At 46.1% G+C, this 72,089-nt stretch overlaps 1 protein-coding gene across 3 annotated transcripts; it reads left to right on the top strand.

The window, feature by feature from the left end:
• Nucleotides 1–18,091: 18,091 nt before the first annotated feature.
• PPP1R3E (protein phosphatase 1 regulatory subunit 3E) lies at nt 18,092–43,451 on the top strand. 3 transcript variants are annotated; one of them, XM_086923762.1, is made up of 3 exons: nt 18,092–18,130; nt 21,916–22,398; nt 37,680–43,451. In XM_086923762.1, the coding sequence occupies exons 2-3, from the start codon at nt 21,940–21,942 to the stop codon at nt 38,148–38,150; spliced, it is 930 nt and encodes a 309-aa protein (XP_086779888.1). In that variant the 5' UTR covers nt 18,092–18,130; nt 21,916–21,939; the 3' UTR covers nt 38,151–43,451. The 3 variants fall into 3 exon arrangements, with proteins under 3 accessions (XP_086779888.1, XP_086779887.1, XP_086779886.1); XM_086923761.1 differs by lacking the exon at nt 18,092–18,130 and adding an exon at nt 19,153–19,331; XM_086923760.1 differs by lacking the exon at nt 18,092–18,130 and adding an exon at nt 19,351–19,587.
• Nucleotides 43,452–72,089: the final 28,638 nt, after the last annotated feature.

Genomic DNA, 72,089 nt, shown 5'->3' with positions numbered 1-72,089 from the left:
ATGCTTAACACGACAGTTTACCTACTTCAAATTCTCTCCCCTTGCCAGAAATAAATAAAACACCCATGCTGAGTCTTCCCTGAACGCAGCAACCTCCCCTACACCAGCCTTGATATTAAACCTGCCATTCTAAACCGCGTAATCAAGCGAAACCTCAACCACAAAAATGTGCCCTATCCCATTATAACCATACAAAAAACCATACCCCCACCACCTCACTCAAGGATTTTAGTTGTGTCCAAAACACTACCACTAACTGCTGAACTCTGTAATCGCTCCCCTAGACTTGTTCTTAACCTCATACAGGCTCTTACTCCATCCTTAATCCTGGCAATACCAACGGTTTCCATCTTCATGACTGTCTTACACAAACAGATGCTCGAGCAGCTAACTCCTCCCCTTTTTCACAATATAAACCCTTACCCCTACGTAACTCTCTCACCTCCCCCAATCTTGATTACCTTCAACTTCCTTCCATCAAAGTTACGCCCACATCCCTCCGCTCCTACTTTCTACCTTCTCCCTCGTGTTTCCAATTATGTTCCCAATAAACAATATGCTAATTGCTTGCAACTAAGTTTCCCAGAGAACTACGTGACCCACAATCCCTTAATTCAATCTAGCCCTCTTTATTTGGCCAACAATCTAACACAAAAGATGAATGGTGTTCAATCTCGTAAATAAACTGCTTAATTACTGCATCATACATGAATTTTTAAAAACCAAAACATAAGTGGACGTAAAGTGTATACGTTGGTTTGCCAGTGTATTTATCAACCACAGAACCTAGAGGACTGTCCACAGATGACTTAGTACTTCCTTTTCATGAATTCAAAGCAGTCTTTATCGTGATGATGTAATCTAGTGGTCCTAATAAATCGTTCTTAAATTGGGTGCAAACTGCAAGCGAGGCAAGAACTAATTCATTGAATGCAGTTAAGGGGGGTAGCAGAATGCACTACGAAATTTTCTCTGTGTTTTCCATATTTAAACTTGTTTAGTTTTTTTCTTCCCCTCAAATCACGTTAACATAATGCAAATACAATTGAAACGGGAAGGCGCTCCATCACCAATCGCACAGCCAGTGAGAGAATTTAGTATGGCAGGTTTAATATCGAGGCTGGTGTAGGGGAGGTTGCTGCGTTCAGGGAAGACTCAACATGGGTGTTTTATTTATTTCTGGCAAGGGGTGAGAATTCAAAATTTGCAAACATACGTGACAAGAATTTTCAATTCTATTAAGGACAAGGAGGCGAGGATTATGCTATTTCTCATTTCTTTAATGAAATGCTCATCAGCAAATATAAAACAAAAAACTACATTTCCCATGAACACTAGGGAATAACCATAGAGTCTGTAGTATAAAAGGGCACAACACTAGTCCTTCTTCCTCTTTCTTTGTTGAGGAAACAGTTCTAGTCCAAAAGGTAATCCAACGTAGACCAAAAGGAACAAGGCCAAGCACGCCGCAGAAATCCAAAGGAACTGGACGCAGGCAGTAGAAGAACGTATAGACGGATGAGACGGGCAAACTCTACTTCTGGTCGGAACCTGAAAAGCGACATAGAGCCGTAATACCCAAATAGAGCAAGTAAGAATGCAAAACCAGAGGGGGTAAAAACAAGAGAAGAGGCAATTGTGCAACATCAGCAATACATATGACAGCAAATAACAATGCAACTCAATAACAATGGGTGGGATAATCCTCGCCTCCTTGTCCTTAATAGAATTGAAAATTCTTGTCACGTATGTTTGCAAATTTTGAATTCTATGTCAGGACAGGAGGCTCCGATTATGCTTGTTCAAAGCTGATCCACCACCACAGAAGCAATTAGATCAATGGGTTTATAATAAAACGTTTTAAAAACTGAGTCAGATGACCAATCCGCTGCCTTCATAATGTCAAAAAGAGTGACACCCAAGGAGAAAGCTTCAGAAGCCATCGCCCCACGAGCAGAATGTGCACCAAACACAGACACATCAATACCAGCCTCTGACATGAGCCATCTTACCCAGCGTGCCAAAGTAGCTGGAGTCACAGGGCGAAAGGGTTTCTGCAAAGCAATCAACAATTGACCCTGCATATCTGAACGTAAAGAAGCAGTACTTACTTCATAATCCTTGAGGCACTGCACAACGTAAAGGTTGGGATGAGCGGGAAAAGAGGGATACGTAATCACCTCAGTGTTAGATTTTGTACGCCTGGAAAGACGAAATGTAACGCCTTCCGGCGTAAAACAGCAACCCGCAAGGTCCAACGCCCGGACATCCGACACACGTTTACAAGAGACCAGACACAACAACATGGTCAACTTTGCAGACAACTGCTTACGGGATAACATCAGGTTAGAAGGCCATGCCTCCAAGAACCGCAAAACGATGGAAACATCCCATAAAGAGACATACTTAGGAGTTGAAGGTTTCGAGAGAAGAATACCCTTAAGTAATTTGGAAATGAAAGGGTGCTCACCAGCAGGTTTACCATCAATCTGGACATGGCCAGCCGAGATAGCGGAACGAAAATTGTTGACTGTCCTACAAGCTAGACCCGAAGAGGCTAGGGATGCCAGAAAGTTAATTATCAAAGAAACATCTGCTGAAACGGGATCAACTTCCCGTTGAACACACCAATCACACCAGCGCTTCCAAGCACCCTTGTATCGCTTGTGAGTATTGGGAGACCAGGCCTCACTAATGAACTTGGAAGCGTCGCTAGAAATGCCTGGGATCGGCGAGCGGTCCCCGAGATCCGCCACGCCAGCAACTGGAGGGATCCGGACAGAATCAGGGGATGCGGATCTTCTAGAGGATCCAGCAACAGATTCCACTTCTGGGGAAGAAGGAGAGGAGCCTCGCAGCACATTTCCAGGAGAACCGGGAACCACGCTTGAGCCCTCCAAAACGGATTAATCAGAATCAGATCCGCTCGAAACCGCGTGGCGTAAGCTAGAACCCTGGGGATCATCATGAAAGGGGGAAACGCATAGCACAGAGTCGAGGGCCAAGCTTGGTGAAAGGCATCCTTGGCAAGGGCTATCGGATCCGGTCTCCAACTGTAAAACATCGGAAGTTGCGTGTTGAGGCGAGAAGCAAACAGGTCTATGTGACACTGGCCCCAACGCCGAAGAAGGGAGCGGAACACGCGATGGTGAAGCCTACAGTCGCTGAAGTCCCGAAGATGCCTTGAATGCCAATCCGCGATTTGATTGTGGCGACCCGGAAGATACTCTGCTATAACAGTGATCTTCCGCTGCAGGCAAGAATGCCAAAAATCCTTGGCGATCTCCGCAAGCACCTTGGACTGAGTCCCTCCCAGCTTGTTGACATAACGGACTGTAGACACGTTGTCCATCCGGAGAAGAATGCAGCAGTTGAACTGATGAGGAGTAAAGCACTTGATCGCAAAAGAACCGGCCAGGAGTTCCAGACAGTTTATGTGGAGAAATAACTCCTGAGGAGACCAGCGACACCCCGTCGAGACTGGGCCGCAGCGGGCTCCCCAACCCCAGCGACTGGCATCGGATTCGATCACTAGTTCCGGCGATGCACCGAAGAGAGCTCGACCATTCCAGGCCTCCATGTGGTCCAGCCACCATTGCATCTCCCACCTCACCTCCTCCGACAGAGGAATGTGACCCGAGTACCTGAGGCCTTTTCGGAGATGTTGGATTTTTAGACGCTGCATCGCTCGGTAATGCAGCGGTCCCGGGAAGATCGCCTGACTGGAAGATGCCAACAGACCTACTACACGTGCCAATGATCTCAATGACACAGTCTGTCTGGAAATAACAGATGTCAACTCCCTCTTGATGTAACAAATTTTCTGAGCGGGTAAGAGAAGTTGACAGGCAACAGAATCGATCTTGAAACCCAGAAAATCTATTGATTGCGTCGGAGTTAAAACCGATTTCGGAACGTTGATCAGAAAACCGAGAGATTGCAAAAGATCGATGGACCACTCCAGATGAGTCAGGAGCCTGAGTGGGCAATCTGCCATTAGGAGAATATCGTCGAAGTAAATAATCAGACGAATACCTTGAGCGCGGAGATGTTCCACAACCGGCCTCAGAAGTTTCGTGAAGCACCATAGTGCTGACGAAAGGCCGAAAGGGAGAACCTGATATTCGTACCAATCCCCCTTCCATTGAAACTGGAGGAACCGACGATGAGGCTTGAAGATCGGAATTGACAGATACGCGTCTTTGAGGTCGAGACAGACCATCCAGTCTCCTTCACGAAGGAGATCCCGCAAGAGATGGATGCCCTCCATCTTGAAGTGCCGGTATACAACCCCGCCGTTGAAGTCTTTCAGGTTGAGAACCAGGCGAGACCCGCCTCCTTTCTTCTCGACCAGAAAGACTGAGCTGGCAAATCCCTTCGGATGACGGGCGGTTGGAAGAATCGCCCCCTTTTGTAGCAGAACGCTGATTTCCTGTGAAAGACAAGCTTGATCTTGAAGGGAAAAACTTAAAGGAGGGGGAGGACGGGTCTGATGCAGGGGGTGATAGAACTCTATCTTGAACCCTTGAACGGTTTCTAGCACCCATGCATCACTGGAGATCGTGCTCCAGTTGTCGAGGAAAAACAGCACTCTGCCCCCCAAAATCACATCGCAAGCATGAATCAGGCTCACCCGCAGAGTTGGAGTCCTGGTAATGACCTTGCTGGCCTCCGGAACGGCCTTTTCCATATTGTTCTTTTCCCTTGCGGGAGGGGTAGAAATTCGCTCTGGTGGAGTATCCGGTGTCGTGTCCCCCACCACTTTGAGAGGAGCTACCTCGCTGGGACTGTTGTTGCGACCCACGGCCGAACGAGCGTCCACGATGTCGTCCGGCCTTGGAAAAAACCGGACGCATAGCCCGGCGCAATGAAGCCTGTGCTTTGTCGATGCCACTGAAGGTGGAGACAAATTTGGTAAGCTCCTTCAAGAAAGGCTGCCCAAACAAAAGGCCTTGCGCTTCCGGACCCGACTCAGAGGTCGACAGCTCCGCTAGTTTCGGGTCCAACTTCAACAGGATGGACCAGCGCCGCTCAGAGGAAATAGCGCAATTGGCGTTACCCAATTGACAGACAGCCCTCTGTGCCCACTCTATTAGTTCATCAGAGTTCACAAGAGCCGAGGCCTCCTTTGCTTGAAACCCAAGATCCAGAATCTTGGTCAGAGGACCAAGCATATCAAGTAGTTTGTCTTGACAAGACCTCCAGAACTGGTCAAGGCCCTTCTTTGGATCCTTAGCATACTTTTTTAAGTAAGTGACCATCATGGGATCAACCTCTGGCGTATTCACCAGATGATCCGCTAGATCAGGTCTCGGGCATTCAGAACGGAGCCTGGCCCTAACAGAAGTATCAAAAGGCTGACGAATGTGAGCCTGGATATAAGCTGCAACCGCTGGAGAGGGCAACCAAGAGGATGAATTTGGATGGACTATATCTGCGGGTTCAAAGTTCAACACCGATGGACGCTCCGGGGCGTCAACAAAATGTTCCTTGCGGACACGCTTCTTGGGCAGGGGCGAATCCTGTTCAGAAGAAGTATGAGCATTATCTGAATCGTCGGTGTCTTGAGGCGCAGAGGACTTGGAAGCCTCAGTCGCCAAAGTTTTAGCCAGTTTCTGGAAATCAGATTTGTGGGGATTGACAGGGGACTTGGAGGATTCTTTAGACGCAGGCAACCAACCTTGTTGCTGCGCATATTGATTTAAACGACGCTTCAGAGGATTAATGGCACGCACGAACGCCTTATTGACAGACTGCTGGACACCTTTATCCAGTTCCTCTACTAAATTATGTTCAAGGGAATCATCATCCTCATCCCCATAATAATAGTCATCTTCTGCGTCATAGTAATCCGCCATGATACACTAGTGTAACAATTCAAAGCCCACAAGATGACTTAAAGAAATCTGGAGTATCAAAGATACAATTCAGGGGGAGTGTGAAACCCCACAACAGGCCAAGCAGAGCAGGCACAAACCTGACTCTAAAATACAGTTAAAGTGTGGAGGGAGATAAGCCTGCCGACCAAAATACAGTGTAGGCAGAGCCTATGCAACAAAATTACAACAGAAGCCCTTTCCTGAACTCCAGCGTCAAACGGGGTCGAAATTACACAGGCTGTGGGCGTCCGATGAACGACCTTTCTCTCAACCGGTGCTGTGAAGAAGCTCAGAAGCCGGAAATATGGCAATGCGCATACGCGACACCGCCGCCCGTGTAAACACGGCTCGAGAGCACTCGCGCTCTCTGCGCGAGCCGGCAACCCCTACTCCCGCTCCACAACAGCAACCAGGCAACACACTAGCGCCCAGGCACAGGGAGGCGAACACACGCTCCCAATCGAACACGCTGCCAAACGTGAGCAATGAACGAAAGCGGTAACAATGGCAACCGGAGCCAGAGTGCTCCAAGAATGCGCAAGCACAGCGCGACGTAAACGCTAAGCAGTTTATACAAAGTAAGTGACACTTGCAATTACGAAGCATATAAACAGCAAAGAAGCATGTAAATATAGAAAATGACTTAACTGGCTGCGGAGCAGCAAAGAAAGAGGAAGAAGGACTAGTGTTGTGCCCTTTTATACTACAGACTCTATGGTTATCCCCTAGTGTTCATGGGAAATGTAGTTTTTCGTTTTATATTGGCTGCTGAGCATTTCATTAAAGAAATGAGAAATAAATTGATACTTGTATAGTGCACTACTCACCCGCAAGGGTCTCAAGGCGCTTGTACGAATAACGGTGTGGAACCCATCCTGGCTTTCCCTGTGAGGCGTCCACTCCTGGGCACCCCCAAGGTGGAGGCCAGGCATCCTTAGCGTTGTGGGGGGCGTTGTGGAGATTAAGCAAGCTATTGCCCAGAGTTGCAGAGTCGGACTCCATGATTGGAACAGGCACCGAGGCGAGAATTATCAGGTCCGTGGAATTTTTGAGCCCAAGACCCGCCGAGCCGGGGAATTGAACCCTGGTCCCGGGCTAGACCTCTGCATCAGGGTCTGCCGCTCCTTCTGTCTCCTGTCCTGACATAGAATTTGAAGTAAAAAAAAATGAGTGGAAAAGAGTTTAGCCTATCTGCACAAGAATGATAAAAAATATAAACAGAATTGATTTAAGGGATTCATTTGTGTATAACATCAGAGTTTGTTGACATCAGATTAATAGAGGTTGTATTTTCATTTTGATTTAACAGCTACCCCTGACGAAGAGCACTAAGAAGCCCGAAATGCATTGGGACATTATCAAAAAAGAAATGTTGTTGCTTATTATGAATGTCGTAACCCCACGTGTTGCAATAAAAGGCCCGGATAGGCATAATTGCTTCATTTGAAACAAAAGGGGTCTACTCTCAGTCTTATCGTGAAAAATCAAGGGAAGTTTGGTGATACACGAAGAACATGGAATAATAATAAAAAAATGTTTGAACAAGAAGAGTTTGGAACAATTTCTCACTGGCTGTGCAATTGGTGATGGAGCGCCTTGCCGTTTCAATTGCATTTGAACTCTACAAATATGCCATATTTATGCTGCTGATCCTCTGTTTGGGCACACCATCATTTAAAATGGTTTGAGATAGCAGAGCGATCTTTACTCAAAGAGCTTATTGGCTTACATTCATATGTACCCATTCAGACAATTTTGCATGGACAACCAAGGACAGGAGATGTTGAATTCCTTCACTAGATAAATCGGGTTGAAAGCAACAATAATTTTGCTCAGAGTCCAAGTATATGCCATTTTTACAACACTCTCTGACTTGGACCAAATTGTTTGCACTCACAGAATTTGTCAATAGCTTCCAAAATTCCCTTCAAACACTGAAATTAATGATGAAGAAAGCAATTGTTTTTCTGTGCCATGTGGAAGCTACTTAGAGTCAAAAATAGTATTTAAGTTAGCTAGCCACTATGAAGAACAAACACTTGTATAATTACATCTTCTCTTTTGACCAAAAATTGAGGAATCTGTTACATTTAGAGCATCAATGAAGGGCTTCATCAACTACTACGTCCCTCTCAAACAGGTGTCCGGCCCTCCCACAGCACGGAGACTGCGCTTCTGGGAGTTACCGAAGAACTCCGTTAGATAATCGATAAAGGACGCTCAGCTCTACTGATACTTGTAGATCCAGTGGAGCATGCAAATCATTCAACGTGTTAGTTACGCGACTGAGAGAGTTTGAAATGTTCAAAAAAGCACTAACTTGTACACATCTTTTCTGGAAGGGTGTTCTTTCCAAGTTGTATCACCCCCTCAACGTCCACTGAATGCCATTCTCGCTGATCTCGTATGCAGATGACACTCAATTGATTCTATCCCTCACATCTACTTAGGATGGGTGTTCCCCCGAATTTAGGAACTATACGATCAAGGTCATAGTGGTGGCAGAAGAGGCTAGGTGCATCTTAGATTCAGGGGGATCAGCAGCTCTGATCCTCCTGGATCTGAGCGCTGCATTCGAAACCGTAGACCACACTACCCTCGTCCACCGTCTCTCCAAACTGGGCATTGTAGGGTCTGCCCTTAAGTGGCTGAAATCATTTCTCGACAATCGGTCCTTTAGGATCTGGGAGAATGGCACCATGTCAAAGCCCATTCCTCTTCAATGTGGGGTTCCGCAGGGATCTTCCCTGAGCCCCACATTGTTCAATGTTTACATGGCTCCGCTGGAGGATATAGTAGCCCCCTTTTAGATTAAATTTATCAGCTATGCTGACGACACACAACTTGTCGTGTCTCTGACTCAACATGGAGGATGCTCGGACAATCTCTCGAGCTGCCTCTCGGCAATCTTCTCCTGGATGACAGACTCCAAGCTGAAACTTAACGGAGCCAAAACGGAGATCATGCTCCTAGGTCACCATTTCACATCTCTGCCTTCTGAGCTCTGGCCCCCCTGTCTGGGGGATTTGCCCCCAGCAAAGGAGAAAATCAAAAGCCTTGGGGTCTGGTTTGAACCCCAATTAACATTCAAGACCCATGCCCAGAAAGTCGCAGGCAGCTGCTTCGGTCTGTTGCGCTCAGTGCGGAAAGTGCTCCCCCTCCAGCCTTTCCAATCTAGGAAGCTCCTAATCCAAGGTCTAATACTATCAAGACTGGATTATGGTAATGCTCTCCTTCTGGCTGCACCGAAAAAAACTATTAACACCTTGCAGCGGGTACAGAACGCTGCAGCCAGAATGCTCATGGGGGCACCTAGAAGGGCCTCGGCCAAACCACTATTGAGATCCTTGCATTGGCTCCCCATCCTGGAACGAATTGCATTTAAAACACTGTGCATTACTCACAGGACACTGCAAGGCAAAGGCCCTCCTGCCCTAAGAAAGCTGATTTGTTCTTATAAATCTTCAAGGACCCTCCGCTCTGACGGGGAGAACCTGGTCTCCGTCCCTAGAGTGAGAAAAGCTCGACTGGAGGACGCCGGTTCTCCTTGAATGCAGCAAAACATTGGAACGCCCTCCCTAGGGAAATCCGGATGGAATCCTCCTATCTCAAATTCAGAAATCCCTTAAAACTTTTCTTTTCCCTAAAGCTGAATAATCCTTTGTTCTCTTCTTCCCTTCCTTAGGGCCTTTCTGTTTTTCAGTTAAGTCAGCGCTGGGACGCTCAAGGGCAGCCATGCGCTTTATAAATCTAATTTCATTTCATTTCATTTCAAGGTGTCAGATGGATGAACTCTAAATGCCTGTAGCTCTACAACAATAAAACAGAGGTTGTTGTGACAGGCAGTGCTTAATTTGAGAAGGTGCTTTCAGGTGCTCAGCACCGGCACTTCTTTCACAGGGCCAGGGCTACGATTTCTGGTCCTGCAGGTTGTGGTCTCAGTATTAATTGCCCAATTTAAAATAAAGAACCGCATACATATCATGGTGATGGGCTGGTATGTTTTCATAGGCAGTCATACAACTATTCAGGCAGGCATGATTGTGTATCATCACTTTAGTGATGATGTTGTCACGCCTGTCATGAATCCAAGAAGTCATCATCCCATTGGATAATTGTAGTGGGGGCCTGCAGCCCTGCATTGCTACTATCCTCAACGTACTTGATGTGGCTGTGACCCACCGCAACTTTTGTGCGCTATGGAGTCACCTGCAGTTTCTGTGCGCTGCATCCTAGCATGCGAATTGCTGAGTGTGCTTGAGCCCAGTAGGTGCAACAGCCATACTCGCATCTCACAGGCATTGCAGCATTGCGGCTGGGGATAGTGCTTGTGCTGTGGCAGGCAGGGTCACAGCAAGCTGAGCAGTGGATGCCTATGCCATCATCATAACTGGACCAAACTAATTACAGGCAGCACTAGCAGTGACATGACCTGCTGCGCTCAAGCAGCCTCCTGACCTGCAACAAATCCAGTCAGACCGCACCGATCAATATGTTCAAAAAAAGCATTTTCATTTGGTGTCCATCTTGTTTTCTCACTCATCTGTTGGTGTAGGTAAAGAAGTAAAAAACATGTCTTAGGGGACAGACAGCAGAGCATGGTTACAGGATAGAGACTATGCGGGTGTTAAAAGTTGGGCACACCGGAGGTAGAAGTGGACTGTATCCTCCTTGGCAGCATTTTCAGCCCGGCACTTCATTTTTTACAAATTAAGCACTGGTGACAGGAAAACAAGCTCACCTGTGGGTCTCTCACTGGTGGCTAGATGTGCTAGGGAATTCTTTTATCCCCAAGCCTGCGATAAAGAGTTTAGGAGTCTAGATTAAAAGCAATCTATTGTTTGAAACACAAATAAAGACAGTGACAGCATGCTGTTTCCACATGCTTAAAAGACTGAAGAAAATTCCGAGGCACTTCCCCCACCTCCACCCAGAGGACAAGCATTCAAGCCCTCACTATGTCACGTGTCATTTATGACATAATGCTATTTCTTAGTATAACAAAAGTCATTTAGAAAGAGGCTTCAGTTGATCCAAAATGCTGCAGCAAGACTACTTGGACATCTGCCTAAAACATATTTGTAATCTAGTTGGCTGTGTTGCCTTCACTGGCTCCCCCTAGAGAATCGGATCCAGTTTAAGATACTCTGTGTCACACATTAAATTCTGAATGATACTGCCCCTTGCTAGCTCAAATCCCTTCCGAAGACCTATCGCCCCACTAGATTTCTTAGATCTTTGGCTCTTAGTCTGGCCACCTTACCACAGTTCAAATTGGCAAGACAAGGCTGGTATTCATTTTGCATGCTTGGCCTCAGGCTCTGTAACAACCTTTCATATAATTTACCTTCCTTGATCACCTATTGAATTTCCACAAACATCTCAAGACTTAGTTGTTCTAATTTTCCTTCTTGCACCAGTGTCTCCTACCGTTATTTTGTCAAGCACATTGGAGAGCCCCTTTTGGGGTAGCCATGCACAATACAAATTCTATTAACATAACATAGTTTCAACCGATTGTTAGTCAAGGATTGACAGGATCTTGGATGGGTATCTCCATAGAGAATTGAGTTAGTGGACTCTTTCTCAAATACAAAGACACCTCAGCATTCGTTACGAACAGTCTGAGTCTTAATGAAGTAAAGAATTAATTTATTTTACTTGTAATTGCAGTATGAATTCTCTTGCACGATTGTTTCACAGTAATTTTACAATGTATCTATAACAAACGTGATTGTCAATGTGTCTACATTTTTACAAAATGTATTTTAAAATGTAAAAATGCACTGGAATGCATGTGATACGCAATTGGATGTTGTTTGTGTTGGTGTTATAGAGGTTTAATAAACTGGATAAATAAAGTACAGGTTGTATTGCAGTGGAGTGATTTTTTGCAAAATCCTTCACACAGTGGCACATATGGACCTTGCCCAAAATAGATGATTCTCAGAACAGGAACACCGGTGAATTTCCCCGAATCACTCTACTGAGGCATGAGTGTGCATGAGCCACTCCACTGTCACATATACTTTCCAAGGATAAGTGCATTAAAGGACATTAACATAAACACTTGAGGGACAGTTTTCCTCATCTGTACTGAAAAGGAAGAACATATTAAGTATAAAACACAAAGGTGAAAAAGGAGAGATAGTAAAGCCGCTAAAGAAGGGATCCAGTTTTACATATGAAGTGATATCTCTCCCCCTCTGACCTATTATTATTTTAGCTAATTATTTTACATTTTTTACAGATTATTGTGGTGGCATGTTATTTTTCTCTTTTATATTACTCTATTGTAGTTTATTTTGCACTAATGCACAGAACATGTCCCAATAACCAATGTTTCTTCCGATGCTACAGTAAACAATGGTAGCTTGGTTGTAACCCACGGAATGTCTGAAGCATGCAGTTTCCATTGGTGGAAATACATTTGCATCAATCTGCAAGCAAGATACATGACTACATAATTTAAGGGCTGTGGTCAGGCAGACTTATGAAACTGACAGAGATTCCGGTTGGGCATAAGGAGGGAGCACCGGAAACTCTTTGAGATGATGTTAATAGTGAAAAGACACTTTGGGCCAAAAGTTAATATTCTACTGGAGAGGGACACGTTTTCTTCCCTTGTACAAGCAATAGCTGAGAATGTAGACGGGAGAGCTTTGTCTTGACATCTTTGGAATCTGATGGGCTCATACAAAGGATTGTCTGGGGAGGTGAACAGTGGCGGCTGGTGAGATTTGAAAGTGGTGAGGCGAAAATAATAATTGTACTGCATTGCAGTAAGCGAGCGAGCCCGACAACGTACGGAGGGTTCTCTCCAGAGAAAATGTTGAAAAAACATAGAACGGCCATAAGTATATATCATATCAACACTGGCACAGGGTGCCCTTACGAAGGTTACATCGCACCCTCCAAACAATCAGTGAGAGACCCTCCCTGGGCATCATTCATTGCCTGGTGAGCTTTGAACATCACACCTCACCCAAAGCCACTTTGCAAGCTGTGTTCACTTCTGATTCCAGGCGCCACATCTCCAATTCTAAGCAGTCCAATACAATTGAGTAAAATGTTCATTATTTTGCTACATTAAATATTTCTATACACTAGTTTGGCAGTGCATCGCCCTACCTGTCACCTCTCACGTTACCACCCATCTATTTAACCACATGGACGGCAAATGACAAAACAGACTTTACCAAGAATTACTGGCATTCAAAAATAAATACAGATAAATCATCGAGGTTTTATCACCCAGGAGACTCTGAGGATAAACTGTGACAAACAGGAATGTCTTCCATCTGTAATCTGGAGGAGAAGAGAGGAGTCAGTCTGAAACGGGCTGCAGAGGGTGAGATCTTTTTCACCACCAGCCTTTAAATGATGTTCTTAAAGGCGACTAAGGCTGGTTCGGGATGAACGGAAGTGTATGGATTTCCACATGAGACTGTCCTCTACCCTGAATGATCTTACCCGTGGAAAACTTCTGGCAGTATTTTAAGCAGCACACTGTGCTGAGCGTGACTGGGAGCTGCTCTTACCCACGTTGTCTGAGTGGAACGGGTGTATTAATTTAATCCTTCTGTCAGCAAACTCATTATAAACAGAGTCAGTTGCGGACTGCATTATGGGAGGGGGGTGGAAATGGGGTTGTTGCGGCGGAGTGGATGGGGGGAACGGATATGGGGTTGTTGCGGCGGAGTGGATGGGGGGGGACGGGAGGTGGGATAATTAAATATTAAAACTTACCTTAGTTAATGGCTTCCCGCTTTTCTTTCCTGACAGGCTCCAGACTTCCGACTCCCGCCGTCGCTGTGAATTCTGACCTCTGGGCTGAGCTCGTCATCAGAAGGCGGCAGGCAGCCTCCCTCCCCTCCACAGCACCCAGCACTGTGATTGGTTCGGCCGGCTGTCCTACCAACGTCATTTCTCTCTGTATGCTGCAGCATACAGAGAGCATGGAGAGTGGGAGGGGTTACTCGAGGGCAGGGGGGAGCGGCTTGCCCACTGTTGTTAATACGGTTAATACTGTCTGTTTGGACATCCTCTCAGGCTGCCCAAACAGACAGTATTAACAACAGAGGGAAAGCCACTCCCCCTGCCCTCGAGTAACCCCTCCCACTCTCTCAAGCAGGAACTTCTGCTTTCTCGCCATGCGAGAAGGCAGAAACAAATGGTAGTTCTCTACTATTTGTTTCTGCCTTCTCGCACTGCGAGAAAGCAGTGGGGCGGCGCCCAATCGCCCCGATGGAGGATCCGCCACTGGGGGTGAACCTACGCCAGGCGGATCCAGGAGAGGTTGATAGTGAAAACTACAGTTTAAAGGAAACAGTCGACATTGCCATCGCATTTCTGTGAAAGAGATGGAAACTCTTTAATTTGTAAATAGATAAATAACTAAACAAGTGCTGGCGCCCTATATTTTACTTTGGGGGTTGCTATCTGCCAGGGTTACTAACTACCAAGGATGTCTACTCTTGATCTTCGTTGTGTCTCTTTCTTGCACCGCTCTACACTCCCTGTCTCTTTGTCTCACTTCTGCAGGCACTATTGTTTCCTTCCCTTTATCAGTGTTTTTCCTATCTTTTTCTTTCTCCCTCGTTCCCTCTTTTTTGCCTTTCTCTCTCTTGTTCCAGGTCAAAGTCTGATGATGAAAAATATGTCTTTGTCCCCAAAAATGAGTCCTGGTGCCCTACGCAAACACAAATTAAGCGCTGTAAAAAAGGGAGAAAAGGATGAGTGTGATGTGAATATTATAAGTGAGGCAGACATGACTGATGATGTGGAGGCAGCTAAATGTGGCAGCAAAGGATTATTTTTTGCTACATGAACTATTATTCCTGCGAGTAATTCCGAGCACGAGTCGTGTATGTAATGCAAGGAAGGGGGATGCAGGAGCTGACGCAGGAGACCTCTTGTGTGCATCCAGAGGGGCAAGGATGGAAGAGGTGGATGAAGTTTGGTACCAATACAGTATGGAGAAAGAGGGAGAGGGAAGCTTAAGCAAACCTTTTGCGGATATATCATTTAACACTGTTCATCTGAATATCTTGTGTTTTTTGTAAGCCCTTCTCACGAAACATAGGTGTACGACTTTGTGACGTTGAGGTACTTGATTTATACACTTGAGGATATAATATGAGACCAAGTCTGTGAAACTGTCTTTGCTAGTTGAGACCTGGGCATCACCTTGTGTGAGAGCGGTGCAGAGACAGAATATTGAGTTTAAAATGTTGACATACACAAATATCGAGTTTTAAATATTGTGATACAGAAATATCGACAGGAAGAATATTGTGGTCAAGAATATCGACTTGCAGGTAAGTAATATCGTTTTTGGATCTATCTAAGGTGTTAATGTCGTTAAAAATAGTTTTTTTTAAATATCAATGCTTTAGTTAGTGTTATGTATTTTAGTATGCATTTTAAAAGTATGTGATCTATTTTTTTTGTATAAGAATTTGTATTTTAATGTATGTGTTAAATTTGTACTAGTTATTTTATCTTAATTACATTTTGCGTTGTAAGTTCTGCAGCGGTTGTGGGTTTATAGGGGAATAGGGTGGGAAGTAATTTGATTTGAATAAATTAATAATTATTTTTTATGCATTAGCATTTATTTAATTTAGATTTTATAGTGTTAATTGTGGGAATTAATTTAGTATTAATTATTGATTAATTGGCTGTTAATTATTATTAAATAATTAATTGGCATTTATGTTAATTGTGTCATTTTTAGGAGCAGGTTGTGGGTTTATAGGGGAATAAAGTTGGAAGTTATTAAATTATATTAAATTGATTATAATTGATTATAATTGTTTATGTATTAGTATTTATTTAATTTAGATTTTATAGTGTTAATTGTGGGAATTAATGTATTATTAATTAGTAATTAATTGGCTGTTAATTATTAATTAATTAATTGGCCATTATGTTAATTATGTCATTTTTTAGGACCGGGTTATGGATTTATAGTGGAATAGGGTGGGAAGTAATGTAATTATAATAAACGTATTAAAATTATCAACTAAATTAAAATTAATGGTTCATTAATTGTTTTAAAGGAAATGGATATATATATATATATTGCATTTTATATACGTATGTTTAAATTAAATTTATTTTATTTGTTAAAATGTAAATCAAGTTGATTTTATTATTTAATATATTTAACATTCATTTTTATTTAAATTAAAAAATCGATATTTTGTACATCTACATTTTTTACATAAATATTTTTGTTTCGATATTTTTGGACTTTCAATTTTAAATATAGGATGTCAATATTTTTGACTTCGATATTTTTGTATCAATGTTTGTGTATGGGGATAATTGGAAATCGATATTCTATCAGTGAACCGTGAGAGCCATAGTCGCCGAGCTGCATGGACTAGGCCCAAGAGTCTGGAAGAATAGGACCCAATGGGCCATTTCATGGCTTAGACCCATGGTCTACTCTAGACCTGTTGTCCACCTATTGTCAAATCATAATACGAAATGTTGTTTAACTACTCGCAACGGCTTTCAGTGATTTATGCAGAATATTTTCGGAGGGAAGTATAATATATCATGTTTTCAGGAGCGATCTGGAACACCAACCTTCTGACGAGGTTGTGAGGTTGTTCATAAAAAATGGGACGCCCGTAACAGAGAAATGTCAGATAAGAACGGAAGAAGTAACACCTGAGGATTTTAGGAAATGGGTTATCACTGATGGTGGGTTTGGAAATGCCCCTTGGTTCGGCCCCCCACTCCCCAGGGGGAGGGGGACAGTGGCTGGACCGGGGGTCTCAGTGGAGGCCACCCCCGGGAGGCAGAGCCCGAGCACCCAATGATCGGCAGGAGATAAGGGGAGCAAAGGCAGGGAAAGAGAAAGGGCGGGCCCACCAAGCATTGGGGCTGGGCCAGCTCATCCATACATTTAAGGTAGGAATGTGGTAGGGAGATAAGGGCTATTTAAGGGTGGGCACCGGGCACAAGGCCCTCTTTCTTCGGGGAATTTTGGCAGGAGAAGACCCGCCCACCCACCCTTGGAGGGACAGGAATTGAAGGGGGGGGGATAGACAAAGGGGGTTAGATTTGTCGCAGAGGCATATGGGGCTTACAAGAGATCCTGTGGTTTCGGAAGAAGGGACAACAGGCGGTACTTACAAAGCGATCCAAGAAGAATACAAAAAGCAGGTGGCGCAGCGGGCTCAGACTACAAATGGGGCAGGCAGGACCCAGGGGGTCATTGGCAAGCTCCCCGAGCTCCCTGTGTTCAGGTGAACCGGAAGTAAACAATTAATTGCGCAACTCGGGTGGGGGCGGGGACAAAACGCCAACCCGGAAGGGAATGTGTGGGCCCCGGAAGTGAAAAGGTCACTCGGCCGGGTGGGAACCGGCTGGTTACCCGGGAGTGAGTGGACACCGGATGCAAAAGGGGCCATCCGGTTGGGTTGAAGCAGACGCTTACCCAAGGAGTGTGTGGAAACCGGAGGTAAAAGGTTACCCGGTCGGGCCGGAAGCAGAAGCTTGCCCGGAGAGAAAGGAAAAGGTGTGTCCCAGGGAGGGGGTTACCTTGGCAAGGATAGCTGCACTGAATGTAGGGCACAGTGCAGAGGCATTGGTGGTTAAGGACGGGGACAAGTCACTTTGGAAAAGAAAGCCGCACTGAATGTAGGGCACAGTGCAGAGCTGGTTGTGTAAGAACGCACAGTCGCCAGACAGAAATAATGGCGTGTAAAGGATCGCTTGTAAGTGATAATGCCTAATAAACTGCAGCCTTAATTCTTCCATAAAACAAACTGGTGTGGTCTGAATTTATTGGGATTCGGGCGGTGCGACCATATGAGGGGTGCCTCTGCTGAGACCACCATTCTGAGGACATTGGATACCATGGGAAGGAGGAGCCTCGCTGTCCCTTATTATCTCACGCACTTGCTTCCATGCCCTCCTCTGCGTCTTGGCTATCTCTCTGGGAAGTCTTACCCCGTCTGCCCCTCACCCCAAGGAACGTAAGGGTCTTCCCTCTATCAGTCTCTGAGGGAGCCCTAACGTGGCAGCCTCGCCTACGTCACGTGTAAACGCATTGAACCGAGCGCCCCCGCCCCCTTGAGAGGCGGTGGTCGCCTGCACTGCAGTGGATGTGTCAGTGCCTCGTTACGCCCGTTTTTCCCTCCCGGCTTCTACCCTCCCCCTGCTCCCTGGTTCTATTCCGAGCCGACCACCTCTCCCCAAGCGCACGCGGCGAGTTTCCTCACACTCCACAGGTTAGTTCAGCTCAGGAGAGGGGATGGATGTAGCGCGTGCATTATTCATCCCCTCTGAGGCAAGGCTGCCCCTAGCGGGAGGTGGGAGGCGGCTGCTTGCGTCTCTCGCATCCGCTATGCTGGGGTGCCTGAGGGGCTATGCGCAACCTTACTGTGCAGCAAAGCAGCGGCTTCTGATGCAATGAGCCCGGTGAGAGCCGAGGTGGCCATGGAGGAGGGGGCGGGGTGCGTCAGACGCACGGTGCTGCGCACGCAGGGGATTCCTAGTAGACTACAGTTGTTGTGTTGGGGATCGATCGATTGGGAGCCGTTTGAATACATGAGGGTAAACTTCTCGGAGCAAAGAATAATCAAATTCGTTATTGCTCATTTATTACTAGTGGCCTCAAAAACGATTCTTATTGGAAACTATAATTTATTGGCAGGCGAAGCAGTAATTTAAGAATAATCTGGTGGGCTACTAATTTACTTTTTAATCTGTTTGCTGATTAACAGGTAAATTCCACAGATTCTGCCCCTGTAGATAAATTAACTATTCCATCCCGCAGCTGCGTGTCTGCTTCAGAAGCGTGTAATCCACCGATACTTACACACGCATCCTTGCACTGACGGTTGAGACCAGTATTCATGTAGCCCACTCTCCCTTAGCCTCACCACCACCACCACATTGAATGGATTTAAAGATATACACGTATATTCCCTTACAACTTTCTTCTTCATTAGCAGGTGATCCCTTGTCAAAAGATATATGTCCTGTGTTGCTTTACGATTTGCTTGCTGCTTTGGCAAATGAATCGCGTACGCCTGTAAACTCTGCGTACCGCATTTACGGGTGAGACATGTGCAAACTAATTCGTGTTTTATCAGTTAAGTAACGCATTGCTACGGACTACCTCTCCTTGTATTATCAGAGTAGTTAGGCCACGGTGTTCCCGTACTTCCACCTTCCCTGTAGTGTAAACGGAGACCCTTGCCTGCTGCAGTGGTACTATCCACGAGTCCCTCAGTCCCTCACGTCTCCTGATGTTACCGTATGATACCAGACAGCAGCGGCAGCTCTGAATAAGCTGCAGAGCACCCGTGAACCGCCGCGGCAGCCCTGCTGGTCATTACGGTACTCAGTGCCCTTCACAGGGAGACGCAGAGTGTAGAGGCGAGCTTCATTCACTGGGAGCGGAGGACCCGACCGTCAGGGAAAGAGGTGAGCATCGCCGGGGATAAGGGGGCGGGGCAGGTGAACCCCCTCAATGTGAAGAGCGGTGAGCACCAAACCCAAGGAAAGAGGAGATGTGAGCACCGCCAGGAAAACGGGGAGATTGTGAGTCATCAGAAGAAAGGTAAAACCACCCAGTAGAATAAAGTGATCAGCAGAGATGACCCTCACCAGGAGATGACCATATCCAAGAATCGAGCATCACCAGGGCAGAGAGAGCGTCATCACCGAGGAAAGAGTAAAGGTGGGCATGCTGGAGAACAGGTGGCCAGTCTCTAGGAGAAGTGCATTACACCTGGAAGAGGTGAGGGGCATTTTCAATAAAGAAAGAGGTGAGCAGAGAGCGAGGCAAGTATCACTAGGAGCGAGGCAAGTACCACCAGGAAGAGGTAAGCACCGGACGGGAAGGGGCGATGAGGGGGCGGGGGAGGGGGGGGGGGGGGGGGTGCCAGCGACATTCATCAGGGAGAGGGGAAGTGAACACCATTAGGCATAGAAGAGAACTGAGGCGACGTGAGCGTCAGGGGAACGAGATATGGGAGCGTCGTTAGACACAGGTGAACATCATTAGGAAGAGCTATGCCGTAGCAGTCACCAGCCTGAAAGCTTTGCGGATTAGCAGAGAAATTGCAAGTGTGAGGATCATCAGGAGAAGAGAGTAGAAGGGAAGCATCACTTGAGAGGTGAGCATCACCATAATGAACACGGTGAGCATCATCTTGTAGAATATACCGCCAGTGGGCACCATTAGGAGAAACTGACCATTATCAGAGGAGAAGATTACGAGCGTCATGGGGAGAAAAATAGGCACCACCAGGAAAGAGGTGAGCATCTTCAGGGGTACAGAGGATGTGAGCATCACCAGGTGATGGTAGCGCAGCGGAGACCATCCAGTGAGGAGAAAGGTGAACCTCGTCAATATAGGAGGAAAGTAAGCATCATCAAGTGAAGGGAGTGGTGAGCATCACCAGAGGATACATGTAAGCCCCATCAGGGAGAGGAGAAAGGTGAGAGAGATGAACATCAACAGCGAGAGAGCATCATCAGGGGAACAGAAAGGATAGGGAAATCCACAGAAATATGAGCAACATCACGAGAGAAAAGAGTTAAAGACGACGAGGAAGGGAGAGTGGAATCCAGAGCTTTACGTGGGGTTCGTCCTGCCGGGTCTGAGACCCAGCAGTAATTATATTCGACTTTGAAACGGGGCTCTACAGGCTCTATACTTATATCCTTCGCTTTTCAAATAGAAACGTAGATCGCTTTCTTAACGATAACTGCAAAACCCCTTAAAGTAGTGCATGTTAGTGAAGCGGTTCCTGTTAGAATTTCACAGAGTTTACTGCATCTTTTTTTTACAGATTCTGTATTTGTTTTCATGGCACTTAATAACTGTTGTATAGTGTATGCCGTGAATTAAGTCCACTTCTGGTGTCTGCATGTGGTCAGGGTGCAGACTTGACGGGCACAATTTAAAGTTCTGGGGTATAGACTGTAGGGGTCGTAAAAGTGTTCAGAGTCAGACTACATGCACATTCAATCCTTGGTCTCTATGCAGAGCGCCCAGAGCAATGGTCACTCATGTGCCAATTGCACGTGCGGTAAAGTGTGAAGAAGGTATACAGCTGGAATGGAAAGGAAGTACACGCAGAAAAAGAAGGACGTAAGTGACTCACAGACTTAGTAATTCTAGAGGAAAGTGATGTGAGACACTCTGAAGACCACTACCCTGCCCAGGGACCTTAGTAATGTTTTTTTCTCTGTTTCATATTTTCAGAATTGGAAAATCTTCATTTCCAATTATTCAATAGTCACAACAAAATCATTGTTGTTCATTTATTTGATGCTGCCAAATGTCATTGGCAAATCCAATAGATCTGGCGTATTTTAGGCTGTTGTGTTATATGTCTGGATCTAATATACAAAAATTCACGGAGAGACCCCCAGATAGTGGTCTGGTGGCACGCTATGTTAAGCATAGGAGTTTGCTTGAGGTGTCTTAAGTCCACCCTTAATCACATAGGCCACCACTCTTGGAAAGGATCCCTATTTACACTTCATTGGCCTCTACCCTTTTTGAGAAGCCCCCATTTTTTCACCCCACTTAAAACACCGTATTACCAGTAAGAAGGGAGCTAAGCATCCTTAGAAGAGAAAATGTGTGCCTTATCAGTAAAGTAGAGGGTGGGGCATCAATAGGAGCGGCCAGTGGGCTGAAAATGAAAAGGAGAGAGTTGAGACGCCATAACATAGGAAAGAGGTTGGCATTCTGAAGAAAGGGAAGAGGTGACCATCACCTGAAGAGGCGCGAAGTGAGCCTCATAAGGGAAGGAGACAGGTGAGCATCATATGGAAAAGGAGGGAGGGGAGCACCATCAGGATAAAGATGCAAGTGAGCATTATCAGGAAAGGAGTGCGGGTAATATCAAGAGAAGAGAGGTAGGCACAATCAGGAGAGAGGCAACAAGCAAAATCAGGATGGGAGATGGGCGAGAGAAAGGCTCATTTTAGAGACTAGGAATAGACAGTATGACCACTGTGTCCTTAACCATCTTACTGTCCTCTCTTACAGACGGCCATCCCAGCAGGCTCCACCATGTCCCGGGCCATCCCGCCTCCGCAGAGCGACATCCCACGGAACCTCAGCTACATTGCCGGACTGTATGAGCGGGCTTACTATCGTACAGCGCGGCCCAGCCTGGAGGACGCTGAAGAGGACGAGTCAGAAGATGACTCTATGGACAGTGATAGCCCAAAGAGGGCTGGCTACAGCAGGGGTCGAGATGCCAAAACTGGACCTTCATCTCCTGGCACTCGCCGGAGGGCCCGCTCAGCACCTGCTGACCGTACTCGTGCTGAGGCAGCTGCATTGCGCAGTTGCAGTCCAAACACAAGAAAGACCGTGCGTTTTGCTGATTCCCTGGGTCTAGAGTTGGCCAATGTCCGTCTCTTCAGACAGTCTGACCTGCCTCGGATACCAGCTCATGTGCAAGCCAAGCTGTACCATGATGCCATCAGTCACTTCGGGCCTTGCCAGATAGGCCTCTCTCTACAGGTATGCTACTCTCATATCACCACTGGAAATCCTTGGACATGATGCTGGGTGGGTGGAAGCAATAGCACAATGCCTTTCCTAGGCCTAGCTGGGTACTTCCTCTAACAATGGTTCTTCAGTGTTAGATCTTTCATAGGCAGCCATGCCTTTTATTATTACATCAATCATTCAATCCAACCCTGCACACACACCTGGTGTAAAATCAATTTATAATTCAAAACATATAAAATAAGTTTACAATTAATACATTAGATGCCTTCAAATGGATCCTTTAAAAGTAGCTCTCATAACTGATAAATCGCAGGCTGTTTGAGCATTTTCCAGTGCTGAATTTCTTTCAAATATTTAGTGAGTGTCTTACACATAATAATGAAAGTTTTCTGGCATTGAATATATGTTTTATACTTTAAGAATATAGTTCCATAATATAATCTGCACAAATCCAATGAAAGTGAGTGAATTTAACAACATATGAATTTGTGCTGCTCCTGCATTATTTATACAGCTGTAATTGTACATTACCGCCTCGTTAGTCTGCTTCACCCCATGACCTACATAGTGAGCTTCAGCTCCACACCAGAACCCTCCAAAGTAAAAAAAGCCTCCCATCCCATCCCAATATGGCCGACCAGATAACCCCTGACCTCTATAAGAGGCGGGCCGGCCCAACCAACAGCCTGTTTTTTTTGTTCTGCGCGATTCTCTCCAGACGCTAACTGTCTAAGCGTTACGCTATTGATGACTTCACTAAAGAATTCCCTCCGGCGGTGAAGGTGGATTCGCCGCCCCTGGTTCCCTCTCCTGTGCGAGCTGGCGGTTCAGGCCTGCTGGCCGATCCCGGATCTTCCGTTTCCATTGCGGGGCTCTCCGCTCCCCGATTCGGTGTTGCGCCGGCTCCATCTTCAGGCCTGGCTCTTGAGCATGTGACCTTGCTGTCTCGGGGATGTTCTTCGGGGGTGGTGGACTTGCTGCAAGGCTCTCACCGGTCTTCCACTTTGTCATCTTATTCCCGTCACTGGTCTTCATTTTCCCGTTGGTGCGGTCTACAGGGTGCTGAGCCTTCCTCGGTGGATCCATTGCGGATGTTGGACCACCTCGCAGAGGGGTTTTCCTTGGGTTTGGCTCCCTCTACCCTGCGGGCCCAGTGGGCGGCCTTGCGGGCCTTCCGCAGTCCGGACTTGGATGGGCTTGATTCCCTGGTGGCTCGTTTGCTCCGGAGTTGTTTTCTCCGGTGCCCTCGGCCGCTTTGCTTGTCTCCTCCTTGGGATCTCCCCCTCGTGTTGCGGGCCCTCCAGGGTTCCCCCTTTGAGCCCCTGGCCTCAGTTGCGCTGAAGTTTCTCACTTTTAAAGTGATTTTCTTGGTGGCCATTGTCTCTACCGATGGGATGGGCGAGCTGGGGTCATTCCTTCGCTCCCCCCCTTCTTGCGAGTTTTGCCTGATTGGCTGGTTCTCCGTCATGACCCTCGTTTCCTTCCCAAGGTTCCCTCTCTGGTGAACCGTTCTCGTGAGGTGTCCTTGCCTTCCTTTCCTCCCGACACAGAGTTTTCCTTGTCCTTGCTGGATGTCCGGCGTGCTGTTGTGGTTTATCTTGAGCGCACGTCTTCCCTTTCTCGGTGTGATAGTCTGTTCGTGACCTTTGGTCCCGTTCATTCTGGTCACAAGCCCTCGATTTCCACATTGAGTCGCTGGCTTAAGCAGGCTATCCTGCTTGCCTACGCTTCACTGGGTTCGGATGTTCCGGTGGGGGTCCAGGGTCGTTCCACTAGGAGTGTGCCTGTGTCCTGGGCCTCTTTCAAGGGTGTCTCCACTGAGGAAATTTGTAGGGCGGTGACTTGGTCGTCACCTCACATGTTCATGGAGCATTATCGGGTTGTCCTGGGTGGTTCTGATCCTGGGGATTTTGCTGGGGCCATGCTGGGTGCTTGGGCGGATGCTCCTTGATGGCCTTTTCTTTTGTGTTTCTTTGAATCAGGTTTATTGTCTTCCTGTTTCTTTGTTTTGTACTGAATAAACCTTGTGTTGGTTTTTATATTCACCGTGTGGTGTTTTTTTCTGGTGGTCAATGAGGTCCTCCTCCTCCTCCTCAACCGTGTCAGGGCGGCGGGCATAGAGGGCTTGGCCTTCTCATGGCTCGAGTCCTTCCTAGCCGGGAGAGCTCAAGCGGTCCATCTGGCTGGCTTCACCGCGGCCTCCCGTAAGGTGGAGTGCGGGGTCCCTCAGGGCTCATCACTCTCCCCTCTTTTGTTTAATTTATACATTTACCCCCTTATTTTTATGTTACAGCAGCTGGAGGTCACGGTGTTTAATTACGCCGATGACCTCCAGCTAATCTTCAACCTCTCCCACTCACCTTCATCCGCCCAGAATGTCCAGACGGTCATGACGTTCATTCAGGACTGGATGAACTGCAACCACCTCAAACTCAACCCGGACAAGACAGAGCTGGTCTTGACCGGAGGTGGTTGCAGTCCGTGGTCCCCCTCTTTTTGGCCCCCGTCACTTGGTGTCCCTCCACTCCCTGTACCTAAAGTTAAAACCCTTGGGATCCTCCTGAACTCACAACTTTCTGTTCACTCACAAGTCGGTTCAGTGGTCTCTTCTTGTTTTTTTTCCCTTAGAATAATTAGGAAAGTTTCCCGTTTCTTTTCCCCCTCAGCTTTAAAAATCATCGTGCTGGCTATGGTACTTTCACGCATTGATTATGGCAACATAATCTATAATGGGGCTCCTGCCTATGTGATCCACCGCCTGCAGCTGGTACAGAACCAGGCTGCCCGCCTGATTCATGGCCTACCTAAATACCATCGGGCACTCCACTGCTCAAAGCACTACACTGGCTTCCGGTGAGAGAGCGCGCCCTTTTTAAACTTGGCTGCCTCACTTTTCAGGCTAGGTCGGGCACTGCCCCCGAGTTCATATGCTCAGCTATCAAGCCCTACCTTCCGGGTAGATAACTTCGCTCCACTCATAGGGCTCTTTTAGCTACCCCCCATTTTAAAAAACAGAAGGCTGGTGGAGCGAAATTCGCTGTTCTTGCTCCAGCCTTCTGGAACTCCCTTCCTGCTGCCCTCCGCACATCGCCTTCTTATCTACAGTTCCGGAAGGATCTCAAAACCTTCCTATTTGTGCGAGCTTACACTGCCTAGCCTCTCCCAGCTGCTGCCGTCCACTGCATCACACATAGCGCCATGAAACCGCTTGGTAAAAGTGCGCTGAATAAATGTTTTTAAATTCAAATTAAATTCAAAATTCAATGAAGCCTTATGGCTTGGGTATTTGCTCACTATGTAGGTCATGTGGCGAGGAAGACTAACGAGGAGGTAATGCCCCGGTTACTTACAGGTAATCTTCATTACTCCGAGTATAGTCTTCCTCGCCACATGAGTTCCCTCCCTCCCTGTCTGGCTATCGGCTTCATTGCTGGCTTGGTTGTGCAGGCTGTTGGTTGGGCCGGCCTGCCTCTTATAGAGGTCAGGGGTTATCTGGTCGGCCCTATTGGGAGGGTATGGGAGGCTTTTTTTACTTTGGAGGGTTCTGGTGTGGAGCTGAAGCTCACTATGTAGGTCATGGGGCGAGGAAGACTATACTCAGAGTAATGAAGATTACCGGTAAGTAACCGGGGCATTAACAAACGAAATGACTCAGTGTTAAATTATCATCCATAACACCTTTTGTTTAACTTGATATAATTCAGAATACTTTTTCAGAGGAAGTACTGAAAGATCACCCACAGAGACCTTCAAGTAATGTCCCCGATAGCAAGGGTAGGGCCTTTGCCTTAAAATAAACTTGAACATAGGTATGGGCGGAAAATCCGTTCCGCTCGCGGATTTTGCGGATTTTCGGGAAATCCGCAATCCGCGAGATTCGCGAATCTCCCGCAAAATCCGCAAATCCGCGAGCAGCGGATTTTGCTCGCACTGCTCGCACTGTTCGCGTGAGTTCGCGGCTTCCCAGTACAACTTCGCGCCCCGCGAATAAGTGCTAAATTGCAGAAATACGATCTTAGCAAAACAGAAACTACTTGCCAGGTTCAAAAGTTCAGGCTCATCATTAGTAGCCATTTCCTGTAGTGCTTCCTGAGGGGCCCCTCCAGAGTTCAGTGGCCAGTTGCAACTATTATGTGACCCTGCTCTGAACCTCAGAATAGTTACACATATGCCACAAAGGTCCTGAATTACAGCTAAGGGAGACAAGCAGGAGCCAGGCTGGAAGTTAAAATCCATTAATCAGCCCCTAATTCATTATTGTCAGTTGGGGCAGGGCAGGTGTTGTAACTAATTTTGCAACAATGAAAGCACTTAGCAAGTGCAAAAGATCACTAATCAGGGCGCACTAAGGAAGCAGGTGCCAGCTAAAAAAATATTCTGTGACACATTAATCAGCCCCAAATTAATTCAGGTCACTTGAGGCAGGGAAGGTGTGCTTTGCTTTGCCGAAAATAATGTACACTGGACAACCAGAGGGTGTGGTGATGAAACAGAGGGTGGCATGGGTGGGCCAGAGGGTGGCATGAGTAGTCAGAGAGTGGCAGTGGTGACAGAGAGTGGCAGTGATGAAGAAGAGTGTCCCAAACAGGCTGGACACGTAGAAACAACAAGTTCGCAAAACTTGCGACCCGACAGGTAAGTTCGCAAATTGCGAAATTGTAAAAACCCTCGCGAACTGGCAAAAACACGGGCGAACACAAAAAAAAAATCCGCAAATTCGCGGGAATTCGCGGATTTTGCGGATTGCGAGTTCGCAAATCCGCAAAATTCGCGAACGCGAGATCCGCAAAATTCGCCCATGCTTACTTGAACACTACAATGTTACCTTCTGCAATTCACAGACAAAGTGTTACGCCTAGTCTTCAGTTCGCCAAGGACATCATGGAAAATACAAAGACTGGCTCTCAGTGGGTATCTCACATTGCCTTGAAGCACAATATTGTGATTACAGTTTGCCCTCATCATGCACTACATGTAAGGAAGGCACCTGGTAGCAATAGGTCCCTAGTCTTCACAACTCAGCACTGTCTCTAACCCCATCCTCATCCAACACCACCACAAGACCTGAATCATTGGCCCGGCAATTAGATGGATCAGCTCCCTCCGCTCTGGATGCCCCACACAGTTGGTTTTGTTCTGTCAACCTCCGCTATCTCCAAATTCTTCTGGGTCATCCCTTAAGGCTCCCAGTTGATCCCCACATCTTCAACATCTATATTATTCCGTTCACCAATATGATCCATGTCATGGGCTCAGCATCATCTCATACCAAGACGACACTCAGACGCAGGGGCGGCTCCTCCACATGGGCGGAGGAGCCTTGCACCACTGCTTTTTCGCAGTGCAAAAAGCAGAAACATAAAATGGTATTATAAATACCATTTTATGTTGCTGCTTCTCGCATCGCGAGAAAGCAGAAGGCAGGGTTTGGTTGGGGGCGGGGTGTGTGGCTGGGTGGTCTTGCTCCAGGCAGAGGAGGAGTGGCTTGCCCACTGTTGTGGGCGCTGACTGTTTGGTAGGCCCCAGGGCCGACCAAACCAGTCATGCACACTGCATTTTCTCTATGTAGGCTGCATTCAGCCTACATAGAGAAAATGGCCTCTCCCTAGATGTCAGTGGGGTCGGCCTCTCAGCCAATCACAACGCTGCCATTGCAGCATTGTGATTGGCTTAGGGCAGGGAGGCTGCCTGTTTCCTGTGTGGAGCAGAGAAAGGAGACGCGATGCGGGACCGGAGACGAAGGTAAGTTAAAAAATAATAGTAATTAACCCCTCCCCGTGTGACCCGCACCCTCACCTGCCAGTCATGCCGGGCCGCGACTGTTCAGACAGCACCCAGTTCATCCCCTCTCGTTCAAATTACATCTAGAGCACGCAAACGGATTTCATCAGCTGCATGTCCAAGATCCTGAACTGGATGAGGACCAACTACTGTTTGTTAACAGCAACAAAACAGAAGTGGTCATATTCATAAATATCCACCTTCTTGCCCTCTAAACTAGGACCGAGTCCTTCCAACTGGACCAGGAAATTAGGCTTCATGATCGACAACGAACCCTTGATGACCAACTAAGTCAAAGCATTCGCCTCCAGCTACTTTCACATGCTCAAGCTTGTGAAGAAAGTTTTTAAACTGCTCCAGCTAGGCACCCGTAAGTCCATCACATAAGCTTTGGTCACCAGCTACGGCAGCACCCTCTACATCTGCATCACTTCTCAACTCACCAGAGGGCTCAAAGTAATACAGAACGCTGCCGCAAGATTCACTCTCAAACTGCCCCACCCACATCACCTACTCATATATCCAAACACCACAAGGACCTCCACTGGCTCCCAATTCACAGACATGCCCTCTTCAAGCTCCTTGTACACACCTTCAGAGCTGTACACAACCAAGGCCAAGTTTACCTCAACAGCTGCATCCAGCTCCACACTGTGACCAAACTCCTATGCTTGGCCAACCTTGTCTTCACCCTCATCCTCCACATCCACCAACCCAGAGCCGTAGGCAACGCTTTCTACGTTCCCCCAAATCCCGGAATAATCTCTCCTTCCATATCAGAGCTGCCAGCTCCAGCTCTGATTTCAGCAAGAAACTGAACACCTGGCTCTTCCAATAGGCCGCAGACTGGCTTGCACCCCTTTCTCAGGTGCCAGGATACCCTCCTGCGTGACATGCGCACTATGCAAATAGACATAACATACCATAACTCCAGGACCAATGGTTGGAGTGGCACACAGGAAAACGAACAAACAAAAGAGTTCTATGAATATAGATTCTGTACTATACCATTCAGCAATAAGTAGAGATGAGCACACACAATATCTCCCTTGAACGTGGCTCATAAAATAGTGCATAGGTACATTCAACTAGGTCAGTCACACTGTCCCACACTTATAAAACGCAACAGTCCTTTCTAGCTTACTGTTTCAAGCATAAGCAGAGTACAGCAGGTCAGCTAGCAGAAATAAACATGATTGGACAAAATGCGGTACTGAGGGGTCACTTCACTTTTGCTCCAGAAACAAACCCATCCTCCCCTGTTGATTGTACTACTCAAACAGATCCTGCTGTTTCCTGGGATCTGTTTGGCAGGTGAAATTCCCTGACCCACCATCACTGGGTCCTAAGCTGCCCTGTTTGCCCATTCGTCCCCTCAGAAAGGTCGGTATCTGACATTCTAAGGGGGACTAGCGTCAGAAATTGGAAATACAAGATAACCTAGCGCGGGGACAGACCTACCCGACTGAGCAAGTAGCATGGCATAATTATGTCATGAGTTATAAGCTGTGTAGTTACTGTGACTTCTAAGGTAACTTCTCTGGTTCTGCGAGGAGGTTGTTTTGTTCTTCTACCATCAAATCAGTCGTGAAATTTGAAGGTAATTTTTTCAAAGTCTTGTAGAAATATGTAGTTATGTTGAGTTGAGGTCTCTCTAGATGTAGTAGGGTAGGTTTCCAATCGTCGCCAAAATGAGGTGATGGTTACACAGAAGTAAATCAGGATACAGTAGTCTTGTTTGAAGATGTTTAATGTACCTTCTTATAAAGAGACCTCATCCTTCAGCACACAAGTTAAACTGACTCACTGTTTAAGTAGTAACATTCTGAGAAAGAGATATTCCAATAGAGAAGGAGAATACATGTGCATGGCAGTAAGGGAAAATGACATAGGCAAAGTAAGAACACTACACCCGGCTTCCAACTTCTAAGCACCTTTTCATCATGAAACTTCCTCCACAGCATATTCAGCTTGCTCCTCCCGCAAGAGTGAAGCCATTAGCCTACAAGGGCTACGCGACTCAACATTAGGTTCCCTCTTTTGTGCACAAACAATACACCAACACCATCCTTCTCAAGGCACTCAGCTGTTGGTGAGTGCTTCCCACACAGGACGAGGGGCCCTACAGGGGTGAGAACAACTCCTGGTCACTGTGATAGGAAAGTAACGAATTCTGCTCCAACATTGGATGCGTACTTCTTTCACACACATGAATAGCCATTCAAATTCAATTTCAATTCACATGTCACTGGGCATAATGTACACAAAATCGAATTCTCCCAGAGTCTCCACCATCCCAATCTCTAACCTCCACAGCTCCACACTCCCCACTGCTAGTTTCATGGGTGTGTGTCATCTGAGAGCTCTGTCACCTTATTAATCATCTCTCCCAAAGTTAATAAGTCTTCTACTGCTGTTCCATCTCACCTCGTAAGCTTAATATGTATTTTATCACCTATTGCCCATTCCGTCAAATCCTCCTTCCACTGTCCCACTGTCGGGGGTTGTGCTGACACCCAGTTTATAGGTATCCGGGGCCGCACTACTCCCAATGCAAACATCTTGGCTTCCATTTTTGTCTGCTGCCTCCTTGGGACGATGCCCAAGAGGAACAGTGTAACTGACTCTTACAGTGCCAGCCCCGTAATACTTGTCAGGTACAATATCTCACCCTCTAGTACTTCACTACATGTGTGCAAGAAATTCACTGCTACATGGTGGCATCGGCCATACGCTACTGGTTAAGCCAGATATATTCTGGGAGAGTCATATACATCCTAGGTAAGTAATGAAAGTGTAAAAGCTTGAATTGTGCATTTGGTGGCACTTATTTAATTTTGAGCACAAGCTTTTTTCTTGTCTGCTAACACTAGGTCATCAGGGCAGTTCCCATCCCAGTGCTCCCAAGCACCTTCTCTGTCACCTCCTCCTATCTGCCACTGAAGGAACCTACAGTTGAGCTATCAACCCTCTACACCCAGTCAGTTCCAGCAGCTGTCTTAATGTGACATGTTCCTATGGTCTTGGGGGAAACGAGGGTCAGATCGCTTGAGAAGAGGGAGCAATCTTAGCGAAGATCCAGGCCCCACACCAAACAGCTCCGGATCCTGGGAAAAAGACAACAAATGTTTGTTGGAAAACAGATCCAAGACTCTCATTCAGCCCCCTCTTGTCACAAACATTCGATGTGTCTTTACTTATATTGTAAATGGGTCTCACCACCCACAGGGGGAGGTCCCCCATGTAGGTGCCCTGTGGAGGACCTTATTGACTCTTGTCCCACACCATCACCACATGCCGGATCAGATATGGAAATTCTCTTGAAATGCCCACCTCCGTTAAAAGCACTTCCAGGAGCTTGTAAGGGTCGTGTGTGCCTGCCAGAAGTGCTTTTTCCCAATTCAGGCCATAGTCCAGCCAATGCACTGCATGTTGCAACTGCGTCACAGCATAATAGAGAAACAAATCTGGCATTCAGACATTGTGAGTTTCAACAGCAGAGGGTAGTAGTGTCCAAAATGGAAAAGTCCGCAACATTCAATGAGAAATATTTTTCGTAGTACAGATAAGTAAATACGCGTTATAAATAAACACAGTCGGATAGTGTACAGTGAGTGCTCCAGAAACTCAAGGCACCTACTACCTAAAGGTGCTATATCGGTGCACAGAAGTGTACAACCAGAAATAATGCTTCAAAGAGGTGAGGTTCTAATTACAGCACACCAAAAATGTTTTAAAGTTATTTCAGTCTTTATGTGCTTATTGCACAAATGAAAGCTTGAACTGCTGTCACCAGTAAAGTTTACGAGACAACACAAGATTTACACAGCATAAGGGTAAATAGTAGTCCAATGTAGAGTCAAAAAGAGGTCCTCTTCAGATAGCGTTACTTTTGTTATTCTTCTTTATTAAAATTTCATAAAAAACAGGTTCTCCCAGCATAATCATCGCCAACACGTGTTTCGTCTCCCACAGAGACTTCATCAAGGCATAGATGATAGTAGGAAGGTGTTTAGTAATCCGCTCATGAAGTAGGAACACAACGTTGTAAGTTAATAGTGGGATACCCCAGAAATAGAGAATAGGGTAAGGCACAAAGCTGCATTCACTTCAACATGGGGGTCAGCATGGTTTTCTTGGCAAGCGTATCATCTATCATTAATGAGAAGATGTATCATAGGCGAGAATAGATGTAAGTTAAGGCTGTCAGAATCCAGAGTTATAGGAAAAATCCTATAACATGAGTCCAAAGTTTCCAAGGTGAGCAAGTAAATTAAACGAACTCCCTGAAGGGTTAAAGAAGTCCGCGTTCGCAACCGTGATAAGTTGCAGTCCGCCAAGTGGCAGCAGCGCTCGTATCCCGCTTCGTCGCCCACAATAGACATTGGGAGTTTAAGCATGAATAGGCACACCGACTTTGCTTGTCCACCCACACCACATCCATCCGCAACCGGTCCAATCGAGCAAACGTACCCGCAGGCACTAGATAAATCACATTTTGCAGAATGTACAAGCACTATGGCAAAAACACCATCTTTGTCAGGGCAGACCTCCCCAATAGAGACAGTGGAAGCATTTTCCAGAAGCCAACAGACCTTATCAGCTTATCTATCACCCTTCCTACATTTAAATCATATTGCTTCTTTCGGCCCCAGGCCAGCCATATCCCCAAGTACCGGAAATCATCCTGCTCCCAGCAAAACCCAAGGCCCTTTGGCAAAAGGGCTCCCTCCCATCACATTCCACCTTCTGGACCCTGACGCCTCAGCAAAGTCATCCATTACCTCAAAAAGCAGGGACACCGAATGCACTGGGTCTTGAGGATAAACCGTGTCATCTGCATATATTGAGACTACATGGACTGCATTAGCTGTCCGTATGCTCCACTGTCCTAGGTACACCAGAAGGTGGCAGGCCAGTGGTTCCACCGGCCGTGTAAATAGCACTGGGGACAGAGAGCAACCCTGTCTAGTTCCTTTACCCATGCGCCATGGTTCAGAAATTAAGTTTTCCGTTTGGGCTGTAGCCACTGGGTCAGTGTATAATAACTTAACTGATCTGAATTACTCAGAACCAAAACCCATTCGGTGCATAATTTTCACATATAATTACAGCCCACGTGTCACTCTCCAAATCCAATTTACCCAATGCCAGGCGATGTTCCGATTCTGCAACCATGTGCATGACATGGGACAGACGCCTGATATCATACATTACGCTACTTCCTGGGATAAAACCCTTTTGGTCAGAGTTGACCAGCTTGCATACCACCCACAGTAGCCTGTTCACCAGAACTTTACACACCAACCTGACAACTGTATTTAGCATAGATAATGGTCTATAAGAGGTGAGGTGTGTCAGGTCTCTGCTTCCCTTTGGAATCAGCACCATCACCGCTCCCCCCATAGTCTGCGGGAGCCCTCTCCTTTCTAATGCCTCCACAAACCCCCCCAGGAATGTATCAAGGTAAAGCTTGATACAGCTCCGCTGGCAGCCCATCCGCTCCCAGCATCTTACCTCACATAGTCTTAGAGAGCGCCTTCTTGAATTCCTCTACCTCAAGTGGGCTATCAAGGCTGCACATTTGTTCCTTTGTGTGTCTCATCAACTCTGTTCCATTTAGGAACCTCTCCAAGGCATCCTCCGACAACTCATAAGTTCTCAGACAACTCATAAATTCTGCAAGTACGCTCAACATGCATCATTATCTTATCCCAAGCTATGAGGGTAGCGCTGCTCTCCCTCTGCAAGGGCAATATATGTGTGTGTTGGGCTTCTCTCTGTTCACCAACCATTCCACAAGTTTGTCAGATTTGTCACCCTCTCGGAACAGTCTCCGTCTGTACTGTGTGTGTATTTACCCAGCCTTGTCCATACCTCTTCCACCTGTCTAGAGCTATCCAATAGTCGTCAGGACCCATCTAGCTCATACGCAGGGTGATGCCTCAGGCTTGCCTGTTCCATCTCTAGATCTGTTAGTTCTTGGTCCATCTGCCGGTGTACTCCAATCACCTGAGCCATACACTACCCTCTCAATGCAACCTTTTAAGCCTCCCACTCCACCGCTCTGCTATCCGTAGTGCTCCAATCCTCCACCTCTCCAAGCAGAATGTGGCTCATCTGGACGGCTTTGGCCATGCTTGCCCTAGTGAAATGAGTCTCAGTGTTAGTCTTCTGTTAACGGAAATCGATCTACCACCGTCTACAATGATGTACCTTGGAGTGCAAAACAGATAGCGATGTAGTTATCTGTTGATGCAAAAATGAACATTATTTTCACTTCAGTCGTATGTAAATCTGCTCTACCAAATAAGCTAGGACATTTAAAAAAAGCTGATGCTTGTATTGTGTTTTTGATCGGTTTATATAAAATTGAAACAATTTAAGTGAACAATTTGGAATTAATCCCACAGAACACATTTTTGTGGAAAACGTCAAAAAGTACATTCATTTGACGTGTTTATTTCTCATTAGGGGGCGTCATTTTGAAGGGGGGGGGGTTATTGGAAGTTAAAAACAAAAAAATTGGCAAAGGTCTGGCACACCTTATTTTTGAACCCACCACCACATTTATAATTCTGCGGTTTGCATCGTTTCTGAGGCTTAGCCATCACCGCCGGTGGTCACATCGTTTCTTTGAACCCAGCACAAATGGAAATGGTCTTAAAGGGACGGCTCAGTTAAGGACCACCCATCCAAAGTCATTACCACTTGTATCTATTCTTTCAGGACCGCCACTGAAACAATGGCATCTCTAGTAGTCACACCCAAGCTGCAAGAGCACCCCCAGTGCATTGGTAGTGGAAAGTGACTTTCAATTGGTCTTCCAGCTCGTGGACTTACAAATGTGACAACAGCTCTGCGCTCTATACTTACCCCCCCCCCCGAAAGGGCTTTTGCCATATGTCTGTGTGAGATTCTTGCAGAAGAAAAACGCCTGTGTAGGCAACTCAAAAAGTTGTCATAATGGCTGTTTTGTGCATCTGCTACAAAACTTAAATGAAGCCATATCTTTCTTACTCAATTCTAAACAGCACTTAGCATTCCAGAATTTCTGTTTTTCTAATGCATGGGTTCAGGGGTTCACTTAATCATCCTTGCTACCATATTATTGATCTTTCAAAATGTAAGAAGAGTCCTGATCGCTGGGAGAGCCCTGTTCAGGCTCTTTCACCTATAATGTGTATAAAATCGAAAAGGGAATAATACATCTACCTGCCTTCATCTGTGACGGATGAAAGTAGGCCACTGAAAGACAAAGGATTCGATTGCGGATAAAACAGAAATGCTTTGCAGGTAAGAGAATGACGACTGTGTTTGGCTGTCTTACATATTCAATAAGTGAGGGTCTGAATAGGGACCCACAGCACTTTATCTTAGAGTGTCTGTGCTCCAATGTCAGTAGACAAAGAGAAAGCCAATCTGTTAGGGTCCTTCTGGATCCTGGTTGGTGAGATTAAAGAAAGAGGTAGATGTGTACAGCTCTGACAGTTCTTCAGACTTATAACATAACTACAGTCTGTATTTTGGAAAATAACCTAGACTGTTTTACAGTGCATCGCAGAAAAAAACAGCTTGCTAAATGTTTTTTTCTTCATTTTCTCTCTCTCTCCCTGCCCTTACTCCCATCCTGCCACCTACACTGTTTCACTCAATCACTATTTCACTCCCTTCCCCGCCGCTTGCTCCTTACTTTCTTTCCTCTTTTTTCTCCTCATTTTCTCTTACCCCCTTTCACCTCACTAAAATTACTAACCTTTACTCTTCTGTATCCTTCCCTCACTAACTTCCTACCATCATTCACACCTTCTCCATCCTCTACCATCTCTTCTTTTCATTCTTTCCCAATTTTCATTTTTTTCGTTAATCCCTCACATTCCGCCTTTCCTTCTTCACCTTGTTCAATATACTTTTTCTTTCTCCTTCCTTTATTCCTTTCCCTTCCCTCTACTTTGTTTAATATTATCCCTTTGTTCCACTTGTCTCCCTCCCTCTTTTGCACCCTGTTCCCCTTCATCATTTCACATCTTTCGTCCTTTCAATTTCTTTTCCTTCCATTCTCCCTGCCCTCTTTTCCCATGCTCTTCCTCCTCTTGTCTGCATTGCACTTTTCCACTCCTTGTTATTTTGTTGTTTTGCTTTTTTTCTTCTTTGCCTCGCTTCATTATTTGACCCGTTGTCCCTTGCTCCCTTTCTTTTTTCCAATCTTTCTTTCCCTTCTTTACTCCTACACTGTCTCATATTTCTGTAAGCTAACTTGTGCATGCTCTCTCCCTTTCTCTATCACTTTCTCTCTCTACACACAAACACACACATACGCACACACACACACACACACACATATATACATATATTTATATGCACACAAATTTAACTTTCCTTACTTCACTATGTCTTCTACCTCCCATCCTCCTTCATTCTTTTGCCCCCTATTATTTCCTTCTCTATTCTTGTTGCCTCCATTTCTGACCCTGAATTTTTCCTTTCCTGCTTCACTTCTTCCCATTATTTGTTCTTACTGCCCTTTATGTTTTTCCTTCCTCTTTTAACTTCATTTATGTTTTCTCCCCGTACTGCCATACTTTTTTCTTTTGTATTTCTATTTCTTTCCTTGTCAAATTGCGCCTTTACCTTCTTTTCTACCCGGGATGCCTTCCTTACCCTTTACTTAAATTCTTCTTTCATTTTTCTTTATTTTCTTTCTTCTTTCTGTCCTTCTTCCACCTTCTTCCCCTCCCCTCCCCTACTTTCTTTCTTCCTCCTTTACTTCTTTTCTCCCTCAATGTTTCCTCTGCCATTTTTTCTCCCGCTTATTTCCTCATTTTCTCCATTTATTCTCCCATTCGTTCTACCTTTCATTTTTTTGCTTTTCTTTTATTCCCCTACCCCCTCCCTTTATTCACCTACTCATTCTCCCTTTCTTGTTTCCTCTATTCCCTCCTGCATTTCCTATTACTTCCTTACTTCCTCACCTGCTTATTCACTTCCTTATCTCTACCTGCCTCTTCATTCAACAAACACCATTACCATAATCTATATACTCCTGAATTTCTGCCCCTCACTTCCCATTGTTTCCTGTACCCATTTTATTCCTTTGTTCCTCTCCTTCGTCTCTTCCTTCCTTTGTTCATCCTGATTTTACCTTCCCTTTTCCCATGCCTATTTTTTTTAATCTTCAATGTACTTGTTTCTCTTATTTTCCCCTTCCTACTTCTATTCTGATTCCTTTTTTGAATTTTCATTTTCCCTGCCCCTCTCTATTCTCATCATTCTCTCATTTCCACCTACATTTCTCCTCCACATCTGTCTTCTCATTGTTACTCGCCTAATGTCACCATCCCATTTCCCTCCCTGACTTATTATACCTGTCCAAATCCCCTCTTCATTTTCCTACACTTCACCCACATTTTCTGCTTTCCTGTCACCCATTCCTCCTTTCCCTCTCAACAATGTTTCATTCCATCTACCTTCCATTACCTTCCTTTCCACTCCTGCTTGGCCTCCCTTAGGACTCTGCTCCCCGCTCAGTGGGCATCCTTGAGCCCACCTTCCCTGATCCAGGCCTGGACCCGTGTTTCGTGGAGCGGGTCTGTGCTCAGAAAGTATGCCTGGAGAGCGCCCGTGTTGAGAGTTTCTTCATCTCAGGCTGGGTACGTGTGCTGAACATGGCCTTTGAAAAGCAGGTTGGTGTGCGCTACACTACAGACAACTGGACCACACACCATGATACCCGCGCAGCCTATGTGCCTCGGCCTGCATATGCCGGTGTCCCTCCTCCACGTACTGACCGCTTCACATTCCGCTTGCCACTCCCTGTTTGCCTTGGTCCTGATGGTTCCATGCAGTTTGCCATATGCTATCAAGTAGGTGCTGAAGAATACTGGGACAACAATGGCGGTTCCAACTACTGCCTACGAGCCCAGGGCAGTGAACCATCACCTCCCAGAGGAACTGAAAATGGTTGGGTGCACTTTATCTAGGCCATTGACAAGCCATGTGGTGGGAACTTAAGAGGGGGGAGAATGTTTCCCTCTCTAAACACCCTACTTACCTAAATATGGCGCAATTCATGGACTAAGGGAATGTGCAGAAAAACAGAAGGAATATTGTCTTAATCGTACTCCTTGCAAGAGAACTCTACCTGTTTTGAAATGTAGCACAAACATGGAGTTGTGATCTCAGAGTTATTTTTACCACGAACCTGATTTGTCTTGAGTCGGGGTAATACACAAATGAAGGGAATGTGGTGGGAGACATTAAGCTGTGACCCAAAATTTCCCTTCAACAAAATCCTATAAATTTGATTAACACTTCTGATGGATTAAGAAAGAGGTGAGGAAAGAAGCTGAAAGAGGAGCATATATGGGGATAATGAATGGCTGTCAGAAAACAGGTAGAGTTTTACCAGTCTCACAATCCAACGTATTCCTCTCTCCTTTTTCTTATACCCCATTCTTACTCTTCTTATTCTTACTATTTTTAAACTCTCACCTTGTATCTGAAAAAGCCTCCATAAATCATAAGATACCTGACGTATCTAACAAGCATTTGATGAGTAAAAATATTTTATGTCATATTGGAGAAGCCTGTGAGAAATATGAAAGGGTGTTGAGAGATCTAACAAGTTTTGAAACCATGACTTGCTTTGAATGATTAGTAAAAGGTCTTGATTTTTCTGAACAGTCCTTACTTCTTCAAAAGCAGCAGTGGTACTGATTAATAAAAGGTGTCTTGGGTTTATCGGAGTAGCCTCCATTTATCAGAGAATCGATGTACATAGCTACATCCTTAGTTTATCCAAGAAATCAAGGTTTTCCAATAAAGATTGAGCTATCTGAGAATTTTTCAGTTTTAAAGACATAGTTGATTTTCTCAATCAATCAATCAGAAGTTTGTATAGTGCAGCTACTCACCCTTGAGTGTCTCAAGGCACTGGAGGAGCGGAGGTGGCTGCTGATCTGTCTGGGTGCGGAGGTTCATTCAAAGAGCCAAGTCTATAGGTCTTTCCTGAATTGGGTCAGCAAAGGGGGTTGCCTGAGGCGGAGGGCAGAGTGTTCCAGGTCTTGGCAATGAGGTAGGAGAAGGATCTTCCTCTGGTTCTAGTCTTGTGGATCCGTGGGGCGGTGGCCAGGGCAAGTTGGGATGTGCGAAGTTGGCTAGCGGGACGTGGAATGAGAAGCAGTTGTTCAGATATGGTGGTCCTGTGTCGTGGAAAATTAATTTTTATATATAAGTTCAGTTGATTGTGATTCAAAACATTAAATGACAAGTGGGCACAGCCGTGACCCACAGAACGCAAGACAAACCAACGAAAAGCAGAATGGCCAAAGGCAGGGTATAAGATGTGTCTGTTTGTTTGTAATCACTATGACAGACTTAAATATCTATTTTCACACCATTGATCATTACTATATGTTGAGTCCTTGGTTTCTAATCATGGCTGCAAGGGGGGACATGTAGATGTTGAAGAGGGTGGGGCTCAGGGAGGAGCCATGGGGCACTGCACAGCTGGTATCTGTAGGTTCTGAGAGGAACAGGGGTAGTCTGACTCGCTGTGTTCAGCCGGTAAGGAAGGAGTGGATCCAGTCCAGTGCTTTGTCGCGGATGCCATCTTCGAGGAGGCTCATGATTAGAGTGTGGTGGGAGATGGTGTTGAAGGCGGCCGAGATGTCCAGTAGGATGAGGGATGTGGGTTCGCACTGGTGAAGGAGGGAGTGTATGTCGTCGGTGGTGGCGAGGAGTGCGGTCTCTGTGCTATGGGTGCTTTGGAAGGCAGATTGGGAGGTGTCAAGGATGTGATTCTCTTCGATGAACTTGGAGAGTTCGGCATTGATTGCCTTTTTGATTACCATGGCTGGGTAGGGGAGGAGGAAGATGGGTCTGAAGTTCTTGAGGTCTGTCGGGTCAGCGGATGGCTTCTTCAGCAGGGAGTTGATCTCGGTGTGTTTCCAATCGGGGAAGGTGGCAGTTTTGATGGGGCAGTTGATGTTGTGGCAAATCTCAGGGGCAATGGAGGCGGCTGCTCTCTGGAAGATGTGATACGGACAAGGATCCTATGGGGCTCTGGAGTGGATGCTCTTCATGGTTTTGAATTTGTCGTTTGTGGTGAGCGGAGTCCAGTTGAGCACGATCTGTTGGGGTGCAGCATGGTTGCGTGCCGTGGTAGCAGGAGTTGTGTCAGGGTCTTGGGTGTCAAAGCTTTCGTAGATCCTCCTGATCTTGTGGTGGAAGAAGGTGCTGAGTTTGTTGCAGAGGTCTTGGTAGGGTGGGACATCTGTGGTCTCACTGTTGGCCTGGCAAACTCCTTGACGATGGCAAAGAGTTCTTTGCTGTGTGTGCGTTGGTGTGGATTCTATCTTGGAGGGCCATTTTCTTTGTGGTTTTGAAGAGAAGGTGGTGTGCATTGACGGCGGTTTAAAAGGTTGCGTGGGTTTCTGGAGCTTTGTTGTTCCTCCATGTCTTCTCGAGTTGTCTGTAGGTGCGTCTGGACTTGTGAAGGGTGGGGGTGAACCAGCTGGCTTTCTTGGAGTGTTGCTTACCAGGTATCTTCCTGAAGAGTGTCAGAGTGTTGGCGCAGTTGGAGATCCATTGGTGAAGGTTGCGTGCTGTGGTGTTGGCCTCTGCTGGTGTTGGCGGTGTGGTCATGCTGAGGAAGTCGATGAGAATTTCTTTGGTGGCCTTGTTCAAGCTACGATGGGGGCGGGTCAGTGAGGGCGGTGGTGAACAGTGGGAATGGCAAAGGCGAAGTGCACGAAGTGATAATCGGTCCAGAGGAGTTTGGTGGTGTGGCTATAGGTGATGTTCCTGCTGGCGGAGAAAACTGGATTGAGCTTGTGTCCAGCTGTGTGGGTCTGTGCAGTAACTTGCTGCTTGAGTCCGATGGTGGGGAGGTTCTCCACTAGGGAGGCTATGTTCTTTTCACTGGGGTTGGCCAGGTGGAAGCTGAGGTCTCTGAGTAGGATGTAATCGGTGGATGCGAGCGTCTGGTGTGCAATTAGGTGCACAATGGCGTTGGTGAGCTGTGAGACCTGTAGACTAGGGTACTGAGGAGGGTAGTGTTGGAGTTGGTCTGAATCTGATGTCTTAAATGTTTCAAAAGATGTTATGGAAACATCATTGATTTATAATATGTTTTACTGGTTTCGTCTTTATTTACTCATTTTTATAGGAAAAGTAATTTATGAAGTCATTGAAGTCAAATGTTTATCAGAAACATTCTTGTTTTATCTCATAGGTTCCTAATGTATCAGGGAGTTCATTAATTTGTCAAATGTTCTGGTTGATCAGAGAATTTTTTGGTTTATCATTTAAGTAATTATTTATTAGACAAGTCCTTACTTTAAAAAATCATTGATACATCTGAGTTCTTTATTTATTTGAAAATCTCTAGATTCATGCCAGAAGCCCTGTATTTACCTAGGATGTTTTTTATTATTCAACAAACTCATTTATTTATTGGAAAATCCTTGGATTGTTCTTGGATTAACTTGCTTTGTCTGTGAAGGAATGGATACCTCAGAGACATCATTAATGTATTTAAATGTGCTTAATTTATTTGAGAGATAAAATATTTAGTAATATTATTGATCATGTATCACTGAAGTACTTCATTTATTAGTAAAAGTTTGATTTTTAAAGAATCTGTTTCTCCCAAATCATTTGCCCACATATTATCTGAAATATCAGAGAAGTCTTGGTTAATCAGAGAAGTTATTGAAATAACTGAGCAGAATTTGAAATATAGGAGAACTCCTTGGGACCTTTGAAAAGCCTCAAAATGATACGCAAAAAGTTCTTGAGTTATATGAAGAGTACTTAATCTTTAAGAATGCTACTGGTGAAATGTTTACACAAAGTTCTTATGATACACGTAAACTTGTGAAGCTATATAAAGAGGTTGTTCATATATAAGAAATATCCTATGGTTATGTGAAAAGTCTTTGAGTTATAAGAACAGTCATTGTCTTACATGTATTGTAATGTATTAATAGAAAGGTTTAAAACAGATGACAAGTCATTGAAATATACCAAAAGTTCTTATGTGTATGAACTGACCGTAAATTCCATTAAACATCCTTGTGATATATTTATACAAAATTTCTCTAGTGTATGAAAAGTTCTTATGTGAATATTCTTTCATTTATATGAAAAGTCACTGGGGTATGTTTTTGCAAAGTATTTGAGATACATGTAAGGTCCTTGAGATATGAGGGTATTCTCTTGGTTGTTTGAAAGATTCCTGAGTTATATGAAATGTCCCTGAGATTTATGAACAGTATGGGGTTGATTCCGATTCGGGAAACGAATCCGTATGACGTTTCGTAGCCGTTTCCGTCCGAATCGCGTAGTACGATCTGTTGTGAGAAAATACGTCAGAATCATTGCAAACCGTACGAAAATGAAGGGTAAATCCATACGACTTAGACCCGCACAGTGAACCGTATGATTCGTAAAAATGCCGTACGACCCGCCAAGTACGAACCGGACCGGGGAATGAGTACGCGATTCGTATGGTAAATGTCGTGTATGAGCAATTCGTACGGAGGGCAATACTATCATATACGCACCGTACCCCTGAAATGGAGGGGTGTACGCATGGGGTGTACGCACCATATACCTACGACCTTGGGGTGTACGAACCGTACCCCTACGGTCCGTACACCTACGATCATGGGGTGTACGCACGGGGACATACGCGCGGTATCCCTAAAATCCAGGGGTGTACGCACCGTACCCCGATGCACTGTACCCCTGCAATCATGGGGTGTACGCATCGTACCCGGGGGTGTCCGTTTCGTACGCATTTCGAGGCGAAATCTGCTGTTATGGACGTTTTAGGCTCCCGTAGCAAAAGAGTCGTACTGAGTGTTGTCATAACAAATCGTACTTGCTGGGTAGGAAAATGCAGCTTCGATCCATACAGACATCGCATACTGCGCGTTCCGAATGCGATTATTGCAGATTAGTGAGTTGTACGGTCTTCGGTACGATTCGTACGGAGAACTGCTTTGGGTACACATCGTGCTACATTGCACGTACGGGTACGGTTCTGCATACGATTCGTATGGGAAAAAAGCTCTGTACGGCTATTCGGAGGGCATTTTACCAAATCGGAATCAGCCCCTAAATGTATAAGTTATTTAGAAATTTCTTTAGTTACATGGAGAGTCCTAAAATATATGACATGTTTGAGATGTATAAACATTTTTTGGAATGTTCTTTTAAATACAAAAAATTGTTTAAGTGTACGAAAAATCACTGAGAAATCATAAACTCCAAAACGCAACAAATGGGTTAATAAAATAATGTATTTGCACACTTGTATTATTGAACTAAAGAATTGTCCAGTATTTTTAAAAACTCAAAAGACTACTCCACTGTAAATGTTCTTATTTGTCAAATTTCCTCCGCCCATTGATATTTGGGGCAAATTCCCCTAATGAGGTATGATTTAAAGTTATGCTATAGAGTCAGTTCTTCCCTCTTATCCCAGGGGTCTCCTAAAAAGATTCCACAGAGCAGTGCACCATCCACTTAATACTGGATGCCAAAAAATGCATATATGTTTTGCACAAGATCAGACTCAATGCCCAGTCTAGAAGCACCCCATATTGAGGCCATACACTATGAGGGGCAAAGGGGAAGAGAAGAATACAGACGCTTGATGTACTGTTGTGCTCCTTCTGACAAGTCAGTATGACTATGGGCAGTCACTTTCAGTTCAGTCACTTAAAATTTTGGGTGCTCAAGGTTAGTAGCCTACCTGCGAAACTTGTCTTTTAGTGTGGCACATGTCAAGGTTACCTAAGAAAAACATTTAGCACTGAGGCAGGGCCAATAACAGCACTATTTCACCTGTTACAATGCTGACATAGCTGAATTTGAGTTTGTGAAATCCACAGCTGGAGTATCCAAACAGCTGGTTCGGTTGTATTGGAGCTCTTTACACGGAAGATGGATGCCTCTGGAAGGCCTTCAGGTCATGCTAGTACCTCCAATATATCTCTTAACAGCTAATTCACATGGGTCATTGTTGGCTGTTCAAGAGCAGTGTGGCTAGGGAAAAATCAGTATGAAATCAAGGAAGTGTCTCTGTAACGCGGGTTGGCTGGGGCACATTCAATCACATGTCAGGAAAATATATGGCACTGTCCATTTTATGTCTAGGTCAGTAGCTTTAAAATGCTGCAGGACTGATATGGGGTCGGTCATATGTCCAGCCTGGCTCTCTGAAAGGTTGGTGAATCTTAGTCAGAGCTGACTGGAAATTCGGTTGATGCCTCTGAATGGGTGGCAGGACCTGGGTAGTTAATTATCAGTCGGGCTGTGCTTCTGGAATGTTTGAAGGGACATGGCTTCATATGCCATGTAGCAAGCCTTTGAAACTTAAAGGAGTTAGTACCATATCGAATCAGTATTTCTTTAATGCTAGAGGGATTGTTGATTAGACATTATTGGCATGGCTCTAGGACAACACATCTGTATGAAAGGTCTGCAGAGCTAGGGAACAAGAGAGCACTGTACATATTACTTTGCATAGACACACAAATCCAAGTCATACCAGTAGATAGGGGTATCATCTTAATGGGACTTTAAGGTAGGAGCAGCTGAGAGTGCACTAATCTGTGTGTGGTCAGGTTCTTCAGAAGAGATGAGTATTTAAGTCTTACTGAACAACAAAGCGTCACCTGTGCTTATCTGGTAGTGCAGGACCAGGACAAAGTCACAAGTTGAGGCCAACCACAATAGAGCGTTGGCTGGCTACAGAAACCCAATCAGGCCCAATGAACAAGAGTGCCTTAAATCCCAGTTGTGGAGTGATGGGAAATCTTGCATTGAGTTGCACTGGCCGACGTAGAGAACCATTGACTTGGAGCTTGCGTACTGAGGTCCTGTATCAATATATGTTGTGCGGTGAAGTCAGTGACCATCAACAGCAGCTTGTAATACAAGGTCCTACTTTATCTTTGAAGAAGGAGCTGGGGCTTGTGAAGGCTTGTGTGGTGATGCATCAGCACTGGGGTTGGGGTGTGTGGTACTGGGCCGGTGCTTGTGAATATGCTGGGGCTTGCGAAGACTTGCGTTGGGATGCGCTGTGCTGCATTGAACTGGGCCGGTCATCTACATCGAGATGGGTCGGGCTGGCGGAGCTGCAGAGAAAATGCGCTGCCCTGTGTTTGAGCTGCAAAGAGCTGTGGGGCAATGGACATGTTGACAGCATCAAGATGCGTCACTCTAGATCAAGCTTGCAGAGCTGTCAAGGCGATGCACTGTCCTGCAATGAAATGCACGGTGCAGAGAAGCCTGTTGTGTTCCTGTGGCTTGAGATCAGGGGGTCAGCCAACTGACACTAGGAGATATTAAAGTCCTGGGACACACAGGTAGGCAGGTAGGGTACAGCAGGGCAGCTCACAGCAGAAGATTCCTGGTGCAGCAACAGCAGTCCTTGGGCAGCAGAGCAGTCTTTGGGCAGCAAAACAGGTCAGCATGGCTGATTTCACAGCTGAGCATTCCATCCTCCATTCTGTCTTCCATATTCCACAGGTCCAGAAGTGATCTGAAGAGTTGAGGTCTGAGGTCCAATATGTATACCTGGTGCCCACTTTGAAGTAGGAGAAACTTCCAGAGTTTCCTATACCCAGAGATGCTTGGAATTTCCTGCCTCCTGTCCTCATATTGTCTGGGATAGACTAGTGCCAAAGCCCTTTGTGAGAGTGCTTGGGCAAGGCTTTTGTGTTGTGCCCGCTTTAACTTAAAGTGGCCCATCCTGACAATATCTTTCATCCTGTTCTCTCACTGTCTGGGAGCAATGCACAAAGACCAATAGCCAGCTACACCTAGTCATAAGACCCAAGACAAGGTTAGGACAAGAAAATGTAAACTTTCTAAAAGTGCCATTTTCAGAATAGTGACAAAAAAATTCAGCTTTAGTACTAAAGAGGGCTTTTAATCACAATACTTTAGACACCAAACTCGGTATTCTTACATACTCACAATTGAAAGTTGTCACTTATTGAATCAAACCATTTAACCCAACGTTATCCTATGATAGATGTAGGCCTCACAGTAGTGAAAAACGAATTTAAGAGTTTTTCATTACCAGGACATGTAAAACTTAAAAGTACATGTCTAACTTTTTTAATGCACTGCACCCTGCCCTGGGCTGTGTAGGGAAAACCCAAAGGGTGACTTATATGTATTGAAAAGAAAGGTTTGGGCCTGGCAAGAAGTTAACTTTGCCAGGTCAAAATGGCAATTTTAAAACTGCACACACAGGCTGCAATGACAAGCACATGCTTAAAAGGGCTACTTAAGTGAGTGGCACAATATATGCAGCAGGCCATCTAGTGCCATTTAATTTACAGGCCCTGAGTCGTTGTCATACCACTTCACCAGGGACTTGCAAGTAAATTATACATACCAAATGGACATAAGCCAATTCTACAATGTTTAAAAGAGAGAGCATAAGCACCTTAGCACTGGTTAACAAGGTTAAAGTGCACAGAGTCCTAAAACTCAACAAAAACGGGTTCACAAAACAGGAGGGGGAAGGCAAAACGTTTGGGGATGACCCTGCCGAAAGGACCAAGTCCAACATGAGGACGTATACTTTCTAGTATTTCTGTATTTAGAGTATGGAGATGTCATGGTTCCTTGTGTTGTGCTGTCCACCTGAGGAGGTTAGTTCTTTGAACAGGTGGGCTGGTGTGATGGTCATTACTTTATTATAGGTGATGCTGGTGGTCTTGAAAATGATGAGTGCCTGGAGAAGCAGGACAATTATGTCTCTCAAACTGGGTGTGATGTAGTCATATTTTCCAATTCTTAGATGAGCTGAGTGGCCATAGGTAAGACTCTCCAGTCTTGAAATGAGGGATGCCAGCACATGTGAAATGAAGGATGCCAACACGTAGGGGAGTGACCCCGAGGACTGGAAGTTGAACAGTGGTTATGAGGCAAAATTAGAGAACACTGTTTTATTCACTGTAGCAGTAATTGCTGGTACTGTCCTGTATCGGGAAATAGTGTTCTGAAGGGGAGGTTACTGTCTATTTAATTACAGTAGAGAATTAAGTTGGGAGTCTGTCAAGTTTCATGTCAAAGAGCCACTTACAGATTTGGGTTTTTTGATGGTGTAGTAGGGTTCATTTTTAGGTAGGCACTTGACATCCATACTTGGATAAGTACTAGGCAGTTCTTGAATGGGTCCTAGGCCGTTAGGACGAATTTCGTAGCGTGCCCTGCATCGCAAAATGTGATGCAGGGTGCGCTAGGAAATTCGTTTTATTAATTAAATTGTTTACTTACTTTCAATTATCCATACTCCGGTTTTTAACACCCCCCACCCTGCCCCTCCCCCACCCTGCTTCTCCGCCCCACTGAAACTCCCTCCACAGACCATGGCTGCAACCGCCCAAACTTGCTTTGGTTGATCCAATGATTTCAAGAAAATCTAAGTGCAGAAACAATAATATGGGCAGGTAAAACAAATTACGGGGTGCCCCATCTAATAGTTGTTTAAACATTCCGCTCTGTTGTTCATCCCTTTACCCAGATAGAATCACAATACCTTGTTACATAGTTTCCATTCAGCAACATTTGACCCAATATGGGCTTCAGCCTTACAAGTATGCAACGGGGATAACGTTTTCCCCTCTATCTGGACAGAGGATAAATCCATCATCCCCATAAATCAAACCGGTTTTTGTAAGGGCATGGGCACAACCACAAACATCCTAGCCCTGTCCCTATTGATAGATAGGATGAAATTAGCAAAACAACCTCTATTTATATGTTTCATCGACTACTCGTCAGCATTCGACAAAATTGACAGGAGTAAACTCTGCCATAAGCTAATGGGGAAAAAAATACCATCTGCTCTCCTAAACCAGCTAATACTCATTCACACAAAAACGTGTGTTCAAGTCAAACTAGGAGACGGCAGGTTTGTGTCCCGGAAAATACCAACGACTATGGGGCTCAAACAGGGGTGCGTACTGGTGCTAATACTTTTTAACCTGTACATGTCTGATTTAACATCGGAATTAGACACATGTAATTCGCATGCGCTAAAAATAGGCGGGCTGCCACTTTCCAATCTCCTGTATGCAGACGACCTAGTGCTTCTGAGCCAGACTCCCATTGGCCTCCAACATCTATTAGATACAACCAGCAGTTATTCAGCAAAAAATGGTCTATCTATTAACTATGATAAAACAAAGGTGATGAGGATTCATCCAGAAAGGACACCTCCAAGTTCCGCTAGCATCTGGCAAATTTGACAATTGCTGAGGTAGACCAATACAAATACTTAGGAGTGATTACAGATAATAAAGGTACATTTAATGCACAAGAGATGTCGTTAAAAGAAGAGGCAACTCTATCTCTGCAGCAATAAAATCCATCAAGTATACAATAACCGGTCCAAACCTTACTCCACTATTACAAGTTTGGCGAGCAAAGCTCATTCCGGCAATCACTTATTGGAGCGAGTGTATGAGGGGAAGAGACGCAGCCACATTAGACAGTATTGTCTCAAGAGCGGCCAGAATGATTTTCAGCCTACCTAAGTATGTTTCACCGGCACAAATAAGGCACAAATAAGGCTGGAATTCGGCCTGCAAACTTAAGAATTAGCCCGGAAAGGAGCCTATGCCAAGAGTTGCGGAAACAGGAACATTGAATTCTTACCTATGGACCGAAATACAACAAAAGAAGGACTGTGCAGCCATGAGCTACCTGATCCCATCAAAAGATCTGCTAGGACTGGAGGAACTTTGGGCAGCACCAGGGTCCTATCATTGTTTTAAACAGATTGGAAATAAGACAGCGAAAAAACTATCATTACGAGAAGACAAGGCGGCCCTCACAGAAAGAACCTATGGATGGTTTGTTGTGCAAAGCTACGTCAAGCCCTCCCCACAACCCTATCTAGGTGTAGGCTTTAACCGGAGAAAAAAAGAAAAATATCTTTGCCTCCGAATGGACATCTTACCAACATTGCAGCACCTTCCCCCTTGAAAAGCACACATAAATGAAGCAATCCTGTATCAATAAACGACCTTTGCTTGCAGGAAGAATCTAGTAGATGATTATATAAGCAAAACTGTTGTCAAAAGCATTTCATATTCAGTCAGGACTGTGGTATGGAATTTCAGTAGACAACACTGGCTAAGTGGGTGAAATATATTTGGCTGGGTAGATATAAAAAATATCTAATGGAGATGGTAGGCTATGTTTATCACTTAAAACACATGTGCGTCGGGTGCAATCAGTCTCCTGGCTTCGCTTTTGTCATTGGAGACAGAGACATGTGAATATGAGTTACATCCTGCAGGTCTAGCAACTAAAGCCCATGTTATATGTAATTGTAACAATACATAGGTAGTAGGTTCAATTTTCAAATTTATGGTATCAGTTCATTAGCTGGCCAGTAAAACAAAATTGTAGAAATTTGAAAGGATACAACTAATGCTTTGATAAGCCAAAAACTCCATTTATATACACGATTATGAATGGATACATTTTCAAGGTATCCACGTCCACATGAATTTATGTATATCTATAGTGTTTCTTGATTTATTGTAGCAAATGTATTTGTATATCAATGTTTAGAAAGTTTTATTTGTTTTATTTGTAAACCAAAATCAACAGTTTTCTAAGTAAAGTAAAAAAAGAATATTAAAGTATATATGAAAATGAAAGCAGGTTCAGTAAGGGCTTACCGGCAGCCACTTTTGACATATATTTTAAACCCTTTTCAGAGTTCTCTGGCATAACCAGCACAAACGTACATTTGCAGATTATTAGCGCAACCCCCCCTTCCAAACCAAGTAGCAAAATGCTGCTAGATATGCCCTTCTTCTTTCCAGAAATTAATTGGAGTTGAACGGTATTACTGCCAAACTGCAGTTAATTATGGAAAATGATGGTGCGAAATGTAAACGTCCATTAACCCTTTTACTGGACTTTTTTTTCCATCTGCACGTAAAACATTAGAGGCGCCATTACTGCAAAGAAATGAGCGGCTAATTTGGAAGGAAAGCCTTGGTGGAAACATTTTGTTTTCCTTCCCAGTTTTAGCAGAGGACCCAAAATGAACACTAACTGAGTCTGGGAAGTACAAATAAACAACAATCGGGACATCCGTGGTGGGTCCCTCTATACTACCAATAGCTTTTTTTTTGTTATTTATCTGTTCATTATGTATAATGGCTTTCCAACATAAGCACTCGATACGTTGGTGACTATGACCTGCATTACGAGTGACCGGATGTTCGGGGCGCTAGTTAACGCACCAGCCAAATACCAATGTCCAGAGGATGGTTACTTATGAGGTATGAAAAATAGCTCCAAACACGAGTTTTCCCTGATAAAAATGGGGAATAACGTAGATTTCGGTTCTTTTTATTCCAAATCGTCATGTCTCAGTCTACCCCATGTGAATTCCTTTGCATTACTTGTACTTCTGTTCTGATATATGCAGTGATGGGTGTCCCCCAGGGCCGGCTTCAGGGCGGTGTGATGGTGGGCCGCACTGGGCGCTGACCTGGGGATGGGGGCGCTTACCTCTAGGGAGGCTCTGCGCTTAGCAATAATTTACGATGGCTTTATGTGTTCTTTCCCAGTCTTTCATCGTCTATTCCTAATGTTGCGAATAGGGGTTCCTTTGGGTAGATAAACATTCTTCTTAGTAAAGCCAGCCTTTACCAGTGTTTTAAAACAAATTAAATGTATGTGAAGACCCGGAAGCTGAGATCGGCCCTGGACCAGGGTTCAATTCCCCGCCTCGGCGGGTCTAGGGCTCAAAAATTCCACGGACTCGATAATTCTCGCTCCGGTGCCTTCTCAACTCACGGGTTCACACTCTGCGACTCTGGGCAATAGCTTGCTTAATCTCCACAACGGCCCCTCGCGGCGGAATGCCTGGCTTTCACCTTGTGGATACCCTGCCGGGGTTATCTCACAGGGGAATACCAGGACGGGTTCCCTAAGCAAGCGCCGGGAAACCCTTTGTGGGTAGCTGTGCGCTATATAAGCTCAAATACATTTACATTTACATATGTGAGTGAGGGGCTTTGGAGAGATGAGGGGCACTTTTGCCTGGTGGTAGAGGGGAATCCGAGAAGAATTGCATTTGTTCACCAACTAAAACGTCTGAGTGTATTTTCAGCCATAGAGAGCTTTGCAACTGTGACAACAATTGATGTATTTCTAAATTGATGACAATGACTGTTTCATATATTGTGATAAAAGCCCCTTAAGGCAAATCAGTTATGACATCCTGCTTCCTTTGTGTGTGCTTTGACCTACTCTGTGTAATGTGTGTCTAGTGCGTCTTGTAACCACTGAAGGAAGCTCCACATTGATTCTGTGGCTCCCCAGCACAGTGCTTTGCTCTGCCATACCGACGGTATGCTCAAAATATATGAACAGGCACTGGATGGTGGCTGTTGCCCCCACACCAGGCTATGGACGGACAGGCCATAACAGCGGTTGTGTAGCGTAAGGCCTTTTATTGTGTACGCATTAGTGAGGTGTCTGCTGGCCTTAGTAAATACATAAAATCTACTGCAACTGGAATTAAAGTTTCCCCATCAGAATGTGTGTTGGGCTATTGTGTTTGTCGTTCTATCAATGGTGTCCTATTTTGGGGCACATTTAATGAAAACCAAAAAATGATTTTCTTAAATCCGGGATTAAGGGGCATATTTACAAGGCCTTAACGCCACCGTAGGGTCACATTTTATGACGCTCCGGTGGTATAGCTTCATTTCCCATATTTACAAGGTGGCGCTAAGCCACTTCACGTGGCTGAACGCCACCTTGTAAATATGCTCCTTTCCGCGACAGTCCTCTGTGGCAAAGAGGTATGCAATGGGTGTTGCAGTGGGCATTCCACCCCAGCACCTATTGCTTTATGACGCTGCCGTATATTTACAAGGCTGGGGCAGGTCCAAAAACTAAGGCCACGGAATACCTGGTCTTAGAATGGCGATACGAGGAGAAATCAAAATTCTCTCTTTATCTGTGTGCTGCGTTCTGCAGCACTCATAGAATTAGCAAATCGTCATTATTGATTGTTTATGTGCAGGAATGGCAGTGCAGGAACCCTTGCAACATGGTGACAGGGTGACTGCGCTAGCCCTGGGCAGCTTTTTTAGTGCTAGCGCTAGGGGGAACCAGGGTTGCCACAAGTTCTTGTGAATACGTCACATGCCTGCGTTTTAAAAATGTTGGAGTGTGGCATTGCCAAATTTGGCATAACACCGCACTCTGACATTTTTTTGTAAATATGCCCCTACGTTTCCCCTTCCCGCTTCTCTGCCTTTCTAGCAACGTCCTGGGAAGACTGAATGCTTGAAGGAAGCTGCCTGGCCAGGAGAGCTAGAAAAATATTTTTTTCTTTGATTCCAGTTCATTGTTTTTTTTTTCTTCATTTGCTGAGGCAGATTGCTCCGACTGCATAATCGCTCAAGTCACCGCCTAGATCCAAGTATATTACAATCTAAAGGATTTGAAGGAAATTAATCTAAATTGTGCGCACTGCTTTGAAAGCAGTCTCATAAATTGTTTTAATTCCAATTGTTTTATCTGCAGGAACGTAATTGTGATTTTAGGGGACTTGGGGCCTTTTATGTTTTTTTACTTTTGGGAATGTAGGTAAGCATGTGTTCAAGTGCTGTGTCCTCGCTTTGGTGGCCATTTTGGTGGCTGTTAGCGGTCTAGCTCTAATTACCAATGCCCTAATGAGGATGGCCAGGCAGCGGGCGTGCCCCTAAGGCAAGCCCGGCTGCACCTGCACACGTCAGGCTGGGGACAAGGGCCAGGAACCCTGGGCCCCCTTCACCGGAGATGCATCTAAACACTTATGACAAGTTAAAGGCACTGCGACCTGCCTGCACTAATAACTGCCGGGTTCTCGATCAATGGGTGAGTCCATTAATCTGTAGTGGCTGTAATTTTTTGTGCCAAACCTCGGCAAATTGTAGTGGTTGTACTGCTGTGCACCATCCCTCTGTTAAAGGCCTTGACGTAATGACTAGAAAGGTCGAATTTCGAAGTTACCGGCAGGATCTTGTCATGTTAGAGAATTTCATTTCTGTAGCGTGAATAGTGGAGTCATTTTCTAAACATCAACAACATCTATTCAACTATCTGTTGGATACTAATCCAGATGCTCTGTTTCTTAATGAGACTTGGCTGCGGGTCTCCCTCCCCCAACTGGAAAGGAAGACAAAACAGGACAGGCAGGGGATTGTTATCATCTTTAACAATGATTTCCAGTATAAAACTCAAGAATTCCTTGTTCCCGCCTGTGAAGCTCTGCTTTTAACACTTTCCCTCACACACAAATTCACTCTACCAAGGGGTCCCCCAGGGTACGCTAGAAATTGGTGTACCTCCTTTCTGCATTTAGTAACTCCACATATACTAAAATCTGCCAATTTCCCTTCACTTTGTGATGGTCTTTTTCATGTAGAAGGCCCTAAGTGTACCCAGAGCTCCACCTGCGTAGACGATCAATCAATCAATCAATCATGGGTTTGTAGAGCGCAAGCTACTCACCCGAAATGGATCTCAAGGTGCTGAGGGAAGGGGAAACGAAGGGGGGCGCTAGTTCCCGAGGAGGTAACAGAGTTCCATCGAAGAGCCAGGGCTTGAGGTACTTTAGGAACTTAGGAAATGATGGAGTCTTATTTAGGAGTAGAGGGAGGGAGTTCCATGCCTTGGCAGCGAGGAGGGAGAATGAACGTCCTTCTGCTCTGGTTTTCTTGATGCGAGGTACTGCCACGAGGGAGAGCTGGGCCGAGTGGAGAGAATGCTGGGGAGCGTGGAACGAGAGGCAGTGGTTCAGGTTGGTGGGTCCGGTGCTATGGAAGGCCTTGAGTGCGTGGGTGAGAAGCATGATGGAGATTCTCTTCTCGACGGGGAGCCAGTGTAGAGTCCGTAGGTGTTAGCTGATGTGGCAGTGGCACGGTAGGTTGAGGACTAGTCTAGCGGCGGCGTTCTAGACATTCTGGAGTTTGCGGGTGAGGTTCTTGTTGATACAGGCATAGAGTGCGTGCCGTAGTCCAGTCTAGTGCAGTTGAAGGTCTTTTGGAGTAGGCGGAGGGTGTGGAAGCATGAGTAGGTCATGGCGTTGGCCCATTTTGAGTTCGGAGTCCAGGATGATTCCGAGGTTGCATGCGTGGTCCATGGGGGAGGGTGGGTCACTGAGGGTGGGGGCCACCAGGTGTCATTCCAGGCATCAGGGTGGGGGCCCACGATGAGCACCTCAGTTTTGTCCGTATTGAGTTGTAGGCAGCTGTTCTTCATCCATCTGGTGACGGCTTCCATTCCGTCTTGGAAGTTGCGTTTGGTGGGGTTGGGTTAGTTTGGATAGGGAGAGGATGAGTTGGGTGTCATCTGCTTATGATGTGATGTTGAGTCGGTGTGATCTAACGATGGATGCGAGCGAGGCCATGTAGATGTTGAACAGGGTCGGGCTGAAGGAGGATCCTAGTGGGACTCCGCAGATGGTGGGAGTTGGTTCTGAGAGAAAAGGAGGGAGTCTAACCCATTACGTTCTGCCGGAGAGGAAAGAGAGGATCCAGTCAAGGGCATTGTTCCGGATCCCGGCGTCATGGCGTCTCCGGGCCAGAGTGAGGTGGAAGACAGTGTTGAAGGCCGCATAGAGGTCTAGGAGGATGAGAGCTACAGTCTCTCCTCTGTCGAAGAGGGAGCGGATGTCGTCTGTTGCCACGAGAAGTGTGGTTTCAGTACTGTGGTTCTTTCTGAAGTGTGATTAGGAGGAGTCGAGCTTGTTGTTTTCTTTTATGAAGGTGGCAAGTTGATTGGGTGTTAACTTGAATCTGTGCAACTCCTCTCCAAGTCACGTGGTCGGCCATCTCTTGAATCTGGTCTTTTCAAATGTGGCGGACCTGGCTACTGTTCCTTTTCTGCTATTCTGGTCCGACAGCTTTGCTGTACCTTTTAATGTCAGAATTCCAAATTGCCTCCTAACAATACAACCAAATGTCTAAATCTAGAAACTGGCATAAGTTGAGCGTTCCAGCCTTGAATAAGCAACTTCTTCTTACCAGGCCTGATTTAAAACAAATGTCTTCTATGGATCAGGATTTAGTTCACAATTGGCTTACGGAGACCATGGAAGAAAGTCGACCGGCCACTGTAAAACACCCAGGCTGGTCTCAGCCGGCGGCTCCCTGGTTTAATGAAATACTGAGTCATGAGAAAAAACAATGCAAGGTCTTGGAAAGACTTTGGAGGAAATTCTATATTGAGGAGGCTAAAACTGATTAGAACAGTGCACAAAAAAAGGGAAAGAACCTTTACAACGCAACTTTTACAATGCACTACCATTACAACAAAACTTTTACAACGCAACATCCATTACATCGCATGCCATTACAACGCATGACACTACAACGCATACCACTACAACGCATGTCATCACAACGCATACCATTACAACGCATACCATTACAACGCATACCATTACAACGCTAGTACCCTTACACTATCCAACACTTACCCTACTGTTGCACCCCCTGGAGTTAGAATAGTAATTTTTACCCCTACTCTATCCAACACTTACCCTACTATTGCACCCCCTGGAGTTAGAATAGTAATTTTTACCCCTACACTATCCAACCCTTACCCTACTGTTGCACCCCCCTGGAGTTAGAATAGTAATTTTTACCCCTACACTATCCAATACTTACCATACATGCAATGTAATGTTATGCGTTGTAATGGTATGCGTTGTAAAGGTAGTATGCGTTGTAATGGAATGGGTTGTAAAGGTAGTTTTTAAAAATTCGTTGTAATGGCATGCGTTGTAATGGAATGCGTTGTAATGGATGTTGCATTGTAAAAAATGCGTTGCAAAGGTATGCGTTGTAAAAGTATGCGTTGTAACATCATACATCCCCAAAAAATCACAGACGTTTGTAAATCTGCTAGAGCGGCGCATTATTCAGATACAAGTTTAAGCACTGACAATTGCTCTAAGACACTTTTTAAGGTGATTAAGGAAATATCTGACCCCTGTAATCTGCTGCCCGCACCCTTAATATCTGAAACTCAATGCGAGGAATTAGCCCTCTTCTTCACCCAAAAAGTGGAAAATATCCAGTTTCAGTTGCCAAAGGACTGCATGCTTGCAGCACATTTGAGTGGCATGGCCCAGATGCCGATAATCAGATTCGTACTCAAGCAGGTGGTCTGGGCACTCTTTTAGTCTTTTTAATTCAATCAGTTTTATTGGAAACGAAGGCAATTACAGATTAGGTAATGAATACACACTGCAGGGTACATTGTAGGTCATCATAAAAATAATGTTGATAATAATGTAATATACAGGGCGGGTATTTGTAGGCTCACATGTCTGGGAGGAGGAGTACATTCAAAACATTTTCTGGAACGGTAGGAAGTCAAACGTGCACTCCATATAAGATGAGAATTGAAGTCCCTGAGTGTGTCCATGAAATATGAGCAAAAACAAAAGAGGTGGGAATAGAGCGCTAGATGCGGAAGCAAATAGTGAAAAGTGGGGGGGGGGGGGAGGAGGAGGGGGAGAGAATGTGTATCAGCAGTGTCTGCCCAATAGGAATATCTACTAAGTATATACTGGTGGTATATGGGTGACCTGGTGTGTAAGTGGACTTGTGAATGAGGGAGGAGTTTGGTAGCTGTGGGGATCCACTTTTTGTAGGTACCTGTAAAGTGTGTTCCATACGTAGCGTGTATGTGCTGTGTTGTGTAGTTTCTTCTACATTATGTTGTCCGTTCTCCTGATGGAGCACAAGATGTTCCACCACTTGAAGAAGGGTATTTCTGTGGTAAACTTCCACTCTAATAGAACTGTTTTGGTTCCCTGGGCTAGCATAAAGTCTAATAGAAGTAATTCATGTGCAAGGAGATCAATGGTATGAGGGTATGCCACTGGTCCTAAAGTTGTGGTTAGGAAGGATGGTCTGAATGGGATCTTAAAAATGTCATAAACCTTCTGGCGTATTTTATTCAAGAGGGGCTGAAGCATTTTGCATGTGAAAAACATGCTGAAGAGAGCAAGGAGATTACTCACAGCGACAGCAGTTATCTGATTGTAAGATCCCTAGGTTCTGCAATCTGGATGGGGTCCAGTATGTTTTGTGCATTGCCTAAAATCTGGACTTCGCAATTACAGGTATAATTTTAGCAAGGAAAGAGGAGTGCCAGATTAAATTCCAGGAAACGTCTTGTAGTGTAGTTCCTATTTTCCCAATAGGCTCTGCGCATTGGAATAACATAAACAGCAGTGTAGACGTAGGACTGAGGTCATCTAGGTCTCTACTGACTATGTTAGAATTAATTAGTTTTGCCAGCTAGCTCAGAGGTCACTAGAAACTTTCTCGAATGAACAAGGAGGAGTGAACTTCCCTGATTAGACAAGAAGGGATTCAGTTTCTGACAACCGCATGAACATGACAACTTTGCTCCCCCAGAATAAAGAGTGTATATCTAGAGTCGTGTGAAAACAATAGACAGCTATTTCACTCACTCAGTCATGCATGCTTAGTTCCACCAGAATGCAGAGAAATAGAGAGATGGGCGTTTTCAATAAAAAGGTGTCATTTTATTGAGCAGTCTTCTTTCTCATGCAAGAGAAATGAATTGCCACAATTGCAATACTTATTATAAAGTAAAGTGCGTGCAGTAAAGTAGTATTATGAAATAATACTGTAAAAGCATTGATATGGTTTCTTAGCCATATGATACTTAAAATTGATAAAATATATACATACATAAAAACATTGACTAACAAACTCAACTGGTGCTTCTAAGATACGCCTACCCCGGTGTACCTGACCTAAGCCTAATACGTGGGAAGGAGTAAGTAAGTAAGTAGCAGTTTTAAGTTAAGTTAGGTTTATGCCAAGTATCGAAATCAAGAATTCTCTCTAAGGTTTTAATCAGCTCCTTACCTTGGTTATAGAATGAAGGAGGTCTTGTATCTCGTTTCTCAGGACTCGATCTCCCAGCAACCAGTGAGGGTGACTTGGGAACACCGGAGCTGGATTTCTCAGCGTGAGAAAAGGCAGCTTCTTCAGCGCGTCAAAAGGGAGGGGCGGCTCCCTTTGGCTCTGGCAACAGCTGGGCTCTCGGACAAGTAGAACGTCGCTCTGCTCCCAACCACTGTGTGTTTGCTTAAGGCAACGTTGGTATATTTATACCTGAAAGGTGCCGGGTTTGACGTAAGGTTGGACATAAGACATCACTAAGAACTAACAGTTCTTTCTGGACTCCAGGAGTTCTTGTGCAAATCAAAACCAAAGCAGGGGGTTTTCCCGGGCTGCTGGAGGTTTGGTTTGTTTAAAGAAGGTGTTGTGCTTTCTAGGAGTCTATGGGAGTAGCCTTGCGGTGTTTTGGAGTGCATGGGCTTTCCTAAATATGGATATGATTCTTATGCCTTTATAAGGATATTATTAGTTATAACCTCATAAGGGCATGAATCGGAAATATCGAATTAGGGCCCTAGATAGAAATACAACAGTCTTCTGAGATGTATGAGGACAACTTCATTATCACGTTTTTGAGGTGGTGTAACCTAGGAGGATTGAGCAATTTATTGATATGCGACCCAGTAGGGCCTAAACTTTTAAGATTACCCATAGGACCCGTACCCTCCAGATATGCCACCGCCGCCCAACTACCCTAGACATGCAAGATCCCCACATTTGAAATCACCAGAGATTCAGGTGGGGGTTAAAAAGGCCATGTTTATTCACCACATTGTATAAACATGACAAGCAATAACATGCATATCTAAAATCACAAGTTATAACATAACTACATTTATGAGCATATCATGCTCCATCACCTTCCCAACCCTAAGGGAGGAACACCATCTGGTTCGCATCTCGCAACTGGGTATCCTACGCCAAGTGCCGTGCACCTGCCCCTTAGAGTGGTGGGTCCCGCCCTTCTATCCTTGTCCGCCATTACCGGGGCCCACCTCTTGACCACCAGGCTGCCCAGGGTCGCCCGGGAGGCTCGAAATCTGTCGCCCTAGCCTCCCCAGCCGGTGGTCACTTCCTCCCAGTGGAGAGCTTGCCATATCCCCCCTCAGAGCTAGCCTATGGAGCCCGGCAAGCGGGCTCCCATCCATCTTGTTTAGCCACTATTTACTGATCGCAGGTCTCTTCTCCGCAGAACGCCCCTCAAACCATTAATCTAAGGGACGGGTGGGTGGGAGTGCCGGAAAGCCGGCCCGGATCACGAGAATGGCCAGGTGCCGGCGTGAGCAGTCAGGTATCCAGGAGTGATAGCGGGAACAGAGACCCCAGTCACAGGGAGTTGACCTTAAATAGGCCCAGAGTCTCCACCCCCTGACCCTCGGGTCACGCGATATCGCCGGAGCGGAAATGGGTCGGCCGGACGCCGATTGGGCTGTCCGCCCGACCAACCACCAGAGACCAGGAGCGGGCGGGGTCCGGAGAGGCCGGGTCCTAAGTGCGCGCGTCGTGATTCTCCGCGCTTGTCATAGGACCCGTACCCTCCAGATATGCCCCCGCCGCCCAACTACCCTAGACATGCAAGATCCCCACATTTGAAATCACCAGAGATTCAGGTGGGGGTTAAAAAGGCCCTGTTTATTCACCACATTGTATAAACATGACAAGCAATAACATGCATATCTAAAATCACAAGTTATAACATAACTACATTTATGAGCATATCATGCTCCATCACCTTCCCAACCCTAAGGGAGGAACACCATCTGGTTCGCATCTCGCAACTGGGTATCCTACGCCAAGTATCGTGCACCTGCCCCTTAGAGTGGTGGGTCCCGCCCTTCTATCCTTGTCCGCCATTACCGGGGCCCACCTCTCGACCACCAGGCTGCCCAGGGTCGCCTGGGAGGCTCGAAATCTGTTGCCCTAGCCTCCCCAGCCGGTGGTCACTTCCTCCCAGTGGAGAGCTTGCCATATCCCCCCTCAGAGCTGGCCTATGGAGCCCGGCAAGCGGGCTCCCATCCATCTTGTTTAGCCACTATTTACTGATTGCAGGTCTCTTCTCCGCCACAAGGGTGGCCAAGGCCCACAGGTCTGACACCCTCCCCACCTGCGTTCAGAATAAATGACCAAAGTTCTCGGATAAAAGTATCAGTTCCATAGTCTGACAAATGCACCCCATCCTGGTGGTACATTGCTTCTCCGGAAATTATCCGGTGCTGGAGGTAGCGCAAGCGGCCCTTCACTGAGCACAACCTTGCTAGTTCACCGTTCAATCGCCTCACCGAGACGTTCAAAGATCTAGGACGCACTCCTGGGCCCCATGCCCTGCGTGATATCATGCCAGACCAGACTATTTTTGTCGATGGGAACTCATGCCCCAGCCAGGCAAACTCTGCTAGTAGGGCTTCCTTGACAGCCAAGCGCCCTCTGTCGACCATGTCGTTGCCCCCCAAATGTAGAATAATCCAATCTGGCGATTTGTGCTCTCGTGCCCTGAGCTCCTCGATGATCCGCCTCAAGTGTCAGATAAGCATCCCTCCAACGCCGTGCCATACGAATTCGGTCTCGCCCAATGCGGCCGGTTTCACCACCTCTCTTCGCTGCAAGCGCTCCGCCGCGCGACGCACGAAAGAGTGCCCGAGTACCCATACCACGGAAGCGGGCATACTAATCAGAAAGGAGAGAGATGAAGCGTTAGACACTGCACACATATGTTTTTACAACAATTCAGGCCTCACATATCGCTTAAAGCAGTCAGAGGTCCAGCGACCTACACCTTTCACCACGTTGGGGGCGAGACCGGCCCCTGCCGCCAAAGTTGCGGCGCCAATCACATAGGAATGAGAAGAATAGCCCACTGCTCCCAGACCCAGATTCCCCAAGGCCAACCCAAATGCTGCTTTAAATTGGTATTGAGACAGGCAATCCCCGTTTTCGTGGACGAAGAGAGCCGACCCCCCCCAGCTGGGCGTCGGGCCAAGTATGCCTGCATACGTGATACGGGGCAGGCTGCTATCCCTGGGGCTGGCAGCAAACGGATGGTGACCCCCCTTCCTGTTTGGTTTGTCTTGGAACATCCCAACCGCAATACTAGGCCCCCGAGGAAAGGGAGATATCCTTGAACTGCAACCTCACCCCATGGTCTACCTTGGAGGCCCCGACTATCTCACCCAGGCGAAAGGCCCCGTAAAAGGCTAGGCAGAATGCCGCCCCCAGCATGATTCCCTCGAACGGTGACTGGCAAATAACAGGCAGTACCCCCAAAATATCAATCAAGGTCGGGAGATCCAGAGGCCTACGACAGTCCCGCCGTGGCCCGTCCAATCGGGCCCATCCCGCTAAGTCCTTCCTGATCAAGAATGAAGCCCCAGGGTCCCGCTCCCCCGCCAGTTTAGCGAAGAAGCCTATCCCTGCCAAGGAGGCCCTAGCATAGGACACTGATTTGCCCTGATCCCGCAGAACCTGTAAGAAGGCGTACATTGTTTCAGTTGAAAAGATCCTAGCCTCTCCGGCTTGTTCCACAAATGATCTTTAAACATGAAACTGTGACTGATAGGCACATTTGGTGCGGTCACACAGAGCAGCACCTACCAGCCCCGGCTCCAATTTTCCACAGTGACGTAGGGAACGTCGTCATGTGCTCTTCCGCCTGCGGGTGGAACCTCCGGAAGTTCTGCAACTTGGAACGAGACAAAGCGTCAGCAGCATGGTTATCAACACCAGGTATATGCGCAGCCTTAAAGGTAAAATTCAATTTCAAGCATGCCAACACCAACAACTTCAGCAACCTCAGCACATGTGGGCAAGTCGCCCCTTGCCGATTGATAACCTGAACCACTGCCATGTTATCCGACCAGAAGGTCACGACCCTGTCCCTGAAGCGCTCCGCCCAAACCGTAACTGCCACCCAGATCGGAAAAAGCTCTAGAAAAGTGAATTCTTAGTCAAGCCTGCAAAGTGCCACTCCGCCGGCCAGACCGCCCCACACCAGGCAGGGCCCAAGATTGCCCCAAAACCAACACTTCCAGCTGAATCGGTGTATAATCCCAGTTCAACACTGGACACCGGCGGCGCAGGCCATACTACTCGCCCGTTGAAATCTGCCAGGAAGTCTCGCCACACCTTGAGGTCCTCCTTTACCCCTGCTTTTAACCTCACCCGGTGATGCTTCTGGGTAAGACCCACCATCGCTCTGGCTATAGACCTCGAGAAAGGGCGTCCCATGGGAATGATGTGCAAAGCAAAGTTTAGCTGACCAACAAGAACTTGTAACTGATGCAACGTCACCTTTGGACACGCCAAGGCTACCTCTATGGCTAGGGAAAAGGCCTTTACTTTATCCATTGGCAATCTACGTTCCCCCGCTACTGTGTCAATTTCGATGCCCAGGAAGGACATGCACGTGTCGGGGCCGACTGTCTTGCTCGGTGCCAGCGGCACCCCAAAATCCTTTAGCATAGCCACCAGCTGACTTAGGGCCAAAGCGCAGGCATCCGACAATGCGGGACCCATCACCATCAAATCATCTAAGTAATGCACCACCTCTGTACATCCTGACTTTTGCGAAAACATCTATTGCAGCATGGAGCTAAAGGTCTCAAAGTACTTGCAGGAGACCGCACAACCCATAGGCATACATCTATCGTAATAAAATTGCGGTTGGACCTGAAAGCCTTGCAAATGGTAATCCTCAGGGTCTACCGGTAACAAGCGGAATGCTGACTCAATGTCGGTTTTCGCTAACAACGCCCCACGGCCTAGCTCCCTCACTTTCTGAACCGCGGCATCAAAGGACGAGTACGTCACTGAGCACACTGCCGGGTCAATGGCATTGTTTACAGATGCACCCTTCGGTGCAGATAAGTTATGGAGCATTCTGAATTCTCCCGACTCCTTCTTGGGCACTACTCCCAGAGGGGAGCACACATAGTTCTCCCAGGGAGGAGCCGGGAACGGGCCTGCTACTCGGCCTAACGCCCGCTCTTTTTCCACCTTTGTGGGCACTACTGAGGGATGGGTTCTTGCTGAAACTTGGTTCCTACACTGAGTAATAGGGGGGACATGCGATGCTGGGATACGGAAACCACTGGAAAAACCCTCGAACAACATCCTAGCAGCCGCCCTGTCTGGATACCTGTCCAACCAAAAGATCAGCTTCTCAATATCAACAGGAGTAGGCAGTTTAGACTTGGGGAGGCTTGATATCCTTAAAGGCATTACCCCCCCGTTCTTTGGATTTCTTGTTGCACTTTGGTTCGGGATGGGACGGGTGACCGCAGTAGGCGCATGCATGCTTAAACTTGCACTGCCCGGGGGGCCATGTGCACCCTTTGCCATTGAATGCCCAGCATGTACCTTTCTTCTCGCCCGGCCCTCCCTGGGAAGTCCGAAAGGGCTGCCTAGCCGGGTGTTCCCTAGTGCTCACGCTCTCCAACCAGGCATTGACCTCAACCTGATCCCAACAAATGGAGGGGTTTTCCTCCTTCGCCCAGCGAAACTCCCTATCATATGTCAACCAGGCTGAACCACCATGCGTGGAGTGAGCCTTCACAATCTTATTGGTATAAAACACCAGCGGAATCGCCAACTCTGGCCTTCTTTCCAACAACACTGTCATATAAACGTGAAAGCCGCACAACCAATTGGTAATCGTCTCCTCAATTCTAGGTCTCCGATCTCGGAAGGAGTGCTCTTTCCCCTCCCTATCTTTGTAATCTTCCTCTCTTCTCTTTGGCCTGATAAGGGAGAATATGTCTACGTAGGCACCCTTCCAAATCTTCTCTCGCATTTCCACTCTCACATGCATAGCTAACATCCCTGACTGGGACAATACGTTTCCCTGACTAACCCCCACTTCGCTGCTCCTTGCTGTAGCGTCACCAGGCTTACCTCCTGTAGGTGTTACAGCTATTGCTGTCGCGGGGGGATGGGCTCCAATCGCTACACTAGGCAACGTCTTGCGCGACTCGACTACGAGGGCCAACTGCCTCTGAATGTCCTGCAACGCGCCCTGTTCTGTGGCCAGAGGGGGCCCCCCACGGTGCCGCCGCTCCAGCGCTCACACTCTCCAATACTTTCTCCGGAGCTGATAGTTGGCCCACTAATGTGGAAACCGACGCCAGCAAGCTATCTAACGGATCGCCCACGGCTGCCACTGCGGCCACCGGCTGCGGTGGGAGTGGGGCCGGGGGGACCGTAACTACTGGTCCCGAGCCTCCCGGGGCCAACGCCTTCAGCGCCTTCCTAATCTCGGACAACACTGAACCCACTGGGTCTACTGGCGCGGGTACATTCCGAATGGGGTCAGAAGGGTACACCTGCTCTGCATCTAACGGAGGCGTGGGGACGGGACCTACTGATCCCTCGTCCTGTTTCCCCCTGACAGGGCTAGGCCTACCCTTCCCCTGCCGGCCCCCCCTTTCTTTTTAGGCTGTGCCTTAGGTTTCTTCTTTAATGGAGGATCAGCGACCTTTGGTGGCACCCCCCTGCGCGGCCGCTCTACGACCTCGGGCTGATCCCCCTGAGAAGAGTCGCTCTCATCCCCGCTATCGGGAGCCTCCTTGCTCAACTTCTTCAGCAGTAATTTCATAATCTGTGCCAATTCAGGCTCAGAATCTTTCCGCTTTTGTCCTCCCTTTTTGGGTGCCATGCTAACTATCTCGCGCTTCGCACTACCTTGCTATAACACCTAAAGCGCGCGTTCCCTGCTCCCGCACCCCTAAGCACCGATCACGCCGCCCGGCAGGGGTTCGCCCCACGAGGAACCACGCACACAGCCGTAAGCCCCGTAAGGCAGCGACGCTCCTATCCCCTCCCAGCGCCCACCGTGACTCACGGCTGCCCACGAGGCCCTCCGAGGCACTCGACCCCTTACCTGGCTACACGAACGATGCTCGAGCCTTCTGCTTCTATAGTTTCGGAAAGCCGGCCCGGATAACGAGAATGGCCAGGTGCCGGCGTGAGCAGTCAGGTATCCAGGAGTGATAGCGGGAACAGAGACCCCAGCCACAGGGAGTTGACCCTAAATAGGCCCAGAGTCTCCACCCCTGACCCTCGGGTCACGCGATATCGCCGGAGCGGAAATGGGTCGGCCGGACGCCGATTGGGCCGTCCGCCCGACCAACCACCAGAGACCAGGAGCGGGCGGGGTCCGGAGAGGCCGGGTCCTAAGTGCGCGCGTCGTGATTCTCCGCGCTTGTCAAAAGGCCAGGAAGGTCCGGTGTATGTGGTGTCAGTAGTTTCCCAACTGTACCTTTAAGCTTTAGAAAATTATAGAATTTAATGGGGTTGGGGGATCATACTGTGCTCAAGCATGCAAACGAGATAGGAATCAGGGATGTACCTGAGTCTCCAATGGAGTTAGTCCCCTTTTAGCACACTGTTCCTAGAACACTGTTCTTCCTTCTAACTTGATTTTATGGCTGTGCCATAGAAAGGCTAAAGTGGAATCAGCGAGATGGTTGTTCAGAGTTTTACCAGAGACAATGTCACTATTACAGGGCTTGAGTGAGCCAAAGGTAGTGTCTGAAGGCCACGGATGGTAAGGGCGGAGCTCAGCTGGAGGGGATATATTAGATGGGATTCAATCTGGAGCCATGCAGGAGAGTGTTCATCCGCCTGTCTAAACCACCAGGTGCCCTGGGCTGCTAAAGGAATTCAGAAATGTGAAGGCGGTGAGCTTTATGGGAAGAGTGTTCTAAAGGAAATTGATTAGATGCAAAATCATCATTTTAGATGTGTCTGATCTACCCCACCATGTTATGTAATTGGGGGGCCAGGAGTTTAGTACGTCTTTGATTTTGGATAGTGTTTGCTTTTGTTAAACGTGAGTGAGGAGCTGAGATCTTTGCCAAACCAGAAGCCAAGCTATTTGGCTGGATCAGGTTGCCATTTCAGAACTAAAGTTGCACAGGATTGAGGGGGTGCAGTGGATATACATGGGGAAGATCTACTTTTTGGATCAGTTGAGGGTATAGCCAGAGACTACGTAGTATTTCTCAATTTCAGACATAATGTGGGGGAATAGCCTTATCTGCGTCTTCGGTGAATATTAGGATGTCACCGGCATAGGGCGCGACTAGTTGCCTGCCTATTGGAATTGTACTCCTTTGATGTTATCATTCTGTTTCAGGGAGGGTAGAAGGGGTTTGATAACTAGTAGGAATGAGAATGGAGTGAGTGGGAACCCCTCTCTGGTGCCCTGGGCCAATTAAAAGAAATCTGACCATTTACGATAACCCTTGCTACAGGTTCAGAGTACAGAGCCATAACCAAACAGATGAAGTCCACACTAAGGTGGAGTATGCATAATGCCTCATGCAGAAAAATCCATGAAACTTTATCAAAGGTTTTTCCCACACCGAGAACCATCGTGGCAGTAGGCAAGGAAGATGGCCATGCTTTTTCAATTGCCTTAACAAAGACCCGGATGTTATTGGCAGCAGGTCTGCCTTTCAGAAATCCTGTTTGGGATGGACCAATTAGTTTTAGTATCACCTTCTCTAATCTTCGTGCAAAGACTTTGGCATATAATTTATAGTTGATATTGATTAAGGATATTGGTCTGAAGTTATTGACATCTAGGGCATCTTTGCTTTATTTTGGGAAAACTACTATTGTGGCTTTAAAGGCCAAGCCTTTGATTCGCACTGTGATTGAAAGAGGGCTTGCAGAGGGTCTGACAGTAGCTCAGAGAAAGTGTTGTAGAACGTCACTGAATACCAATCAGGGCCAGGAACCTTCCCTGTGTGAGGTACTTATTTGCAGAGATAATTTACTCAGTGGTGATCGGAGCATTGAGAGCGGTTCTGTCCTCTAAAGAAACCAACAGGAGCGTATAGGAGCTCAGATATGACGATAACTCCTCCGGACTGATTACTGCGCTTGGGGTATATAGGTCAGAGCAGAATTTATGAAAGACCTCCAGGATCTCTTGTAGGGAAGTGAGAGTCACACTATCATTGTTTTCGATGGCTGAAGTGATGGCCCTGTTTTAAGAGTATTGTAGCTTGTTTGCTAGGGCCTTTCTATCTCTGGGGCGTATTCTCAAGGAGTTATCGCAGAGTTAACGGCACTTTCGTCCAGCCAAAGTCACGATAAAGTTATCAACCCATTCACAAGATGGTGCTAACAGCCCATAGCACCAGTTTACCTGTGATAGCAGCCACAAAACACATCGCCACAGATGACCCCCGCAACTATCACTAATGAGATGCAGAGTAGGCGTTCCTATACAAAAAGCCGCGACAACACCAATCCGCAACAGTCTCAACAACCAGCCAGATCGGCGATACAACCACAAAACACGTGATAAGGCTTGTTAGCAGCAGGAAACTAGCACCTGCTCTGACCTGGTGTAAAGTCAGACCACAACCTGCACCACAAAAGGGAACCCAGCCCAGAGACAGACCTGAAGAGCAACAGATGCCATGGAGCAACTGATAATGCAGCTCGGAGCCCCAACAGGACCACAACACCTACCGCCACCATCCCCAGGAACCCCCCTCCCCGGGCCTCCGCCCCTGGCCAAAGACATGCCACATCAACTACATGGAATCATGTACCAAATATTCCACCTGATGTCGCAAAATCACATCTGGTGACATGCATGTGTCATCACAAAAATGAACATCACACATTCACCTTCGAATCAACAAATGAAAATGTATTCAAATAAACACAGAATAGAAATGAAGTCACATGGTGGCTCCCCTTGGGACAATCCATGGGTCACAGCCTGCAAGACAAAAATCAAAATGATAAGGGGTGTCCTGCGCACATCAAGGGACAGAGAGAGAGCGAAGGAGAGAGGGAGATACAGAGAGCGAGAAAGAGAGGGAGCGAGAGATAGACAGGCAGAGAGGGGGTGCGAGAGATAGATGGACAGAGAGGGGGGGAGGGAGATAGACAGACAGAGAGGGGGAGAGAGACACAGAGAAAAGAAGAGAGGGACAGGGAGAGAGAGTGCCGACACTGCGCATCCAGGCCACATTGCTCACCTGCTGCCACCGGTGTGTCTCCAACCATGTGCCAGTATGTAGTGCAGTTCACCAGATCCCACATCTGAGACAGACCCATCATCTGAAACAGAGTCCAGATGCATGAATGGCACAGTACATACAATTGCACACAACATCATTGCCTGTCTGCCCCTGCGCACCCAGGCAGCTGCACCCCAAACCCTCCGGCTGCCCAGTGGTGCACGCCTGCCCCTGCGCACCCATTCAGCTTCACCCCAGCCCCTCCCACCACCCAGAGGTGCATGCCCACCCTTGCGCACCTAGGCAGCTGTACCCCAGCCCCTCCTGCCGCCCAGCGGTGCATGTCCGCCCCGGTGCACCCAGGCCTCACTGCTCACCTTCCAACACCAGCGTGTAGGCAAGAGGCTCCACTGCATGCAGCTGCAAGCCACAAGCCCGGGGCCCGCGGACATGGCACTCTCCACATCATGCAGCCCCGCCCGCAGGCCACCAGGTCTCACTTTTGATTCTGGGTCATGATTTCGCCATAGCAGAAGACATACCAGTGCACCCGGCATCATCGAAGGCTGCACATCCGCTCAGCCTTATAGATGCCACTAACTCTGTGATCCAGGAGGCGATGCCACATGGCGGTAGGCCCCCGCTCTCCGCTGGCTCAGGCCTACGCTGGGTAAACAGTCATAATATCGATTCCAAAATATAGAATGGACATAATATCGAAGTAAAAATATAGAATGGACAAAATATCGAATGGACACAATATAGTGGTTAAAAATATCGAATTTAAGGTAAGTAATATCGATTTTCAAAATATAGAAGTCAAAATATCGAAGTATACAATATAGGCATTAAATATATCGATTTTTTAATAATATCAATTTTTTTAAAGTGTTTTGTATGTTAGTATTTGTGTGAAAAAGTGTATATTAATTTTTGTAATGTACGTTTAATGTATTTTAAGTAATGAATTTTATGTTATTTAATTTTTGCGTAATTTAATTCTGTAGTGGGTAATTTAATTCTAATCAATTAAATATTTTTATTTATTTATTGGTATTCATTTTGAATTTATTGTTATTTTTTAATTGGTAATTAATTGTATTAATTGCCAATTAATTTGTATTAATTGAATAATTGTTAATTATGTTAATTTTCTAAATTTATTTTCTGTAGCGGGTTGTGGGTTTATAGGGGAATAGGGTGGGAAGTAATTTAATTGTAATTAAGTAAATAATTTTTTTCATTTATTGGTATTGATTTTAAATTTATTGTTAATTCATTTTTAATTGGTAAATAATTTCTATTATTTGGCAATTAATTTTTATTAATTGGTAATTATTTTGTATTAATTAAATATTTGATAATTATGATAATTGTATTAATGTATTTTCTGTAGTGGGATGTGGGTTTATAGGGGAATAGGGTGGGAAGTAATGTAATTGTAATTAATCACATATTAAAAATACTTTTTGTGTATTGATAATTAATTTACTGTTAATTTATAATTGGTATTAATTTTTATTATTAATTAGTTTTTGTTATTGAAAATTAAATAGTTGTTAAATAATTATGAATAGGTTATTAATTTTTAATAACTAATATGTAGTTGTATTTCTAATTAATTATTACATAATATTAAACTGGTTATTAATTTCAATTAATGTTTTATTGGTATTGATATTTAATTTATTTTTAATAATATATTAAATCATTACTTTCCCTACTGTTAAACTCACTGGAGTGGGAATAGTAATTTTCACACTCCCGCTATCCAACGCTTTCCCTACTGTTGCACTCTCTGGAGTGGGAATAGTATTTTTTACCCCTATGCTATCCAACGCTTTCCCTACTGTTGCACTCTCTGGAGTGGGAATAGTAATTTTTACCCCTACGCTATCCAACGCTTTCCCCACTATTGCACTCTCTGGAGTGTGAATATTAATTTTTACCCCTACACTATCCAATGCTTTCCCTACTGTTGTACTCTCTGGAGTGGAAATAGTAATTTTTACCCTTCCAATATCCAACGCTTTCCCTACTGTTGCACTCTCTGGAGTGGGAATAGTAATTCTTACCCCTACGCTATCCAACGTTTTCCCTACTGTTGCACGCTCTGGAGTTGGAATAGTAATTTTTACCCTCCCGCTATCCAACGCTTTCCCTACTGATGCACTCTCTGGAGTGGGAATAGTAATTTTTACCCTTGTGCTATCCAACGCTTTCCCTACTGCTGCACTCTCTGGAGTGGGAATAGTAATTTTTACCCCTATCCTATCCAACGCTATCCCTACTGTTGCACTCACTGTCGTGGGAATAGTATTTTTTACCCCTACACTATCCAACGCTTTCCCTACTGTTGCACTCACTGGAGTGGTAATATTAAATGTTACCCTCCTGCTATCCTACGGTAAAATATTGTACATTTTTTGTTAATAACTTAAATTAATAATATTTTAATTTTAAGGTTATTTGAGTATTTTAAGTATGTTTTAGTTAATTATATTTATTATTTCATTAATTTTAAATTACTTTTAAGACATTGAAAAAAAATCGATATTTTGACTGACTATATTTTGTACAGACTATATTTTGGATTCAATATTTTTGTACTTACCTGTTTGTAGATAGGAATTCGATATTTTGGCATTCTATATTTTGGTGACTATATTTTGGTAAGTCTATATTTTGTCACTCTATATTATGTCAGTGATCCCTACGCTGCTATCCAGCAGGGCACACAAAACGTGAGCAGTCTGGACCGCCAGGATGGGGCCTCATCGGAGGCTGAACACCCGCTCAGCACTTAAGGTGCCCCTACCTCTTTGCACCGAAAGTCACTGTCCTGTGGCGGTGTGCCTGTGCCAGCTGCAGTGTATCCGGTGTCACCAAGTCTGTGCCCCGCAAGTCATGAACCCTCTATGATTGGGTATCGTTGTGCAGAAGCCATCATGTCACCTCTGGGCCGGCGGAATGTGATGTAGCTGGCCCCTGGACCTCCATGCCTACATGCATACCACACCGATACATCCCGAGAGAGGTTGGCAAATGGCAAGCATGTGCGCCCGGCCCTTTTTATTGGCAGGGTCACATGTCCTGTGATGCGTGTGCTGTATGGGTGTGGTGTGGGTGTAAACCAGCCATGAGAGTGGCTGTAGCATCTTGACATCTAGACCTGTGGTCAGCAGATCACAACAGGGAGCATGTATCATTGTTGCCCCCCTGTGCGCGTAAGCATAGTGGGCTGGTCTGGCGTATGCCAGTCCAGCGTAAGGGTCTGAACAATGAGCCTGGGGCTCTGGTCGTAGTTCTGTACAGAGCTGGACAAGGAAGTAACAAATGCGTGTGCCGCTATTGTTGGGTCGGCGCCACCCGGACAACATTCGGCAATGTGTCACCCTGTGACCCAAATCCAACGACATGAGCCACATGGACGTAACAGGAATTCACTGACCTACATTCATCCATACTACCACACTTGAAAGACCATAGACACAACACATCTGTGTGAAGCGGAATGTTTATTGCACATTCGGTGGAGTGTTGCATCTGGAGCAGTACAGGGCCATGCAAACCCCACTTTACAATGGTGGCCCGTGGAGGGCCAGCCAGAGTCCTTCAGGGAATGGCAAGTCCAAAGGAAGAGTGTTCAGTCCGCAGTCTGATTGCTGTGTCATTGGCGATCACACAGTATATGGCAGTCCATGTCGAGGTCCAAGGTGAGTGTCGTAGGGTGCTTCGGGGACAGTGGAAGGTGATGATGCAGAGGGCAGTATCAAGCTGAAACCGGCCATATGACGGAGATGAATGCTACTGTGTCCTTCTTACCACAAAGCCAGATTCATCTGCCTCTTCGTCCTCTGCTGTTCCATGTGCCTCAACTGTGGGCGGTGCTGGCCTTTCTCCAGCACTATTTGGCAGTGACACCTTAGGGGGC

This window comes from Lissotriton vulgaris, chromosome 5 (genome assembly GCF_964263255.1).
Source record: "Lissotriton vulgaris chromosome 5, aLisVul1.2, whole genome shotgun sequence".
NCBI lineage: Eukaryota > Metazoa > Chordata > Amphibia > Caudata > Salamandridae > Lissotriton > Lissotriton vulgaris.
The sequence above is the reverse complement of the archived record's forward strand: the minus strand, read 5'-3'. Positions and strand labels throughout refer to the sequence as shown.

What these genes read in the sequence shown, in the direction of transcription:
- PPP1R3E (XM_086923762.1), top strand. Translation starts at nt 21,940, where the DNA reads ATGTCCCGGGCCATCCCGCCTCCGCAGAGCGACATCCCACGGAACCTC. An exon ending in AGATAGGCCTCTCTCTACAG is followed by an intron (nt 22,399 to 37,679) that starts GTATGCTACTCT and finishes GGCCTCCCTTAG; the next exon opens with GACTCTGCTCCCCGCTCAGT.